General features: G+C 36.4%; 4 protein-coding genes and 1 non-coding gene across 6 annotated transcripts; 3 read left to right on the top strand and 2 right to left on the bottom strand.

Annotated features, from left to right (window-relative positions):
* Positions 1–41916: 41916 nt before the first annotated feature.
* Positions 41917–42964, bottom strand: LOC141685196 (uncharacterized). Its single transcript, XM_074490313.1, has 2 exons — positions 42341–42964; positions 41917–41952 (listed from the first exon to the last, which is right to left on the bottom strand). Exons 1-2 carry the CDS (start codon positions 42962–42964, stop codon positions 41917–41919), a joined length of 660 nt encoding a protein of 219 aa, XP_074346414.1.
* A 967-nt stretch (positions 42965–43931) lies between these two features.
* Positions 43932–48322, top strand: LOC141684831 (putative beta-1,4-xylosyltransferase IRX14H). The gene is made up of 3 exons (XM_074489963.1): positions 43932–44870; positions 44965–45525; positions 47780–48322. Exons 1-3 carry the CDS (start codon positions 44149–44151, stop codon positions 48024–48026), a joined length of 1530 nt encoding a protein of 509 aa, XP_074346064.1. The 5' UTR covers positions 43932–44148; the 3' UTR covers positions 48027–48322.
* Positions 48323–49771: 1449 nt separating this feature from the next.
* LOC141682824 (cysteine proteinase COT44-like) lies at positions 49772–51803 on the top strand. Its single transcript, XM_074487516.1, has 4 exons — positions 49772–50506; positions 50714–50949; positions 51065–51205; positions 51290–51803. The coding sequence occupies exons 1-4, from the start codon at positions 49993–49995 to the stop codon at positions 51566–51568; spliced, it is 1170 nt and encodes a 389-aa protein (XP_074343617.1). The 5' UTR covers positions 49772–49992; the 3' UTR covers positions 51569–51803.
* An 830-nt stretch (positions 51804–52633) lies between these two features.
* On the bottom strand, positions 52634–57339 carry LOC141682660 (protein RER1A-like). 2 transcript variants are annotated; one of them, XR_012559885.1, is made up of 4 exons: positions 56747–57339; positions 54030–54210; positions 53786–53906; positions 52634–53233 (listed from the first exon to the last, which is right to left on the bottom strand). XR_012559885.1 is itself a non-coding variant. In XM_074487366.1 (3 exons), the coding sequence occupies exons 1-3, from the start codon at positions 57193–57195 to the stop codon at positions 53847–53849; spliced, it is 690 nt and encodes a 229-aa protein (XP_074343467.1). In that variant the 5' UTR covers positions 57196–57339; the 3' UTR covers positions 53662–53846. The 2 variants fall into 2 exon arrangements, 1 of the variants encoding a protein (XP_074343467.1); XM_074487366.1 differs by lacking the exon at positions 52634–53233 and having other exon boundaries at positions 53662–53906.
* Positions 57340–68294: 10955 nt separating this feature from the next.
* LOC141688125 (small nucleolar RNA R71) lies at positions 68295–68401 on the top strand. The gene has a single exon (XR_012561588.1). It is a non-coding gene; the product is annotated as a small nucleolar RNA R71 (small nucleolar RNA).
* The last annotated feature ends 3688 nt before the right edge of the window (positions 68402–72089 follow it).

Here is a 72089-nt window from a genome sequence, read left to right as displayed (position 1 = left end):
AAATCAAAATTCTTTCTTTTATTTTCAAAAATCAATTCCTTTAATCTCAAAAACCATATATTTATTATTTTAAAATTTTAAAATTATTTACTTAATTAATTTAAATTCCTAAAATTGTTTTCTTTTATTATTTTCAAAAATCTAATTTGATTTAATTATTTATAATTTATTTTAGTTAATTATTTATGAATTTAATTAATTGATTAAAAATCAATTAATCAATTAATTTTATTTATAAATAGTTAAATAAATGTAAATTATTTATAATTAATTCAAATAATTCTTAAAAATTATTTTTAGGCTTTTAAGAATTATATTTTGATATTTAAAAATCAATTAATATTATTATTAATTGATTTAAATCTATTTATTTCTTATTTTATTCATAATAATTAAACTGTTCGTCCGTTTAATACGAAACGAACGCGTACAGACTCAGAAAAATATTGCGCTTCCAATAAAAATACTTTTGAGACCTAATTTCTTTTGTGTTGCAATGTCATTTGATTTGTGTATCAGTTTGAGTCGGTATTTGGTCGGTAAATGCTAATATTGACCTAATTTTCATTCTGAACGCACTGAGACGTACCTTTTAATGATCTGACTTATGTGTTACATGAAATATGTGAGTACGTGTTATACGAATACCATGATTACGTGTTACGTGATATACATGCTATCTGTTTCAGTTTTAAAATGCCATGCTAGTTATAAACGATCGGGTAGATGTCAAGACGTATAGTTACGTCGATTGAGTTTAGTTCTGTCAATTAAGATAGTCCTTTTATTTATAGAATCGAGTAGCAAGGAGTGCAGTCAAGTGCTAGACGAAGATAGTAGCCATCAGTTAGAAGCAGAGTTAAAGTAAGAGGTTATTGAGCATACCAGGCAAGTACCCCTAACTTCACTTATTGTTCAAGTGACGTTTAATTTGAATCATATTATGCAAGTACCTATATCTTCATTTATCATTCAATTGATATTGACTCTGAACTTTATTCTTTCGATTTCCATACTATTCTAAGTTCAGAATAGTTAAACATTTTATATTTTGCTATACATTACTCTATACAGTGGAATATTGAATTGAGATTAGCGAATAACTAATTGTTCTAGTTATTTCGCCATCGATTGTTGAGATAACTCTGGACCATGAGAAATGGGGAGTTATATGGTTAAGGATGTCCTTTGATTCGGCTCCTTTGATCAAAATGTTTTATGGATTGGATGAATGCGTAAGTGACCGGGACGGACGGTCCAGCAGAGGGCTATTTCTATGTGTTATATGAAATACTATGACACCATTTTGCCACAGACAGGTATATTGCCTTTTTAATTGAGTACTCGTATTTTGGGGACATGTTTCTATGAATCATGACCTTGTGCTATCACACGGGCTGATCAGCATGTGATAGTACGTCCGTCGGAGTTAGATTCCAATCTAAAAGTTATCGTTTATTGTTGATAGTTTATGAAGTTTTTATTAATGATCAAATATTACTGCTTTTATTCTTTTGTTCAGTTATTATTGGAATGTGGTTTATCATTTCAAGTACATTTTATATTGCTTGCTGAGCATTTCTTTCGCTCATTCTTGTTTATCAATCTAATCTTTCAGCTAAGCCAGAGCAAGCTTGAGATCCAGGTTTGGTCAGAAGTCGAGTGTTTGTAAATAGTGGTGTGTATTCCAGGTAGACTGTTTTGGGACGCTTGGATAGTCTAGAGGTTTGTAATAAAATTTGAATAATATGTAAGACTAATTAGACTTATGGTTTGTAATAACACTTGATTTGTAGTAGTGCCTGTTCCATACTATAACCTGTGATCGATCCAGTGCAGGTAAAGGGGTCGTATTTATTATATTATTCCGCTGTGATTATTTTATTATAATTTAGTGGCAAGTGACCCCCAAATCTAGACCCCGGGTTTGGAGGGCGTCACAGTAATGGTCAAGCTTCAGGTATAGGGTTAGAATTGGAGCAAAAGTTATTGCTCTAGTTGAAGGAACTCGATACCTAATGTTGCCAATAAGGCGAGATTGAGAACTTGATAAATTTTATTACGTGCCTGCCTTTAGCGGATACATTAAGTCTATTTCTTGTTAGGAAAAGAAAGGTTTTCATTTTAATTAAATAAATAATAGTTGTTTATTCTATTTCAATGATAAGACTTATAATGTTGCACAATTAGTTAACAATTTATATGTTCTAAGTTGACTCAAATCAAACATTACCTCTAGCATTGTCGTTAAGCCATATTAATGAGAAACGCATTTCTGAGTTACATATAGATGAATACTAGGATAAGTTTGATTTTGACTCATACGGAAGATACAAATTTTGTCTCATTGGAAAAATGACTAAAGCTTCGTTTACCTGATCAGGTGAAAGGGCCAACGAACGATTATGAATTATACATAATGATGTATGTGGTTGAATGCGTATGATGGCAATGGGGGCTTATACTACTTCATAACATTTACTGATGATTTCAGTAGATATGGATATGTGGTTCTTATGAAGAACAAATCCGATTCTTTTGAAATATTCAAAGAATATAAGGCCGAAGTAGCAAAGAAAATAAGGGAAAAGTATAAAAGTTTTACGATCAGATCGTGGAGGAGAATACTTAAACCTCAATTTCAAGAGTTTCTTGAAGGAGTGTGATAGTGTATCATAACTTACTCCTTCTGGAACACCTCAATTGAATAGAGATTTTGAGAGGAGAAATCGTACCTTGTTGGACATAGTGCGATCGATGATGACTCCATTCAGTTTCTGGGGTTATGCTCTAGAAACGGTTGCACATACACTTAACCAAATTTCGACTAAAGCGGTTCAAAAGACTCCATATGAGATATGGACTGATAAACGTCATAGCATGTCATTTATGAAAATTTGGGGATGTGAAGCGTTTGTAAAACGTTTAGCCTCTGACAAGCTTGGACCAAAATTAGATAGATGCTATTTCATGGGATACCCAAGTGAGACTGGGGTATAGTTTTTATAATCCTTCCAAAAACAATGTGTTTGTTGCTCGGGTCGCTGTATTTCTTGAGGGAGAAATACTTTCTAAGAAAATCAGTGGGAGGATAATACATCTCGATGAAGATCGAGAACCACATGATAACATTGAAACAGAGTTGGAATAAGATCAGGATGTACATCAAAATGTTGAAAGTAATCATGTCCAAGAAACACAGGTTATTCGTAGATCTAGTAGGATTCATCATGAGCCTGGGAGAAATTATGAATTTCTTTTGACTCAAGATGGTGATGTGATGCTTACGGATAATGATAAGTCTCTCACCTACCAAGATGCTATGAACAGTTTAGACTCCGAGAGATGGCTAGAGGCCATGAAATCCGAGATGAAATCCATGTTTCAAAATAAAGTACTGAATTTAGTTGATTCACTCGAAGGGGTAAAACCTATAGGGTACAAGTGGGTTTTCAAGAAGAAAACTGACATGGATGGTAAAGTACAGACCTATAAGACGCGACTAGTGGCAAAAAGTTTCAAACAAATTCATGTTATAGACTATGATGAGACTTTTTCATCGGTTACTATGGTCAAGTCCATTAGGATTTTATTAGCAATAGTTGCTTACTTTGACTATGGGATTTGGCAAATGGATGACAAAATTGCTTTCTTATATGGGAGCCTTGAACATGATGTATATATGATACAACCTGAGGGTTTTTATCGATCCAAAGTTTGCTAACATAGTTTTTAAGTTGCTTCTATCTATTTATAGATTGAAGCAAATCTTAAGGAGAATGCATATTCATTTTGATGAAACGGTCAAAGAGTTTGGCTTTATTCAAAATGAAGATGAACCATGTGTTTAAAGAAGGTTAGTGGGAGCCATGTGACATTCCTAATATTATATGTAGATGACATATAACAAATAAGGAATGCCATACCTTCTTTACAGGCTGTTAAGACTTGGTTGAGAAATAATTTCTCAGTAAAAGACTTAGGGGATGCTACCTATATATTAGGAATCAAGATCTATAGAGATAGATTGAAAAAGATTAATCGACCTAGTCGGAGTACATACATTGATAAAATATTGCATCATTTTAGGATGTAGGAGACAAAGAGAGGATATGTCCCGATGTCTCATGGGATAGTGATCTCATAGGATAACTGCCCTAAATCATTAGATGATAAGGGCCGTCTTAGAAAAGCTCCATATGCTTCAGCAATTGGATCTATAGTGTATGTACGTATCCTGATACTTCGTATGCTTTGAGCATGACGAACAAATACCAGTCCAATCCAGGTGAGGGTCACTGGATGGTTGTCAAGAATAATCTTAAAGAGGACTAAAGATTTATTTTTAGTGTATGGAGAAGATAGGGAACTGGTTGTAAAGGGTTACACTGATACCGGTCTCTTAACCTAATTTTTGGATAGACAAGGATGATTATGTGTCTATGTCTGGTTTATGTTTTGTCTAAATATAAGTTATGGTAGCTGGAATGGTTCACAGCAAGAACATTGATGATTCTATAATGGAAGTCGAATATATTGATATTTTCAAAACAGCTAAGGAGACTATTTAGGCATGTCCTTAAGCGATATCACCTTAATAATAAGATTAATGATCAAGGAGATATAAATGTAAAGTGCATAGTAATGATAGTGTTGCAGACCCACTGACTAAGGCTTTATCACAGCAGAAGCACGATGGTCATACTAGTTCCATGAGTATTAGATACATTGGTGATTGGCTCTAGTGCAAGTGGGAGATTGTTAGTGTTTGTGCCTTAGAGACAACACTATGATATTTTAGTTTAAGACATTAAGATTATTAATGTTTATGTTCTATCGATTATTCCCTTTATAATTTATTAATTCTTAATTTACTGTGATATAAATGTTAGATTAATAAATATCCTTGGAATATGATATGTAATTCTATATCTCTAAGTACGTGACTTAGAAATGAGATTATGAGAATAATATCAATATTCCTAAAGGTCCCTAGTCGAGTATTATTATGAAGGGACAATAATAATGCATTAAGACTTGGGTGTTTGTTGACTGATGATCACATCTCATTGATCATAGGTATGATGATACTAAAGTCAAAAACACAGGCAGATGTATATGTACATGGTGCTGGACAGACCCAATGTGAGATTCTACATGTTTGTTGTGTCATAATTAATTCTTATAGTGATAATGATGTAATGGTGCTTAGACCTGAAGTCATTAAATTTCTATACGGGAATTAATATACATTGATTCCATTAAAAGTTATCCTTGACCGGGTAATGATAAAAGTGGACATTGGTATATTATGAATCGTATGAGAAATATGAATGATCTTGATGGGATTTAACCCTCCTATTTTAGGAGTGATATTATTGGCATCTTGTGTGAGCTAGACTATGAAATGCGTGACCATGCTCAAATGTTGATTTAATATGATAGTCTACCCATTGATCAAGGAAACCTGGATTAAACATTAATGAGGATGACACATTACATGCCTCTAGTTTAATCTATAATATGTGGTTAAATGGATTATATTACATTGTACATTATTCACAAACGGTTTAATCGATCACCGATTCAATTATTATTACTTGGGTAACAATGATGTATTACTAGATGCCACTCATTGTTTATGATTTAAAATTCGTTTCCAATGTAATAATAACCTATAGGGTCACACACAAAGAATGCTTGAAGGATTATTCAATTTAAATTAGATTTAAATTAAATTAAAATAATTTGAATTATTTATAATATTAATTAAGTTTGACTTAATTAATTAGATAAATAATGATATTCAAATTTACTAATATTAATTATGAAATTTATTTGTTAAATAATTAGATAAGACCTAATTATAATACAAATAGGAATTTTGAATTAATATTAACTCCTAATTAGTTAAGAGTTATAATTCATTTTTCTACTCTCTATATAATATCTCTTGTGTGGCTGATTTTTTGGGTGAAAAAAGACTTTTACTAAAACCCTAGCCACCAAGAGAGAAGATGGAGAGAGCAAGAAGAAACGAGTTTGTGATTGTACACATCCAATCCTTGATATCAAGCATTCATGTAGATATCGATAGAGCGTAGATCGCGAAAACGGGATGCGTAGTGATTGAACAAGCTTTGGATCTCCATTAGTCAACCAATTGGTAAAGCTTCTTAAGGTAAACAATCTGATCTACGAATTAAATATATGTTTTTCGCATGGATCCTGTGGTGGGTTTCGAAAATTCTGATTTTTTACGTTTTTAATTACTGTTTCTGTTGCGTTTATGTGCTCGAAACCCAACACCCTGTGCATCCTCAAGGGTTTTTGATCTTTTCTTTCTAGCATAAGTTTGTGATGAACTAGTGTCCTTACCCCTCTTGGCCTGTGCTCCTGGTTGGGAGCTTGTTTCAATAGTAACATCCTTTTGGGAGAATGAAACTAGAAATGAGCTTATTTCCTTATTAACAACCACAGTTTGTTGGGAAACTGTGGTGTGGCTAGGGTTGGGTACACTCATCTCACCAGCCTTATCCTTAGGGTTTCTTTGATTTTCACCCTGTCCCTCACCTTGCTCACTCACCTTCACACTCCCCTCTTTGTGTTTAGTAGATTTTGCAACTGATTTCTTTTGAAAGAAACCAGAGGGGACTTTCTTAGACTTGGATTTTGAAATTGTTGGTTTGGTAGCTTGGGTAGGCATCTGTTAGGTCATTGACACAGATGCCATAGCTACACTAGAAGGCAAAGAAATGTGTGAGATTGGAAGAGTGGAGACAATAGTACTTACCTCACTTACCCGAGGTCCCTCAATTACTGGAAAATAGAATAAGGGCACCTCTTTGTGGTGATTTGCTCTATTAAGATCTGCAATAATTCTTCTTTCTTGAACCCAACAATTCATCTTGTTGGTTGGGTTCTCAATTACAATATCCTCAATAAGATAGTTAGCAAGCATCATAAAGAATCTAGCATAATAGACACTTTTACCTCTCTTATTGAGTTCTCCTAACTTAAAACCTAACTCAAATATGATTACGTCACTGAAGTTAAAGTACTTATCAGTAACTAGCATATAGAGCATGTAAAGCTTGGAAATGTTAACAGAATCAAAGTTACTAATTTTACCAGAAAATACCTTAGTTACCACATCACATAAAAAGCTCCATTCCTTTCTTAGACCTAACCTTCTAATTTCACTTAATTTAGAAGTAGAAAGTGCATAGCCCATGGAATTTAGCATGTTAACTATATCAGTGTCTGTGTATGGAACAGTAGCAGTATTATCAGGAATTCTAAAGCATGCTTTGACAATGTCACTATTAATGCAAAACTGCTTACCTTTGAGAGTGAATGTTATGGTTTTGACAGTTGAGTTATACACGGCAGATGTCCATATCTCTTCTACAACCTCACAGTAGATTATGGGAGATTCTAGCATCGCATAGTTGAGTTTACAGCCTTTCACATAATCCATCATTTTATGATAATCTCCAGACTGTTGAATCTCCTTGTTCACTAGAGCTGTAAAGTTGTTCTTTTCATAGATATATCCAGTTTGAGACATGATTTTTACTACAGGTGTCATTGCTTAAAGATTTGCAGAGATAGAATTTGCTTTTGAGGAAGAAAGAAGTTTGAGTAATTGTTTCCTTGGAATGATAAAAGAGTAAAATAAAAATGAATTTTGCTTTTATACCATCTCAGAAATAAACTGTCAAAAATAATAAAGTGGAATAAAGTGACCAATCAAAATAGCCCAAAATAGCCGTTTAAAAATAAATAGACTGTAAAAATTATGTCACTTATCCGTTGTGTCATGCTTACAAACTGTAAGTATACTCAATGGATAACTTTCAGAGTTTTAAGGACTAAAATTGAGACAACTCGACGGATGAGGATAAATCAATTATCCGTCGAGTTATAAAATATTCCAGAAAAATAATTGATTTTTGTTAACAGATAGTATTTTGACGGATGATCAAACTCGATGGATAATTAGCATCCGTCGGGATGTAAATTTTGACTTAGCCAAAATTTCATCCAAAACAGAAAAATCAATTAAGTTTCTGGTTGCACAACAACTTACAAAAATATCTGAAATGATTCAAGAATAATTGAGCATACCTAACTCACTTACCAACCTTGAAAAGGTGGATTCATCAAGTGGCTTGGTAAAGATATCTGCAAGTTGCTTTTCACTTGGAACAAAATGAAGTTCCACAGTACCATTCATTAAATGTTCCCTAATGAAGTGGTACTTGATGTCTATGTGCTTTGTTCTTGTATACTGTACTGGATTTTCAGTGATAGCAATTGCACTTGTGTTATCACAGAAAATGGGAATTCTATCCACTTGTAGACCATAGTCCAACAATTGGTTTTTCATCCACAAAATATGTGCACAACAACTATTAGCAGCAATATATTCAGCTTCAGCTGTAGAAGTAGAAACTGAATTTTGCTTTTTACTGAACCAGGACACAAGCTTGTTCCCTAGAAATTGACAGGTTTCTGTTGTACTTTTTCTGTCTATTTTACAACCTGCATAGTCTACATCTGAATAACCAGTTAGATCAAAACCAGAATCTCTAAGGTACTAAATGCCAAGTTTTGGTGTTCTCTTGAGATATCTGAAAATTCTCTTGATAGCTACTAAGTGAGATTCTCTAGGATCAGCCTGAAATCTAGCACAAAGACAAGTAGCAAACTTTATATCTGGCCTACTAGCTGTCAAGTACAGAATTGGGCCAACCATGTCCCTGTAGCTTGAAATATCCACAGACTTTTCGGTAGTGTTTAATTCAAGCTTAGTTGCAGTGGCCATGTGAGTTTTTGCAGATGTGCAATCCATTAGATCAAACTTCTTTAAAAGATCATGAATATATTTAGTTTGACTAATGAATATTCCATCACTAACTTGCTTAACTTGTAACCCAAGAAAGTAAGTTAGTTCTCCCATCATGCTCATTTCATACTTACTTTGCATCAATTTGGCAAACTTTTTGCAAACTTTTTTATATGTAGATCCAAATATAATATCATCTACTTAGATTTGAACAAGTATACTAAAGCCATTAACATTTCTAAAGAATAAAGTTTTATCAACAGTACCTCTTTGAAGTGATTTTCCAAAAGAAACTTTGATAAAGTATCATACTAGGCTCTAGGTGCTTGCTTCAGTCCATATAGTGCTTTCATAAGATTGTAGACATATTCTAGAAAATTTGGATCTTCAAAACTAGGAGGTTGACTAACATAGACTTCCTCCTCCAAGTTTCCATTCAGAAAAAGCACTTTTGACATCCATTTGATAGACCTTGAAATTGGCATGAGTTGTATAGGCTAAGAAGATTCTGATGGCTTCAAGTCTTGCAACAGGAGCAAAGGTTTCATCAAAATCTATTCCTTCTTGTTGACAGTAGCCCTTAGCAACCAATCTAGCTTTGTTCCTGATTACTATGCCATTTTCATCCATCTTGTTTCTGAATACCCACTTGGTGTCAATTGGATTCTTTCCTTTAGGTTTGGGTACCAGCTTCCATACCTTGTTCCTTTTAAATTAGTTTAGCTCCTCCTGCATAGCTAAAATCCAATCAGGATCCAACAAATCTTTTTCTACCTTCTTTGGTTCTTCCTTAGATAGGAAGCTGTTGTATAGACATTCTTCTTGAGTTGCTCTCCTTGTTTGAACTCAAAAAGATGCATCACCAATGATGAGCTCAAAAGGGTGATCTTTAGTCCATTTCCTTTGTTGAGGTAGATTACCTCTGGATGAAGAGGCCTCATTGTTGTCTTGATATTTGACTGAGTTTTGACTGAGTTTTGATCTATTCTGACTTTCAGCTTCTCTTAATGTTCTGACGGATGATGCACTTTGTGTCCCGACGGATGAAGCTGATTGTCTTCCGACGGATAAGGCAGATTGTCTCCCGACGGATGAAGCATTTTGCAACTCGACAGATGTTGAATTAAGTGCTTCATTAGTTGTAGATTTTTTTGCATTATCCTTATTCACTGTTTCTTGGTCACTTTCATCATGACTGTCATCACTAACCATCTCCATATTATCAAACTTGAGGCTTTAATGGAAATCTCTATCTTGCTGTCCTTCAATCTTTTTGTCATGAAACACAACATGTATTGATTCCATAACAATGTTGGTTCTTCGATTGTAGACCCTATATGCCTTTCCCACAGTATATCCAACAAAAATTCCTTCATCTGCTTTAGCATCAATCTTCCCATGTTGATCAGTTTGATTCTTCAAGATAAAACATTTACAGCCAAAGAAATGAAGAAAATTTAGAGTTGGCTTCCTATTCTTGAACAATTGGTAGGGTGTCATGCACTTTTCTTGATTAACCAAAGAGATATTTTGAGTGTAGCAGGCAGTATTCACAGCTTCAGCCCAAAAATATGTTGGTAACTTTGATTCTTCAAGCATTGTCCTTGCAGCTTCAATAAGAGATCTGTTCTTTCTTTCCACTATCCCATTTTGTTGTGGAGTTCTTGCTGCCTAAAACTCATGCATAATCCCATTCTCTTCACAAAATAATCTCATCACGGAATTCTTGAACTCAGTTCCATTGTCACTCCTGATTCTTCTTACTTTCAAATCAGGATGATTGTTGACTTGCCTTATATGATTTATGATGATTTCACTAGCCTAATATTTAGACTTTAGGAAATATGTCCAAGAGAACTTTGAGAAATCATCAAAAATAACTAGGCAAAATCTTTTCCTTGAGATAGACAACACATTGACTGGTCCAAACAAATCCATGTGTAACAATTGCAAAGGTTCTTCAATTGTTGAATCAAGCTTCTTTCTGAATGATGCTTTAATCTGCTTTTCTTTCTGGCAGGCATCACACAGTCCATCCTTAGTAAACTTTACTTGAGGAATACCTCTAACTAGTTCTTTCTTGACAAGCTCATTCATGGTCTTGAAGTTTAGATGGGAAAGCTTCTTGTGCCATAGCCAACTTTCATCTTGACTTGTTTGACGGAGAAGACAAGTGACAGATTCTGCATTAGATGAGTTGAAGTCAGCTAAATACACATTTCCTTTTCTCACTCCAGTGAGAACCACTTTATTGCTCTTTTTATTTGTCACAACACATGCTTCTTAATTGAAGGTTACTGAATTGCCCTTATCACAAAGCTGGCTGATACTCAACAAATTGTGCTTGAGACCATCCACTAGGGCAACCTCTTCAATGATGACATTATCTTTTGAAATCAAGCCATATCCCACATTATAACCATTGTCGTCATCTCCAAAATTAATACTTGGGCCAACTCTTTTCTTGAACTCAGTGAGCAGGGTAGAATCTCCAGTCATGTGCCTTGAACAACCACTATCCAGATACCAAAGATTCTTTCTGTTTCCCTGCACACATCAAAATCAAATCAAGTTGATTTTGGTACCCAAGTTTCCTTGGGTCCTGCCTTGTTAACTTTCTTCTTTGATTTCTTAGGTTTGATCTCATTTGATTTAAGAATTTCTGATTCATCCTTAGTCATTTGAGTTTAACCTTTGAAACCAGTCATTAAAACAGAATTATCATGCACATTTTGATTAACAGGAAAATGTAAGCTATTTGCAAACATGTTATTCCAGTAAGGCATGCTAAATGGCATTTGTGGCATACTAAATGCAGCATAATAAGGATTAGGTGCAAATGGCATATTAGCAAATTGTGCATTCATATTCTGAGTAGACATAGCATTCATAGGCATGGTAGGCATGACAGTCATGTTGGGAAAAGAGGGAGGTGTAGACATAGGAGTAGGCATGACAAGTTTGCAGTTAACAGACAAGTGATTAACACTATCACATTTAACACAGATTTTTCTTGGTGCATATTTATCAGGTGTATAGTTGTTATGTTTGTTAATTCCTACTTTCCCATTTCTATTATTTTTCTTTTTAGTTTCTATTTTAACCTCAATCTTTTCTAATCTGTCATTCAATTGCTTGATGGACAGATGACCAACATTAACTTTCCTGTCTTTCTTAACTTGACTAGATTCTCCTGGAATAAAATTCTTAGAAACTGATCCATATTTCTCATTTAACTGTTAGCTTTACTAATAGGTTTACTCACAGCAGAGGGATGTGGCTCTTTGTCACTCGACGGATAATCCTTCTGATTATCTGATGGATGATCTTCATCATCCATCGAGTCCATATCTGTCAATAATCCTTCAACCAAATTGGATTCAAGCTTCTCTTTACTCTTCTTCCAGGCTGCATCACAAAAGGACTCAATGCCTTGAACTTTAGTGATTTGAGCATGGACATCTCTGGATGATTTCCATGCTTTAATCACTTCCTGTTCTCGCTCGAGCTGCTTCTTTAAAATCTCTTCTTTCTTTAAGGACTCAGTTAATTCATCCTTAGCAATCTTACACTCAATTCTCAATTTTTCAAATTCAATAAACTGAGACTCTAGCGCATTATTCCTCTCACTCAAAAATATATTATTTTTTTTAATTTTAGCATTTTCCTTAGTGAGGGACTTAAGTGTAACATGCAAGTGATATAATTATGTGGACATGTCATTTATGGCATCATTACACTCAGATTTAGATAAATGTGCTAGGTTAGTGGTGATTACCTGATTACTTGAAGAATTTGTTTATGTTTCATTAGATTTGACCATCAGGGCTAGATTGACATAGTTTGTTTCCTCATCTTCATCTAAACCATCTCCAGCCCAGTCATTCTCCTGTGTGATGAAAGCCCTTTCCTTTTGTTTGAGCAACTCAAAGTATTTCTGTTTATAATCAACAGGCTCAAACTTCTTCCTGCTGGAATTAGACTTTCTATATTTACTTGCAAAATGCCCTGCCAAGCCACATTTGAAACATTTGGATTTGGATTTATCCACCATATTTCTACTTGGATTGGCTGCTCCAAAGTTCTTTTTGAATTTGATCTTGGAAAATCTTCTGGATAGGAATTCTAGATGTACATCAATATCATCCATGTCATCTTGGCTCAAATGATCTTCATTTTCAACTACAAGCCCTTTACCCTTGCTTTCACAGACCTTTGATGTAGACTCAACAACTTCTACCTTCATATCTTTCTCCTTCTCTAACTCAACAACAGTGCTATGGACCCTCCTTTCTTCCTTCCTTTCTCCATCCTCTCATCTTGCTCTATTACAAGCTCATAAGTTTTCAGGATGTCATACAGTCTCTCCAAGGTGAACTCCTTGTAATCCTGAAAATTTCTCAATGAGACTGTCATTGGTTTCCACTCCTTTGGACGAAATCTAAGGAACTTGAGGTTAGAGTCTTTTTTTGATATACTCTTCCATGCAACTTCATAGCATTTAGTAGTTTTTAAAATCTACTAAAAATATCAATGAGAGACTCACTGTCTTCACAATGGAAGTGCTCATATTGCTGAATTAGCAGTTGAATCTTATTCTCCCTTACTTGCTCAGTACCATCACAAATAATCTGGATAGTGTCCCAAACCTCCTTGGTTGTTTTGCAGTTAATGATGTTATCAAACATATCACCATCAACTCTATTGAACAATATATTCACGGCCTTCTTGTCTTTCCTGACTTGCTCAATATCAGGGTCTGACCATTCATGCCTTGGTTTTGGAACAGATGGCTCATTGTCAGTTGCAGCTCTCATTGGTACATGAGGACCTCTCTCAATGCAATCCACATAGGCCTCATCTTGGGAAAGAAGATGTAGGTGCATCTTCTGATGTGGATCGCTCCACAGAGAAAGAAAAGAAAAAGAAGAAGAAGGGATAAGAGAAGAAGAAGATATTTCAAAAGAACACGATCAATCCAGAAACGTGAACTTTGAATCTCAAATTGCTTAGATCAATCCAGAAACTAAGTAATTCGAATCTAACCTTCAAAACAATCCAGTAATTGAAGTTTAGAGGGAAGAAAAACTACTCATAGTTTATCTCAAAACAAAAGTTTTATATCATCCATTGTCTCTTTTAAAAGATTACATTAAAAGGGTATTTATAGGCTTAGACAATAACCCAAACCCAACAGGATTCCGAGAGAAATTCAATATCAGCTTAAATTAGCCAATATCTGAATCCTTCCAGGAAACAAATTTAAAAACCAAATCCGAATAGAAAAAAGACAAAAACCAAATCCAAATAGGAAAATAAAATCCTAAGTGCTTAAAACAAGAAAAACCCTTTCAAGTGAAAGGTAAAAACTTGCAAGCAAAATTCGAATTAATAATTATATAATAATCAGCTACTTGTCCAACTTCATGCATCGCTCCTTTATTCCTTGTTGTCCAAGTAAGCTGCATAACCCATGTTTGCATCCTCTCCAATTGAACATCACCATGAGCACACATAACCAAATCCAAATTAACATATTCATTCCTTGATCCTCATCATCTTCACCTTCCAGTGGTGATAATTATCTTTGTCCAGAAAAGGAATTATAACTCCAACATCCTTCTTGTCCATCTTGCTGTTTGTTGTGATCTTTACACTCTTTGTACTTCAAGAGCTTGCTCTGATACCAATTGTTATTCCCTAAAAATACAACAATAATTACAGAAGGGGGGTTGAATGTAATTCTGGATTCTTTTTCAAGATTTTAAAATAGTTTTTACTTGATAATATATAAGTGTTTGATTTGCAGAGTGCGGAATAAATGATTTATATGAATCAAAACACAAAGTAATAAAAATACAAGCTTTTAAAACTTTCTGGTGGATTTAAAAGTATCCACCATATATATATATATATATATATATATATATATATATATATATCGAGGGAGAACCATGTGAAGCTTGAATAGCTCACAGCTGCTTACAAGTAGAACAACTAAACTTTACAGAGAAATGCTACAGAATACAGCTTGAAAATGTTTCTCTGAAAATGTGTGTGCTTATTTAATTGTTCTACTAGCTACACTTGGTTTATATATCACCAAGTTTACATAACAATAAGACAAGATAATAAAACAAAACATATCTAGTCTAACTTCATGCTGCTTCACTACTCTATTCCAGCATCTTTGAATATCTTCAAAATAGCATGAAAATGGTAATGCTTCTTTGTTCTCGAATCCCTGCTTAACAGGCTGCCATATTCCTTTTGCAAACACCCAATGCATGTGACTGTGTTGTCACTGTCAACAGATATTTGAATTTGATCATCCGCCGGGTACATGATAGTCATCCGTCGGGTAGCTTTGTTGATCATCCGTCGGGAGCTTTGTTGATCATCCGTCGGGTAGCTATTTTGTCACTTGACTCCATTTCATTTATACAGAATTGCAAGACATCTTATATTTACAATTAATCAACCTATTCTGAATATCCACTAGTAGTCAACATGACTCATATGCTCCTACAGACTCACACAACTTCGTTTGTAGAAATGTGCTACAATACTTATTATTACATAAGCTACTCACTCGATGGATGTCAATTTTTCATCTGCCGGGACTATATTAAATCATCCGTCGAGTGCTACAAAATTCACCAATTTAAATTTACTAAGGTGTTTTGTTTAATTTATCATCAATTTCATAACATGTTCCTAACACCATCTACAACTTCCTTTTCTCTTAAGTTTTTTTCTCAATTATCTTCCCCTATTTATCTTTAATTGTATCTATAGATATGATATGAGTTTAGTTTTTTAATATGGAATCAGTTGTAATATTGTCTACTAATTATATGATTTTGCATCATTGATTGATATATCTAGTTGATAGAGTATTGAATTTCTAAATTAGATACAAAATTTATGAAGAAAGGATGGATACTCAGGAAAAGGAACATGGATTTTATAAGTCTTTTAAGTGAAGATCATCAACTCGATTCCACTTTTGTTTAGCAAAACGAAATCTCCCCTATAACCCCTGACGACTCTCCACCATTTCCTCCTAATGAAGAAATCAGTAGTAGTAGGAAATCGGCAAGGGGAGTGAATTTTACCCCTGGAGAAGATAAGTTACTTGTTTCTACTTGATTAAATTGTAGAACTGATGCCGTTCAAGGAACTGACCAAGAGCACTCCCAACTATGGGAACAAATCTATAATTACTTTCAACAGTATAAGGAAGCCACAAATGACCGAACAATAAAAGCTTTAATACATCGATGGTCAGTTATTCAAAAGGCAACAAATAAGTTTTGTGGAAAATTAGCTCAAGTTTGTCAATTAAATCCAAGCGGCATGACTGAATAGAACAAGGTAACTCATGTATGCAAGTTTTGTTTACACTAACTTTGATTATCTATGTCATTTTGATATCAATATTTTTTTTGTTTATGTGCAAGTTTGACGAGGCTAAAGCAATGTACCTATCACTAGAAAAATGTAGCTTCCAATTTGAGCATTGTTGGCACCTGCTAAAGAACCAACCTAAGTGGATTTTGCATAACAGCAAAGAGGATCCGAAAAAAAGAAAAATGATGTCCTCAGCTCCATCCAAGAATGTGACCAGCACTCGAAATTCTGCAATTACGGAGGATAATATGATAAAAGATGACATAATTAAGTTGGATCGTCCCATTGGCAGGAAAGCTGAAAAGGGAAAAAGAAAGGCTTTAAATAAACAAATGGAGGAAAGTATTCAACTCAGAAAGTTAAAGTATACTCTTTTGGAGGAGTCACGTGGCCAGGAGAAAGAATTTTATCGATTGAAGGCTGAGAAAATGGCGTATGATAAGGAGAAGGAGGGAATAAAATTACGATAAGAGGATGAAAGACTAAGGTTAGAATGTGAAAAATTAGACCTTGCAAAGAAAGAAGCTGATCGTATTATTATGATGATGGTCATGAGTTGTATGCCAAAGACACAACAACTAAAATAACCACTGGTGTTCAATTAGATCTTCTTGAAGCTGCTGGTGTGCAGAACTGTCCCTAATAAAATGATGACACTGAATGAAGTTTGGAAGCTCAACATGATAATTTATTTCCATTTCCAGGGGGTCTTCATTAAGTTGTTCATACTCAACGTGGAGATTTTCACTTTCATCACGCTCGTCTTCAATAATCATATTATGTAAAATTACACATGCTTTCATTATATTTGTTAGCTCTTTCACTTTGAACATCCGAGAAGGCCCACATATTATAGCAAATCATTGTTGTAGTACCCCAAATACGCGTTCAACTTCTTTTCTTGCGGCTTCTTGTGACTGCACAAAAATTTTCCTTTTGTTCCCTTGTGGTGATAGAATTGTTTTCACAAAAGTTTGCCATTTCGGAAAAATACCATCCGCAAGGTAATACCCCATCGTATAATCATTTCCATTAACTGTGTAATTTACCGGAGGAGCACGTCCTTGAGCAAGTTCAGTGACAACGAAAGATCTCTCAAGCACGTTAATGTCATTATATAAACCGGGCATACCAAAAAATGCGTGTCAAATCCAGAGATTATATGAAGTAACAGCTTCTAAAATAATAGTTGGCTCCCGGATATGGCTAGAGTACATACCTTTTGAAAGGCATATGTTAAGCCTTTTTATTTATTCGATGATTTAACTCAACTCAAATAAGAATGTAATAAGTAAATAGTGGATCTATCGTCGGAGAGATCTCACAAAGTAACATCTGTCAAAGGGTTAAGAAACATTGTTCATCTACAGACTTGAAGATTCACTGGAAGAAGCTCAAGTAATTGATCAAGCCTCAGTGATATAAATCAAGATTGTAGATTTAACCAAGTGACAGAGATCTCGTCAGGGTATCAATTAATTACAGGAATTTAATCTGAAGAAAATCAAGACTTGGAGAAACATCACAGAAGTTAGTCATTCATGAACCAGACAGTACATCGAGTGTCAACATTCAAGTGGTGAAATGGATTCAGTGATTTTCAGAAGATTGTCAGAAGAGTGGTTGCTGTTCAAGAGTAGTATTAATTTTCTATTAAGTAATTAAGTCATTTAAATTAATTAAGAAAATAAATTAAATCTCCAAAGATTAATTTATTGATTAATTGAATTAATTGGTTAATTAATTCTGAATTAATATTATGCATTTTTCAGAAATGATTTTGAATTTATATTCAAAAAGAAAATCAGCAAAACAGATTTGAATTGGTATGACAATTGGATTGTCATACCGAAAGTCCTACCAAGTCTTTCTGGATAGTTCTACCAAGTCATTCTATTGTCCTACCGATAGTCTTTCCAAGTCAAGTAATTGTCCTATCGAAAGTTCTACCAGTTCAAAGGATTGTCTTGCTAGTTCATTTTGGATTGTCTTGCCGAATGTCATGCTGATTCAATTCGAGTGATCTGTTTACTTAAACAAACAGAAGCAGATCATTTTGTCAACACAACTGAATACACAGCCAACCACTGAAGAACACAAAACAAACAGAAGCAGAGAAATTATTGTAAAATTCTCAGAGCATTTATTTCTAGCAGTTATTGTTAAATCCAATCCATTAGAAATTCTTTTGTTGTTCTTGTGTAACTATCTAGCGGATCAAAATCCCTAGAACTTAATCTCAAATCGCTTTTAGCATTTAATTCTAATTATTGCAAAAATAGAAAAAGTTCATGTCGAATTTATTCTAAATTTGTGATAATTAATTTGAGATTAATTCCTTGTAACAGATACCGTTGTTGTAAAACATTTCAAGTTTAATAAAAGTTTTATTTAACTTGAATTTTGTTTCAATTTTTATTCCGCATTTTATTCGATTAAACGGTATTGTTTGTATTCAACCCCCCTTCTACAAACATATTGGGACCTAACAATTGGTATCAGAGCCTTCTGATTAACGTACAAATCAAGATCCTAGACTTTTGTGTTTCTTTCACTCCTTGAATTTTTTTATTCACTCACAAAATTTATAATGACTACACAAAAAGTTGGAACCGTTAAAATTCCACTATTCGATAAAGAAAATTATATCATGTGGAAGAAGAAGATGCTATTGTTTTTACAAGTTGCTAATCCCAAATATCTGGAAGTGTTAAAGAAGGGTCCAAAAATTCTTATGGTTATTGAACCAGAGGTAATAGAAAATGATGTGGTGATCACCAAAGCTAGAACTTATGTAAAGAATCCTGAGGATTTTTCTCCTGCTGAAAAAGAAGAAGCCTCCCTGGATGCTAGCCTTCAATTAATTTTAGTAGATTCCCTTGATCCCTTGATGAATAGACATGTGATGAATTGTAAAGATTCCAAACATATCTGGGAAACTATTGACATTATTAATGAAGACACGAAGGAAGTTAGGGAGAACAAGTTAGAAATCCTAACCTCTGAGTATGAATACTTTAAATCCAATCCAGGAGAAGGAATCACTGAAGTGTTTGAGAGGTACAATGCATTGATCAACAACCTGAACATTAATGGTAAATACTATTCCATCAGGGAGGTCAACAAAAAGTTCCTTTTAACGCTGCCAACTCATCTCGAACATAGAATCACTGCCATAAGAGAAGCAAGAGATCTGAGTGAGATTTCTTTGGAAAGGCTCTATGGTGTGTTAAAGACTAATGAGTTGGAGCAGATTCAGCAGAAGGAAGTTTACGGGAAAGGAAGAGTGGTCAGCACGTCTACTGCTCTAGTAACTGATGAACAACAACAACAACCACAATATCAACAACAATCTCAACAGTCAGAAAGAATGGTATAGTCTTCCAAGGTTGAAGAAAATGTGATAGTAGCAGAATTTGATCCTCCTACTACAAATGAATCAGGAGATGATTTTTATTCCTTGAAAGAACTGGAGCAATTGGAGGATGAGTCAATGGCCCTGATTGTCAAAAGATTCTCAAATGTCAGATTCAAAAGGAATCCCAAGTTCAAGTACAAGTCCAACTACAACAGATTCCAGAAAGGTGGATCTTAATCCTCTAACACCAGCAGTGGTGGGTACAAAACAGGGATGGTTGATCGAAGCACCATTCGATGCTTCAACTGTAATGAGTTGGGACACTTTGCCACAGAATGCAGGAAGCCAAAACAATTTAGGAAGAACTCTTATGATTCTAATCAGAAGAGTAAATCTGAAAGGGCTTACCTGGCAAAGGGAAGAAGCTGGGATGATACTGACAGTGAAGATGAAGAAGTTGGGAATCTTGCTCTCATGGCTAGTGATGCAAATACCTCATCGTCAAGAAAAGAGGTAAAATTTACTGATGCTGAATTAGTTTATCATCTAGGAGGTTCCTTAGATTGTTCTCGTCGTGATAATGAATTGTTAAATCAACAAATCAAAGACCTTGAGAAAGAGGTCAATGAATTAAGACTTGTGCACATTAATCAAGATAAATTAAAAGAACAAGTATCTTTTCTAGAGAATAGAGTTGACTGTTACAGACAACTTGAAACTATTCTCAAAGACAAGATCACCGGTCTTGAGGCTAAGGTTAAAGCTTACTTTAATTCTTGTTCGAAGTCCAAAGAGTTTTACAATAAGCAAGCTGTTAATCAAACATCTGGAATAGCTTATGATTATAATGCTGCTATTGGAAAATTAGGCATAAACTCCCCTCCTCATGTCTGTGCTAAAGGCAGGGAAGTCCCACATGTGCTTAAGGGTGTTGATGAACCCCTCTATAAAGAATCAATTGCTGAACCATTTGATGAGACCTCATTTATTATTCAAGAAGAAATCCGTGCTGAAGATAATGCTAATGAGAAAGCTGTCTCCAAGTCAAGTGTGTCAAAAGTTCCAATCAAGGTTGTGAAAGCAACTGAGACTAACTCAGACACACATGAGTTGGATAACACAAATGCCATGTCTACCATGCATAAGTTGCCTATCGTTAATCCCTCTCATAAAGCATGTGGTGTTCCTGATTGTATGTCTTGTGCTTTTAATTTGATATATGCTTATTTTAATGGTAAACATGTTTCTAATGATAAGACTACTCCTCGTCAGCATGTGAATAATAGAAAGCATGATAGGTCTAAGACTGCTAGTCCTCCTAAAGCTAAAAAGGAGACATTTGTGCCTAAGCCTAAACAGAAATTTGTCAAGGCTGTTCACAAGGTCAAATGTTCAGTCATTGAGAACATTGAGAATATTAAAATTAAGAATGTTGTTTTGCCTGATAAAGGCCAATTTTACAAGTATGTCGGACCCAGCCAAGCTTGGGTTCCGAAGAAGGTCTAATCCATTTGTATTGCAGGGCATTAAACAGGTACAACCGGTAGTGTGGATTCTTGACAGCGGATCGTCAAGACATATGACCGGAGATAGAGCCCTGCTATCAAAAGTGGTTGAGAAAGCTGGCCAAGTGGTTACCTTTGGAGATAACAGCAAAGGTTTAACGGAGGGATATGGCTGTTTGCTAGCTGGAAATGTTATCATTGAAAATATGTATGTTGTGCAAGGACTTGAACACAATCTGCTTAGCATTAGTCAGTTATGTGACAACGGCTATAATGTTTTATTCGACAAGCTGAAGTGTCAGATTCTGCACAAGAAAAGTGAAAAACCCTCCTTGATGGGAATCCATAAAGGAAATCTGTTCGTAGCTGACATGAACTCTGGAAGAAATCCAGAAGTCAATTGTTTCTATGCAAAGGCATCGTCAGATGAGAGTTGGCTATGGCACAAGAGACTTTCTCATCTCAATTTCAAAATAATGAATTCTCTTATCAAAAGAGAATTGGTCAGAGGTCTGCCTCAGCTGGAATTCTCCCCAGAAGGACTATGTGAGGCTTGCCAGAAAGGAAAGTCAAAGAAAGCAAGTCACAGAGGCATTGACACATCTTCCATAACTGGTGTTCTGCAATTATTGCACATGGATTTATGTGGACCAGTTAATGTCCTTTCGATGTCAAAGAAGTGTTACTGTCTTGTGATAGTTGATGACTATTCCAAGTATACGTGGGTTTTATTTCTTCACTCTAAGGATGAAACACCACAAGTTGTGATTGATCATATCAAGATGATTGAGTTAGATTCTAATGTCCCTGTTAGAGCAATAAGGTCAGATAATGGAACAGAATTCAAGAATTCATTTCTCAATGGATTCTATATAGACAAAGGGATTACCAGACAATTTTCAGCTCCTAGAACCCCTCAGCAAAATGGAGTGGTAGAAAGGAAGAATCGTACATTGATTGAAGCTGCAAGAACGATGTTAAGTGAATCAGGTCTTCCAATGTACTTTTGGGCTGAAGCTGTCAATACTGCATGTTATCCTCAGAATCAAACTCTAATCAACAAAGACTTCATGAAAAATCCTTATGAGATCTTGAATGAACAGAAACCTTCTATCAAATACTTTCATGTATTTGGTGCCAGATGCTTCGTGCTCAAGGATGGAGATGATCGTCGTGGTAAATTCGAGGCAAAGGCATATGAGGGTATTTTTGTTGGATATGGAAGAAGATCATACAGAGTGTATATCATTGATCAACACAAAGTAACTGAAAGTGTCAGTGTTACATTTGATGACACTAAACTCCCTAGTATCCAAACTGAAGATCCTTCTGAGAAACTGAAGTTTGATGATATGTCAGATTCAGAATCAGAACATGGTCAAGAACCTGAGGTTGTTGCTGGTGAAGAACCTGTTAATCATGATGATACTCAAGGTAATAGTGATGGAAACTTTGGCAACAATGGAGATACCACTGCTACTGACGGAGAATCTTCAAGTCAACATGGCAACAACTCAGGGGGAGATGCTGAAGGATCATCTAGTAGGACACAACATCCCAATGAATTTCAAGGCGAATCATCAAGATCAAATCTTCCAAGACAGACTGTCTGGAATAAAGCTCATCCTTTTGAGTTGATTACTGGTGATCCAGATGTTGGAGTCAGAACTAGACGTGCTACTCAAAATGAGTTTCTGTTCTCAGGATTTCTTTCTGAGATGGAACCTAAAAAGATTGAGGAAGCACTGACTGATCCAGATTGGGTGATTGCTATGCAAGATGAACTGTAATAACCCCAATTTTTGGAAATTTTTGAAACCCTTATGAATAGTGTTTTTGCTGAATGAGAAAACTTTTCATGCCACGCTATGTAGGGGTTCTGTTATTGATCTTATGGGATATTATTAGTACTCTATGTGGTATATAAGTGTATGTAAAGATCGTCAGAATCCAATTCCGAACACTTTGATTTTTCCCGGAAATCCACAATGTACGGAGAGAATTGAGTATAAGGTAACAGGATAAAAAGGATTTAAATTAAAGGATTATAGGAGAGGATCATAAAAGGAATATAATATATTGAGAAAGGTTAAGGGAACCTAAGTAATAAGATCCCGGGTATGATCCCTCAAACGATAAACGAAAACGAAAGTTAAGCGAACCGTATAACAGATCAGCGGTCATTAGGCAAACGATTAGGAAGTTAATCAAAGGGATTAATGGGAATGATGTCATCCAACCAATAGAAAGAAGGCAAGGAAGGAAGGATGACATCATGAGGATGAGGTAAGCATGACATGGGAAGGAAGGAGGTGTGGTTGAATAAGAACCACACAAATTCAAGGGCAAGGTAGTAATTTCCTAAATCAAATACAAATCAAGTCAACCAAGCCAAGTAAAAATCATTTCCATCAAAAATCAAAAAAACCAAGGCATTTGTTCTTAGGAGCTCTCGGCTTTTTAACATTTTAAAGGCATAGATTTTTCAAAAATCAAGATCCAAGCATCCTAAATTGGTAAGAAAATTCCCTAATCATCTTTATGCTTAGTTATGGCTATATCATGAGTTTAAGCCATTAATTCTTTCTCTAACTTCTTCATTTAATCAAGGAAGAAGACAATGAATAGTGTTTTCAAGTTTTTAACTTGAACTTTTTCTTGTTTTTCTTGAAGATCCAAGCTTTCCTAAGGCTTCTCAAAGCTTCTTAAGGCTTCCTAGCTCCACCCACCACTTCAAGGAAGGTATACCATTTCCAAACCCTAGGTTCATATATATTATAAGGTGATTTTGAGTAGTGGGTTGATATTGTATCTTGTTGTTATGATTTAGAGTTTGAGATTTGGTATGGTAGTGAATGGAATGGTAATTATTGTGGTTTTGATTTAAAAGAACTTAAGAATGATTAAAGTTAAGTTTAAGCATAAGTATAAATGATTAAATTGGATTGGTTGGGGTTGTTATGATGTGATAAGGATGGATGTTGGTTGAATGTTGGATTTGAGGTTGATTTGGGTTGATTGTGGATGGTTAAAAAATTGGAAATCGCGTAAACATAGCCGTCGTAACGTCCGATTTTCTTTGGACTGTTTTTGTGCATAGCATTAGGACCCGAGAACCCCCTGCTAGATTATTACCACTGCCATGTTTAGATAGCTCATGTTACGAGCTTCATTTTGATATGTAGTTCGTTCGATTCCGATGCACGGTTTAGGAGAAACGACCGTTTCAAGTAACGGCATTTCGCGAACGAAACTTTTCCCCTCGCCTTACTTTGAAATGTAGGTTAAAGACCAAAAAGGGTTAATTAATGCATGAAACATTTATGGTAAGTGTTTTAGGCAGTTGGTAAGTCACTCGAGAAGGAATCGCTTTAAAACTCGTAAAGGTTAAATTATTAAAAATGGTGGAGCCGAGGGTACCCGAGTGACTTAAGCGAATCAGTGAGCGCAAAACAAGCGTTAGAGTCTAAGTTAGTTAAAGTATAGATTTACAAGTGACTTTGGTTTAATTCCAACGTACTTGTTGTTTATAGGTTACCAGACTCGTCCCGAGCCATTCGTAACCCCCAGTCGCTCAGGCAAGTTTTCTACCCGATATACTGTTGTTGTGATGTAAATATATGTATATGCATTATCTTATGATATTGCATGATTGTTATTAGCAAATTTTGCGATATATTGGAGCATGCTAATATGGTATATATGCATGTCTGTTTCGTAATCTGGTTATCTATCTGTTGATTTCAATGCTTATAGTTGCATAATACCTATGCTAGAAATAAGCAAGTAGTTGCGTATACCCTTAGTATAGGGGATAAAAGGTGAACATATTTCTAAACCGGGAGTCGATGTTCCCGAGTATATTATATATATATATTTATTTATATATATATATATATGGATATAGTTTTTAAAACTATGGATCGAATAAGGTTTATTCGATACCTTTATTTTATTATTTGAATAATATTTGAATATTCATTCGAGGACTTATGACTCCTTTTATATTATTTATTGAATAATATTTGAATATTCATTCGAGGGCTTATGACTCAGTTTATATTATTTATTGAATATTATTTGAATATTCATTTGAGGATCTATGACTCCGATTATGTGCTGTAATATATTCTTTATTTTATTAAAGAGTAAGGTGTTAATAATCAAACTTATTTTCGATTATTCAAATAAAGATAATACTTTCATATAAGTATATCTTTGGTTATTTAATGTTTATTTCAAGTATAAGTTTTAATACTTCTACTTCAATTATTTTTATAAAGACTATTCTTTATGGGAATATTATTTAAATAATAATATTCGGTCATTTTCTAAATATTCTGGGGACTGATTTACTTCATTAAATCAGCTTTACTCCAAACACTCTTTAAAGTGTTTTCGAGTCTTCAAAATGATTTTTAAAAGTCAGAGTGGATCCCAAAACTCTTTTTTTTTATATTTAAGATCTTCCTTTTTAAAGGGGATTTAAATACTCGCTCAAAACCTGGGGAATCCGGCTCTGTGGTGTATTTTATATTCGCAACGAGGTTGCAGATTTGGTAAATGAATTGATTACTTGCCCAACGTTCGGGAAGTAAGCCCATCTCATTGAGTCGGCATAAGCGACAGGCCGGGGTACGGTCTATTATTGTGTAAGTGGCTGGGTGGCAGTCCATCAACGCGTGAGGGGCCGGGGTACGGTCTAGCGCGAGGTCCTAATGCGGCCAGGGTGATGACCGGTGAGGAATTCATCCATCTACAGTAGAAAAGGTTACTTATTGGTATCTTTGCCTGATCAGCAAGATATCGGGTTTATGCCAAAATTCTTTTCCTTTCCAAAATTCATTGGATGTTTCAAACTCTGTTCATACTTTACATAACAGAGGTTCCAGGAAATGTTTAAAGAGGTATATATGTGGATATACATATATCGGGATTAAATAAAGTATCTCATAACCTTTTCATTCAATAATATTTCAAAGATTGAATCTATTCAAGTCTTAACTTGTGGTCTCATCTATGGGATGTTTTCTTAAAACTGATTATAACTTGAACGGTGGTAGTTCAAGTAGTATTTGGGAAAGATATAAGTATATTGGGGTATTTGGTAACCTCATCTTTTAAACTTATATCTAATTAATAATTGTCTTATGCATGACAAAGATTCTCAGAAAAACGTTGAGACAAGGTTAGATATATGAGATCACCTTGCAACGATATTTTTTTATATACAGTTATACACTGGGACTTTGTGTATATTATGCATGGAAGAGGACTTCCAATATTTTGAAAAGTATATATGTATATATATATACTGAATATTTTGCGACTTCATCGCATTAAGTTATCAACTTGGTTCATTTCTTTTGACCAAGACTTTTATGAGTATTATGAGTAGACTCATATATTGTTAATCATTATACATATTATTTTGGTGGGCTTGCTGCTCACCCTTGCTTTCTTCTTTCATCACACAACATCAGATAGATAAGATGAACAGGACCAAGCTCCCAATTCGCGAGCGGATAGGAAGCGTTCCGCAGCTTCCTATAGGCATTGAAGTCACTGTAGCTGAGGTAGGGAACTACCAATAGACTAGGCTTCAACTTTTGATGTACCAGATTTATGTATACTTATGAATTGTAATAATGGCAAAGAAATGTAAATTTATTCAGAACCCTTTTAAGGTGTATTGACTTATAATTGTGGAATAAAACGACTTGTGATTATTTGTGGATGTTCATCTCTGAGACTATAACGTGTGGTGTGTGTTTATTGTGGGGTCACAGCACAGAGTAGTTGATTGTGTATTAAGATTGGGTGTTATTAAGGGAAACGGATCTCGTGACAACCCGGATCCCCGACCCCGGATCTGGGGGTGTTACATGAACTCAATCAGTTTGAAAGTCAACAAGTCTGGAAACTGGTACCTAGACCTACATACAAGAAAGCTGTTGGTACTAGGTGGGTATTCAGGAATAAACTAGATGAAGATGGTGTGGTTACAAGAAACTGTTAGGTCCCAATGTGTTTGTAGAAGGGGGGGTTGAATATAAACAGTACCGAATAATCGAATTAAATGCGGAATAAAAAATGTGAAACAAAATTCAAGTTAAATAAAAATATTATTAAACTTGAAAGGTGTTACAACAACTGTATCGATTACAAGGAATTAATCTCAAATCAATTATCACAAATCTAGAATAAATTCGACATGAACTTTTTCTATTTTTGCAATAATTAGAATCAAATGCTAAACGCGATTTGAGATTAAGTTCTAGGGATTTTGATCCGCTAGATTGTTACACAAGAACAAGATAAAGATTTCTAGTTGATTGGATTTAACTTTGCAATCTAGAAATTGATCTTTGAAATAAGCAGATGAAAAATGAAATATTTGCTGCGGCTGCTGTGTTCTTGTTTTTTGTTTGTTGGATGATTGAGTTGTAGTTAACTGCTGCTTGTCTGCTTCTTTTTAATCAACAGAATAGAATTGACCTGGCAAGACAATCCTTTGGCCAGCAAGACTTTCGGTATGACAATATTTACAACTAGCAAGACAATCAAAATGAACTAGCAAGACTTTCGGTATGACTATTGATTGTCATACCGATTGTCATATTAGTTCAAATAAATTGTCTTGCTGAATTAATAACCGATTTTAATCTAAACAGAAATTCTAATAAGACAATTAAATGTATTGGCATGACTTTCGGTATGACTATCAATTGTCATACCGATTGTCATACTAGTTCAAATGAATTGTCTTGTTTTGAATTTAAGCAGATTTTAAACCAATTAAAATCTTGTAAATCCTCAATATTAATTCTAAATTAATTAATCAATTTAATTCAATTAATCAATAAATTAATCTTTGCAGATATAATTTATTTTCTTAATTAAATTATATGACTTAATTAGTTAATAGAGAATTAATACTAACCCTGAGCAGCATCCATTCTTCTGACAATCTTCTGAAAATCACTGAGACTTATGAATCAATTCCGCCACTTCAATGTTGACACTCGATGTACTGTCTGGTTCATGAGTGACTAACTTCCGTGACGTTTCTTCATGTCTTGACTTTGACTCTTTGATTTTCTTCAGATTAAATCCTTGTAATTAATGATACTCTCACGAGATCTCTGTCACTTGATTAAATCCACGATCTTGATTTATATCACTGAGGCATGATCAACTTCTTGAACTTCTTCCAGTGAATTAACTCCTCAAGTCTGTAGATGAACCTTGTTTCTGAATCCTTTGACAGATATTACTTTGCGAGATCTCTCTGACGGTAGATCCACTATTTACTTATTACATTCTTATTTGAGTTGAGTTGAATCCTCGAATATACAAATAGGCTATGACATATGACTTATAATCTCCCCCTATTTGTTTGTTAGACAATAACACACAAATACCTAGAGGATAACTCAACTAACAAATAAGAAAAAGATATAAACATACATGCAAAGTAAATAGTAGAAAAGTTCTGGATGAGATTTAACATTTTCCAGATTCCAAGTAGATGTTCCTCTAGACTGAACATATCTTCAAGTAGTTCCATCTTCATTTGTACAACCACATTTCCTGTTGAGAAGCCCATATCTCTTGCTTCTCCCCCTATGAGAATCAACTGATTAAAGAAGATCACCTTCGTTTTACCACCTCTCCCGTACAATAGGATCCGCAGATAAAAACCAATGGTACTCCCCTAACAGCTTCTTCCCTTACTAGGAAATCACCTTGTGTTTACCACCTCTCCCGTACAATAGGATCCGTAGTTACAAACAACAATGGTGTGGTGTAGTGTACATTTTTAGGATCTTTTTCTTCCTCCCTGCTATTTCTCCCCCTTAGTTGAGGAATCCTCCAAACTATTACTTAAGCTTTTATCTCCCCCTTAAAGAAGGAATGTATGCCGTCGTCTGAAGGAGTTCTCATATTTCACTTGGTTGGAAAAGAAATAACAAGTAGTTTCTCTTTCTTCCTCACTGTGAGTGTGTGATTCTGTTTAGTGTACCTCACATGTATTTCACTCTTCTCTCCACTCGTGTTTACACTCATTCTCACAAGTGTATCACTCTTCTCTCATAGCTCCATAATCCAGCTGTACCTGCAAGGAAAATCACCTTAGCCATCCTTAAAGGAGGTCACATGTGGTGCAATGGGAGTTCACAAATCCCCATCCTTGTTAAACTCGTCAGATAAATCTGAGTCATAATCTACAAGTTGCTAGTTTCCCTTTTAGGGTTCCAGATTTGAATTCGGGGAAGGTAAACAATGATCCAAAGAATTTAGCATAAAGATCAAAGTTCCCTTCTAATGCCTGTGAAGACATTTCCTTGTGACTCATCAGGTTATATCTGAATCATTGTCAACAAGTTGCCGATCTGCACCTATATCAGATCCACTATCCGCAGATGCATCCAGGGGATTTAAGCCTGGGGAGGTAGACACTGACCACTGACATATGGCTTTTGGATCAGTATCCTCTCCTAACACCTGTAAAGGCAATTGGTCCACTAACGAACCTTGAACAATCGAATCTGACCTTAAAATGGTCGAAACTCTTGTTTCCGTCAACTCATCCTTTGTGTGTGTAACCTCTCCTTGTGCATCAAGAATTGTTTATGTTTGAAGTGGTGACACTACATCGGATACCTTGGCCGACAGGCAAAATTCAATAGACGCACCCTGTTGAGAGAATGAATCTAGTAACTGTTTTTGTGCCTTTTCAGCCATTACATCTTTTTGAGAAAATGTATGGGGGCTAGCAGTTGTCTTGGGTTAAATACTACTCATCTATGTAGGAGACAGAGCTACTGGGTTGACTACAGAACCTTTCTTATGTGGTGCACTAAGGCACTATCTCCCTCACGCTCATTCATACTACATTTAGTGGTAAGAGAGTGTTGGTTGGTTCTGTTTCTGTGTTTGTCTTTACAGTCTGGGATAGATGTTGTGGGTTTTCAACCTCATGACTGTCAATGAAAGAAAGTCATTGGAGACTGAACCTGTAACACATAATATATGGTACTAGAGAGAAAATGATTTACAATAGTGATTTCAAAAGATTTTACATGAAATAAGAAATCACTAATGTAGAAAGAAGTTTAATTTTTGTTTTTCAAAATGAATGAGTTTTTGATAAAACATTGATCACTTAGGGTAAAGTCTAAGTAATTCTCATTCATGTCAAAAGCTTACAAATATCTGCAACATAATGTTAACAACATATCATTGACCGATACTTGTCAAGTACTTTAGATACTAATTGTTATGTTGCATAAACAATATACCACTACACATATAAAACAATATGATTGTGCCTAGTGATAAGATAGTTATAAATATGACGACTCTACTTATTCATATAAAACTGTAATTGCAGTTAGAGTGCCATACCATGTCCTTGACGATTGCTTGAGCTGTATACTAGTTCATACCAACCTGAAGTGAGATTGTGAAGAAGAGATTGCATAGTCCAATAGATCTGTAGCTGCAAAGTCCATGAACTGTGGTGCACTGACTTCCTCTTTTAACTCACCAATCAGGAGTACACTTGTACACATCTTACTAGAGTACAATTCCAAGTGTAATGTGCAGCAGGTGCCTGATATGTCATAATATTCTAAAGTCTCGTCACTGGTGCTATATGTTGGATACTGCTTCCTGATAATAACCTAGCACAATATACAAAATTACAATGATAACATTCCCAGCTTGCAAACAGCCATATCCCTCGGATAAACCTTTGCTGTTATCTCCAAAGGTAACCATGGGGCCAGCTTTCTCAACCACATTTGATAGCAGGGCTCTATCTCCGGTCATATGTCTTGATGATCCACTGTCAAGAATCCACACTACCGGTTATACTTGTTTAATGCCCTGCACTACAAATGGATTAGACCTTCTTCGGAACCCAAACTTGGTTGGGCCCGGCATACTTGTAGAACTGTCCTTTGTCAGGCAAAACAACATTTTTAATTTTAATTATCTCAACTTTCTCAATGACTGAACATTTGACCTTATAAACAGCCTTAACAAATTTCTGTTTAAGCTTAGGCATAAATGTCTCCTTTCTAGCCTTAGAAGGACTGGCAGTCTTAGACCTATCATGCTTCTTGTTATTCACATGCTGACGAGGAGTAGTCTTATCATTAGACACATGCTTACCATTAAAATAAGCATACATCATATTAAAAGCACAAGACATACAATTAGCAACACTACATGCTTTATGAGAGTGATTAACAGCAGGTAATTTATGCATGGTAGACATGGCATTATTGTTATCCAACTCATGTGTGTCTGAGTTAGTCTCAGTTGCTTTCACAACTTTGACTGGAACTTTCAACACACTTGACTTGGAAACAACCTTCTCATTAGCAAGATCTTTAGCACGTATTTCTTCTTGAATAACAGAAGAGGTCGCATCAAATGGTTCAGTAATTGATGCTTTATAGAGGGGTTCATCAACACCCTTAAGCACATGTGGTACTTCCCTCCCTTTAGCACAGACATGAGGAGGAGAGTTTATGCCTAATTCTCCAATAGCAACATTGTAATCATAACCTATTCCAGATGTTTGATTAACAACTTGCTTACTGTAGAACTCTTTAGCCTTCGAACAAGAATTGAAGTAGGCTCTAACCTTAGTCTCAAGACCGGTGATCTTGTCTTTGAGAATAGTTTCGAGTTTTCTATAACAGTCAACTCTATTCTCTAGAAAAGATACCTGTTCTTTTAATTTGTCTTGATTAATGTGCACAAGTCTTAATTCATTGACCTCTTTCTCAAGGTCTGTGATCTGTAAACTTAACAGTTCATTATCACGACGTGCACAATCTAAGTTACCTCTTAGATGATAAACCATTTCAGCATCAGAAAGTTTTACCTCTATTCTTGATGATGAAGCTTTTCCATCAATAGCCATAAGAGCAAGATTTCCTTCATCTTCATCTTCACTGTCAGTATCATCCCAGCTTCTTCCCTTTGCCAGATAAGCCCTTTCAGAGTTCTTTCTTACTTGCTTTGGCTTCCTACATTCTGTGGCAAAGTGTCCCAACTCATTGCAGTTATAGCATCTAATGGTGCTCCGATCAACCATTCCTGTTTTGTACCCACCACTGCTGGTGTTAGAGGATGAAGATCCACCTTTCTGGAATTTGTTGTAGTTGGACTTGTACTTAAGCTTGGGATTCCTCCTGAATCTGACATGGGAGAATCTCTTGACAATTTGGGCCATTGATTCATCTTCCAATTGCTCCAGCTCTTCCAAGGAATAAAAATCATCACTTGATTGATTTGTAGTAGGAGGATCATATTCTGCTACTAACTCATTTTCCTCACCCTTGGAAAACTGTACCATTCTTTCTAACTGTTGAGATTGTTGTTGTTGTTGACCTTCAGCTACAAGTGCAGTAGATGTGCTGACCATTCTATCCTTCCCGTAGACTTCCTTCTGTTGAATCTACTCCAACTCATAGGTTTTTAACACTCCATAGAGCCTGTCCAAAGAAATCTCACTCAGATCTCTAGCTTCTCTAATGGCAGTGATTCTATGTTCAAGATGAGCTGGCAGTGTTAAAAGGAACTTTTTGTTGACCTCCCTGATTGAATAATACTTTCCATTGATGTTCAGGTTGTTGATCAACGCATTGTACCTCTCAAACACTTCAGTAATTCCTTCTCCTGGATTTGATTTGAAATGTTCATATTCAGAGGTTAGGATTTCCAACTTGTTCTCCCTAACTTCCTCTGTGCCTTCATTAATCACCTCAATAGTTTCCCACATGTGTTTGGAATTTTTACAGTTCATCACATGTCTGTTCATCAAGGGATCAAGGGAATCAATTAATATTAATTGAAGGCTGGCATCCAAGGAGGCTTCTTCCTTCTCAGCAGGAGTAAAATCTTCAGGCTCTTTTGGATAGGTTCTAGCTTCAGTAGTCACCACACCATCTATTATTACCTCCGGTTCAATAACCATCGGAGTTTTTATACCCTTCTTTAACAAGTTTGAATATTTGGGATTTGCAACTTGTAAAAATAATAGCATCTTCTTCTTCCACATGATATAATTCTCTTTATCAAATTGTGGAATTTTAACGGTTCCAACTTTATGTGAAGTCATTATGAATTTTTGAATAAATAAAAATTCAAGGAGTTGAAAAATCACAAAAGTCTAGGATCTTGATTTGTTCGTTAATCAGAAGGCTCTGATACCAATTGTTAGGTCCCAATGTGTTTGTAGAAGGGGGGGTTGAATACAAACAGTACCGAATAATCAAATTAAATGCGGAATAAAAAATGTGAAACAAAATTCAAGTTAAATAAAAATATTATTAAACTTGAAAGGTGTTACAACAACTGTATAGATTACAAGGAATTAATCTCAAATCAATTATCACAAATCTAGAATAAATTCGACATGAACTTTTTCTATTTTTGCAATAATTAGAATCAAATGCTAAACGCGATTTGAGATTAAGTTCTAGGGATTTTGATCCGCTAGATTGTTACACAAGAACAAGATAAAGATTTCTAGTTAATTGGATTTAACTTTGCAATCTAGAAATTGATCTTTGAAATAAGCAGATGAAAAATGAAATATTTGCTGCGGCTGCTGTGTTCTTGTTTTTTGTTTGTTGGATGATTGAGTTGTAGTTAACTGCTGCTTGTCTACTTCTTTTTAATCAACAGAATAGAATTGACCTGGCAAGACAATCCTTTGGCCAGCAAGACTTTCGGTATGACAATATTTACAACTAGCAAGACAATCAAAATGAACTAGCAAGACTTTCGGTATGACTATTGATTGTCATACCGATTGTCATATTAGTTCAAATAAATTGTCTTGCTGAATTAATAACCGATTTTAATCTAAACAGAAATTCTAATAAGACAATTAAATGTATTGGCAGGACTTTCGGTATGACTATCAATTGTCATACCGATTGTCATACTAGTTCAAATGAATTGTCTTGTTTTGAATTTAAGCAGATTTTAAACCAATTAAAATCTTGTAAATCCTCAATATTAATTCTAAATTAATTAATCAATTTAATTCAATTAATCAATAAATTAATCTTTGCAGATATAATTTATTTTCTTAATTAAATTATATGACTTAATTAGTTAATAGAGAATTAATACTAACCCTGAGCAGCATCCATTCTTCTGACAATCTTCTGAAAATCACTGAGACTTATGAATCAATTCCGCCACTTCAATGTTGACACTCGATGTACTGTCTGGTTCATGAGTGACTAACTTCCGTGACGTTTCTTCATGTCTTGACTTTGACACTTTGATTTTCTTCAGATTAAATCCTTGTAATTAATGATACTCTGACGAGATCTCTGTCACTTGATTAAATCCACGATCTTGATTTATATCACTGAGGCATGATCAACTTCTTGAACTTCTTCCAGTGAATTAACTCCTCAAGTCTGTAGATGAACCTTGTTTCTGAATCCTTTGACAGATATTACTTTGCGAGATCTCTCTGACGGTAGATCCACTATTTACTTATTACATTCTTATTTGAGTTGAGTTGAATCCTCGAATATACAAATAGGCTATGACATATGACTTACAGAAACAAAGCAAGACTGGTAGCTAAAGGGTATTCTCAAGCTGAAGGCATTGATTATGATGAAACCTATGCTCCAGTGGCTAGACTAGAGGCCATCAGGATATTTTTGGCATTTGCAGCATTCTCTAACTTTAAAATTTATCAAATGGATGTCAAGAGCGCCTTTCTGAATGGAAAGCTGGATGAAGAGGTATATGTAGAGCAACCTCCTGGTTTTGAAGATCCAGATCATTTGGATTTTGTCTTCTTTCTTTTCTAGGCTATCTATGGACTCAAACAGTCTCCGAGAAAATGGTATGACACTCTCTCTGAATTTCTTCTTGAAAATAGCTTTATTAGAGGTGTCATAGACAAAACTCTCTTTTCTAAAAAGCATAAGAATGATACTATATTAGTCCAAGTCTATGTGGATGATATAATATTTGGGTCTACTAATGATAATCTCTGTAAGAGATTTGCTAAGTTAATGCACAGCAAATTTGAAATGAGCATGATGGGAGAGTTGAAGTTCTTTCTTGGATTACAAGTAAATCAAAGGTTAGATGGAACTTTTATTTGTCAATCCAAGTATCTCAAAGAACTCCTTAAAAAGTACAATCTAGAGGATTCTGCATCAGCAAGGACTCCGTCAACTACAGCTGTCAAGCTTGGACCATGTGAAAACTCCATTAAGGTAGATGTCACAAGCTACAGAGGTATGATTGGCTCATTACTCTATCTTACTGCAAGTAGACCAGATATTATGTATGCTACATGCTTATGTGCAAGGTTCCAAGGGATCCTAGAGATATTCATCTCGTTGCTGTTAAACGAATCTTAAGATATCTTAAGGGAACACCAAATCTAGGTATTTGGTACCCTAAAGAATCTGGTTTTAACCTTGTTGGATATACAGATTCAGATTACGCAGGAAGTGTTGTTGATAGGAAAAACACCTCAGGGAGTTGTCAATTCCTAGGTAGCAGGCTAGTCTCATGGTACAACAAGAAACAGCAAACAGTTTCCAACTCAACGGCCGAGGCTGAATATATTGCTGCTGGAAGCTGCTGTGCTCAGATCTTGTGGATTAGGAACCAGCTACGAGACTATGGCTCTGTATTGAACAAAATTCCTATTTTATGTGACAATACAAGTGCAATATCCATCACCAACAACCCTGTGCAGCACTCAAGGACAAAGCACATCGACATCAGGTATCATTTTATTAGAGAGCACGTCATGAATGGTACTGTTGAACTATTTTTTGTTCCAACAGAAGAACAAATAGCAGATATTTTCACTAAACCTCTTGATGAATCCATATTTACCAAATTAGTTGGTAAATTGGGTATGTTGAATAGCTTTAGTGATTAAACTTGTGAATATCTGAAATCTGTTCTTGAGTGAATTTACAAATGAATTTTTCATAAATGAAAAATTCATTTGCAAATTTATTTTATCGTTTTCCAAAATTTCCTGCTTATTTCTATATAATTTTTATTATCTCATTTGTTTTATTTACTCTACTTGTTAATTTTAAATATCTCAGAATATTTTATTTTCACTAAAAATATTTTTCTATTACTATGAATTTTACTTTCTAAAATTCAACAAAAATCTATTTTTGGAATGAAAATAATTAATTCTGAAATATTGTCTTTATTTTTGTAAATACTTTCTGAATTTTTACTATTAATATAAGACTTTATTTCAGTTTTTCATATTTGTTAATATTTTATGTAAATATTTAATTGTCTCTCTACTAAAATGACAATCGGCAAGACAATTTAAATTGTCTTGCTGAAAATCATTTTAGTACATATATATATATATATTTATTTATGTGTATTTATTTTAATTTTAATGCTACTATGACAATCGGCAAGACAATTGAAATTGTCTTGCTGAAAGTCATTTCAGTCTAATTGTGTTTTATTTTGTTAATCAGTATAGTTTTAAACTGGCAAGACAATCGGTATGACTATCAATTGTCTTGCCAGTTATAAACCTTATATATAAATATTTTCCTTTTATTTTATACTGGTATGACAATCGGTATGACTATAAGATTGTCATACCAGTCATATATATTTAGTGTTTATTATTTTTATTACTCTTATTTCTTCTATTTTCTAATTTGATTTTGCCTTGTAAGACTATCGGTATGACAATCGGTAAGACTATCCCAAATTGTCATACCGGTTGTCTACTTATAAGTTTTTTTTGTTGTTTTGTTAAGTCATTCAATCAGTTTTTGTTTTTGTTAAAAATTTCAACAGTCTTCAATTATTTTTCTCTCTTCTCTCTCTATCTCTCATATTCGAACCAGATCAAATCTTCCTCCATTATCTTTCTTGCTCGAGTTTTTACTCAGCAAACTAAAACTTCACTCCTGTGATATATACATACAAGTATATACTTACAGAAGTGCTGCCCATTTTTTCTTTTCTTTTACTTCAATTCAATTTTTCCCCAAAATCAGTTTTTTTTATTTTTTTTTATTTTTATTTTAATTTCTGTTTTGTGTCTTTTGGCTATTCAAATCTGCGTTTATGAGTTAAGAATTTTAACGTGATACATTTCTGTCTAAATTTTTCGATTATAATTAATTTAATTTGAATTATTAAATTAATTTAATTAATTCGAATTTTCTTAATATTATTCTTAAAATTCTGAAAGTGTGTGTCTTATTATTATTTTTAAATGGCTCTCAATTTCCAAATTGTTTCGCATAATCTTGTTGGTTATTTTAATCCAGATAAATGTGATGTAGAAAAATTTAAGCCATGGATTAGATTTTTAAATGACCATTCGATTGTTAGCTCTGCTATTAAATCAAATGTGATTTTAAATGTTGATCTGCTAAGACTGATTTGCACAACCTCTACTGTGGCCGATGATTTTAAATCGTTTTCATTCACCGTGGCAAACACACAGTATGTGGTTGATAAAACAGTCGTCAATCAAGCTTTAAATTTTTCTATGGACAATTTCTGTAATTTGCCCTCTGAAAATGATATTTCAAACTTTTTCCATGCTATGCACTATCAGGGGGTGATCAATTTAACTAAACTTTCAAAATCCAATTTGGTGTCTGAATGGGACATTTTCTTCAATACTCTTTCTAAAGTGTTTGCCAACTGCACTAAATCCAACTTTCACAACATCACTTCCACTCTGCAGTATATTGGTCTTGCGGTTGTTTTCAATCAAAGGATCAATTTTGGCAAACTACTTTTACCCATTCTCTTGAGACGTCTCACTACTGCTTTACGTGATCATTCTACAAATCGTAGGGTCTCGTGTTACTATGCTCGTTTTCTTATTCTTATAGCAGATCATCTTCTCACACCTGAGCACAAAGCCCTTTTTGCTAACTCCGCATTAACCGAACCCCCTCCTGTAAGCAAAAAGATTTACACCCGCCAAGACACAACTTTCAAATTCATGCAAGTTCCAGTACTTGTATCTGCTTTCATGGCCACTTATATTCCCTTACCTATTTTCAATCTTCCCGGTCATGAACAGCAAGCTCAACCTCCAGTGGTTCAAGCCACCCAGGCTCCTCCAACATCAGATGCTCTTCCATTACAGGTAGTAATTCCTCACTCTCACTCCATTCCTACTTCTGTTGAAAGACCCCCAATGGTTGATAGGACTGATCATGAAGTTGTAGAACCACAGCTTCAATCCCAGGTCATAGAGCCAAACACAGAGTCACAACCTATCTCAACCTCTCCCCCACTGTCTAAAATGTTACCCAAAAGGTTAATAGGAAGTAGTGTATTGGTGGATGTGAATGAACCCTCAGCTCTGCCTCCTCCGAAGAAAAGAAGAACATTTACTGAGGCATCTGAAAGCCCATCCTTGTCCTCCCAACAGGACATGGACTTTGAAATGGCCACTGAACAGTTACTAGAAACATCCTCTCAACAGGATGAATCTATTGAAATTCGCTATAGGGCCATGGCATCTTGTACTGAGTCAAGCACAATTCCATTACTCACAATGGAACCATACATACCCGTAGATGATACTCAGGATACGGAGCGAGGAGTGCACATAGAGTCTGTTACAGTGCCTGCCATAGTTACGGCAGAAGAGCAATCACATGCTTCTGAGGGAAAATCTGACTCTCAGCCACCTTTAATAGAGTCATTTTCACCCCTCCCAGATCCAACACCTCTGGCTCCCTCACGGGATTCTCCACTCGCAGATTTATCTGGAGAAAGTGGAGGGCAACTCGGTCAATCTATCCCTGAAACAATTCAGACATCTATTTCACATGAAATGATAGGTTTGACTGAGGATCGGGACTCGCGAATTCCCATTGCACCACCACTGACCTCTCTTGAAGAGGCTAGGGTGATTTTAATTGCAGGTACAGAAGAACAGCAACAGGAAGACTCCTCACGAGCAATTATATTGAGAGAAACACAAGCACGTGAGGTGAGTGAACCAAACACGAGTGAAATTCAGGTGAGAGCACACACAGACACAGACACTGAAAACATGTTAGCTCAAATTGCTGCTTTAAAAGAAGAACTTGCTAAAAGCCAAGCTGAAGCTAAATCATTCAAAGCACAAGTGGTTGAACGGTCTTCTTCTTCCACCTCTGTCAACAATCAGTTGGCACTCATCAGGAATGATATCTCAGATCTCAAGACCACTGTCATACCAAAGCTCAATTCCATTCAGGAAACTCCAACTTTATCAGCTGATGACATTTTTAACTTCTGCTCTCTACATACAAGAATGACTTCTCTTGAAGACCTGGTTGAAATGAATCATTCACTGGACTCCTCCAGATTTCTAAAGATAGAAACGGGCATGGAACATCTTAATGAAGGGATGAAACACTTGTATTTCATGATCAAGAATTCTCACTGCCCTAATGAAGAACAAAGAACTTACTTTGAAGGGCCGTCTGGTGGAGGCTCAGGCTCTGGAAGTGATGGAGGTCATGGAGGTTCTAAAGGAAAGTCAGTAGAGGATCCCTCAACTAAGGGGGAGAAGAAAGGGAGTAGTGGAAAGGGAAAAGAAAAAGATACCTCTGCTGGAGACAAAGGAAAGGCTGATGATGTCTACTACAGTGGAGAACATGATGACTTTGATATTTTTGACATTCCCACTGAACCAGTCTTGGAAGATAAAGATGGTTTATTTGAAGCTGAAGAGGAAAGTGATTTTGGAGAATGGGAAGAGGAAGCTATAGTGGATCCTATCTTTGAGAAAGAGTTTCAGCAGCAGCAGTCAGAGATGAAAAGAAAAGAAGCTGAACTCAAAAAGGTCTCCCAGATCATTGACATGAGGAAAGACATACAAAGAACAGAAACTCTTCAAAAGCAACGTCTTCATGACATTAAGGCTCAAGAAAGGAGAAGAGATGTCAGACTGAAGATTGGTGAAAAATGGGATGAAGCTAGGAGAGTACTTGATATGCCTCAGCTGAGCACTAACAATGATAGGCAGTTCCTACATCTTCTTGACAAGCTGGAAATCTCAAATCCTAACAATGACATGTACATGAATGCTATCAAGACTGAAGTCTCAAGGATCACAGCTGCTTTTGACAGATCCCTAAATGAGATGAGCATTTTTGTATATTGTCAGAGTGAAGGATCTTTCAAGGTGTCACTTCATCTGTTTGAGAATCGTTCTTTTTCAGAGATTTGGGTTCTTCTCAACAAAGTAAAAAGAAGCTCAGAATTGAATGAAGTTCTTCGAGAAAGGCTTAAAGAGTTTGCCAGCAGGGCTAGTCCTCAAGTGGTCAACAATCCTCATCAGGTGAGATTCTTTAAGTCGGATTGTCTTCAAATCTGTCAGCTAGATGCACAATCTCTTAAAGACTACTCAGCTAAGCATCTGGTCTGGATGGAACATCATTTAAGAACTGCTGGATACTCATCCATGTTAAAGACTCAAGCTGCTGATTTGATTCAAGCTTATTGTGAAAAGAATATTAAAAGGTACAATCAGTTCAAGAATAAGCTGAAGTCAGTTGGAGTTCAACCAGTCAGACCAGCAAGCTTCACTTCAGAAAAGGATCGTGTCTTTGACAAGGAGTTGCTTCAAGATTTAGAAGAAGGTGAAGTCAGAAGAGAAGACAACTGAAGTCAATTAGCTCAAAACTCAATGTAATATGATTAGAGCTTTATGAATCAAGATAGACTAATGTAGTTATATGTTCAGGCTAGAGGAACATCTATCTTGTATTCACTTGTAAATTTCTTTTGGAATCTGGAAAATGTTAAATATAATCCAGAACTTTTCTGCTATTTACTTTGCATTACTGTTTATATCTTTTTCTTATTTGTTAGTTGAGTTATCCTCTAGGTATTTGTTGTTATTGTCTAACAAACAAATAGGGGGAGATTGAAAGGCATATGTTAAGCCTATTTATTTATTCGAGGATTTAACTCAACTCAAATAAGAATGTAATAAGTAAATAGTGGATCTATCGTCGGAGAGATCTCACAAAGTAACATCTGTCAAAGGGTTAAGAAACATTGTTCATCTACAGACTTGAAGATTCACTGGAAGAAGCTCAAGTAATTGATCAAGCCTCAGTGATATAAATCAAGATTGTAGATTTAACCAAGTGACAGAGATCTCGTCAGGGTATCAATTAATTACAGGAATTTAATCTGAAGAAAATCAAGACTTGGAGAAACATCACAGAAGTTAGTCATTCATGAACCAGACAGTACATCGAGTGTCAACATTCAAGTGGTGAAATGGATTCAGTGATTTTCAGAAGATTGTCAGAAGAGTGGTTGATGTTCAAGAGTAGTATTAATTCTGTATTAATTAATAAAGTCATTTAAATTAATTAAGAAAATAAATTAAATCTGCAAAGATTAATTTATTGATTAATTGAATTAATTGGTTAATTAATTCTGAATTAATATTATGCATTTTTCAGAAATGATTTTGAATTTATATTCAAAAAGAAAATCAGCAAAACAGATTTGAATTGGTATGACAATTGGATTGTCATACCGAAAGTCCTACCAAGTCTTTCTGGATAGTTCTACCAAGTCATTCTATTGTCCTACCGATAGTCTTTCCAAGTCAAGTAATTGTCCTACCGAAAGTTCTACCAGTTCAAAGGATTGTCTTGCTAGTTCATTTTGGATTGTCTTGCCGAATGTCATGCTGATTCAATTCGAGTGATCTGTTTACTTAAACAAACAGAAGCAGATCATTTTGTCAACACAATTGAATACACAGCTAACCACTGAAGAACACAAAACAAACAGAAGCAGAGAAATTATTGTAAAATTCTCAGAGCATTTATTTCTAGCAGTTATTGTTAAATCCAATCCACTAGAAATTCTTTTGTTGTTCTTGTGTAACTATCTAGCGGATCAAAATCCCTAGAACTTAATCTCAAATCGCTTTTAGCATTTGATTCTAATTATTGCAAAAATAGAAAAAGTTCATGTCAAATTTATTCTAAATTTGTGATAATTAATTTGAGATTAATTCCTTGTAACAGATACCGTTGTTGTAACACATTTCAAGTTTAATAAAAGTTTTATTTAACTTGAATTTTGTTTCAATTTTTATTCCGCATTTTATTCGATTAAACGGTATTGTTTGTATTCAACCCCCCTTCTACAAACATATTGGGACCTAACACCTTTCCAAGCGGTGGGGCAGTTTTTCCACTTCCAGTGCGTGCAGTCAATGCTTCCAAGCATACCCGGAAATCCTCGTTGTTCAGCAACATCAAGTAATCGGATAATATCATTAGCATTAGGAGACCTCAAATACTCATTGGAGAATACACTAACTACAGTCTCGGTGAATTTTTTGAGACTCTCCATTGCAGTGGTTTCACCTATACGAATGTACTCATCCATAAAATCTCCTGTAACCCTATAGGCAAGCATTCTAAGTGTCGCGGTTACTTTTTGCATAGAAGATAAACCAAGTCGTCGAGCATTATCTATTCTCTGCACAAAATACGGCTCAAATGACTCTACCTCTCTTAAAACACGAAGAAATAACGGACGACTCATACGAAATCTTCTTCGAAATAGATTTGATGGATACACCAGATTCTCTGCAAAATAATCACGAAATAGGCGTTCGTTCCCCATGTTATGATCACGCCGAATAATCTTACGATGTTGCCTAGTTTTATGATGATTTGATATATGCCCATAAGCCTCCTCAATTTCGACATCGCTATCATCTTCTGATGAAAAATATGCCAATATTTTACGAAACAATGATCGAACCATTTGAGATTTGTGAGAAGTAGTAAGAATTTCCTTCTTGCAAATAAGATTTGGAAGTATGATAAAGATGAGTTTTCGTTAAATAGTGTTGAAGGTGAAAAAGTAGGAGATTTTAAAGTGATGTTATATTTGATCTCAAATTTGAAACTAAAAAGGAGAGAGAAAGAGTATGGGGATAAGGACGGGGTAGGGGTGTACGCAGTTCAGATCGGATCGGTTTTGGGGTAAAAGTTGAACCAAACCGCGAAGAGCGGTTTTAGAAAATTGTCATCCGCAACCGGATTTGCGGTTGCGGTTAACCGCGTCAACTGCGGTTGCGAATTTGCGGTTATTGCGGATCGGTTTGCGGTTCAACCACTTATTTTAAAATAATTAATAATTTGCAAAAAAAAAATTGGAATATTAATAAATTCAAGTTTAAGTTATGTGATAAATTTACATTCAAAAATAAAATACAAACTAATGTTCCGTGTGAAACAAGTATATTAAAAACATACAAAAATATGGAGGCGAGAGAAAAGAAAAAAGAAAATGATAAAAAAAATTACATGTTGATTACATTTTCCATTTGTTTGGTTATATATTTTATAATGATTGTGAATTTTATGAACGAAGTATTAATATTAATCTAAGATTAGTTAATAAATGTGTATACTTATTAATTTATATGATATCAACTACATTTTTGGAAATATATTTTATTATAAATATTTGTTGCGAGTTGCGGTTGCGATTTTGTGATTTTCAAGAATTTAAAACCGCATCCAAATCGCGAATGAGCGGTTTTTAAAATTTAAATCCACAATCAACCCAAGTTTCGCGATTATCCGCATAATGCGGTTCGGTTGCGAGCAGTTGAGCGGTTGGATGCGATTGGGCGGTTGTCAGTACAAGTTAGACACCCTAGACTGGTCCCTCTCCCTCGCTGTCCGTAAAAACATACTATAAATTACACATACAGACATAACATAAGTACTTACATATTAGAAATCTACACACCAACTGCTTCCTTTTAGTTAGTTGGTCGGTCTGTCTGTCTTTCTGATGCAGATGTTGAATCAAATCCAATCATCATTTTTCTTCAATTTCAAGCAATTTTCTTGAAATTTAACCTACATAAAGTTTTTTCCTTTCTTTTTAAATAACCCACCAAATCAAAACCCCAAACCCCAACTTTACTTCAAAAAATGAAGCTTTCTGCTGTGCAACAGAGCTATTTGGGTCGCCGGAGCAATAGCTTTAGAGGGTCATCGCCGTTGGAAAGTTCAGACAACCCCATCAAATCTCCGGCCACGGTTTTATGGTTAGTTTTTCATTGTTTGTGCTGTTTGGTTAGCTTGGTTCTTGGCTTTAGATTCTCTAGACTTGTGTTTTTTCTTTTGTTTACCACATCGAATACGATATATACTACAACCCCTTTTCGATCAGCTACTGATGTTGTAGATGATAAGCCTACATTGCCTGTGCTGAATTCGAACCCGGGTTTTGAAACTCCGTTGAATAGGAGTACTAGTAGTGTAGTGGTGGGGCGGCATGGGATTTTGATTAGGCCTTGGCCTCATCCGAATCCTGAAGAGGTTATGAAGGCTCATAGAATTATTGAGAGGGTTCAGAGAGAACAGAAGTTTCAGTATGGGATTAAAAACCCTAGAAATTTGATTGTTATTACACCTACTTATGTACGGACATTTCAAACTTTGCATTTTATTGGATTGATGCATTCGTTGATGAATGTTCCGTATGAGGTCACTTGGATTGTTGTTGAAGCTGGTGGACCAACCAATGAGACGTCGTCGCTGCTATTTAAGTCGGGACTTTCAAATATGCACATTGGGTTTAATGAAAAGATGCCAAATTCGTGGGAGGATCGTCACAAGATGGAGGCGAGGATGAGAATTCATGGATTGAGGTGAACTTCTTGTTAAGTTATATTGCACTTATAAGTGTATATGTTTTGTTTCGAAGTTCTTTGATTAATGGTAGATTTTTTTCTAATTGCACAGAGTTATCAGAGAAAAGAAACTTGACGGGATTGTGATGTTTGCGGACGATAGTAATATGCACAGTATGGAATTTTTTGATGAGATTCAAAAAGTGAAGGAAGTTGGTGCTGTCTCTGTTGGTATTCTTGCTCATTCCGGTAATTCTGATGAGGAACAAGTATCAATAGTTCAGAAGATAGGAGAGGAGAGTAAGTCAAGTTTACCAATTCAAGGTCCAGCTTGCAATTCGTCAGACCAATTGGTAGGTTGGCACACTTTTGATCCATTGCCATATGTGGCAAATAGTGCAAGGTATATTGGTGACAAGGGAATTGTGCTGCCTCTAAAGATGGAATGGGCAGGATTTGTGTTGACTTCCAGGCTGCTTTGGGAAGAAACTGAAACTAATCCAGACTGGGTTAAACATCTGCAGAAGGTAGTTGACAGTGGACAGGAGACATATAATCCCCTGTCTCTATTGAAAGATCCTGCAGTAGTGGAACCACTAGGAAGTTGTGGGCGTAAAGTCATGTTATGGTGGCTTCGTGTTGAAGCTCGTTCTGATAGTAAATTTCCTGCAAGGTTAGTCATTTGCTCTGTGCCGTTTTGTGTATTGATAATACTGCTATGTCTATTGGCTAATCATTGAATGTCTTACATATAGAACAAAGTTTAATGTTATATTTTATGTTACCTGTTAGTAATTGTATAATTTGGTCGAAGCCTTCTATTTTATTGCATTTGGTTGGGCCAGCGTAAACTTCACTATGAATTAAGATTTGACTAATTAGTTGCCTTCTTAAGTGTGAAACCATTTAATTGAAATAAAATGTTGCCTAATTATGAACTGCGTGGAGGGAAAACATGTGTATGTTTTCTCGTTATTGGTCTGTTATTAAGTTGAAGTGTCCTCAGTAATCTGAATATTTGATGTTCCACATAAAATTGAAATTACTGACTGTACATTTGATGGTTGTTCTAGTTTTCTCACTCTTATGATTATAGGTTGAGCTTTCTAATATTTTCCGAGCATGATGGACTACTGACAAATCTTTTTACATGAAGAACTATAACATGCATCTGTTTGTTTTCATCTTCCCTTGAATATTTCATCAGAAAGATAAAAACCTATAAAGCATGAACCATTTTAACACTTAAGGTATAATCCTTATCGGCCATCCCGTAAAAGGAAAAGAGAACTTGCAGCTTGATCAAAGCTCTTTTACGCAGTTTTGAACAGGCAAGCTTGAAATATTTTGTGGAGATGGAGTAAATTATAAATCATAGTAGACTGTCATGGCAGCTAGTATAATAACTTCTTTAAGAAGGTATGTCGTGAACATTAGATCCTATGGTGAGACGTAAAAAATCGTAACACCCATGACCCATGATGGCCTTGATGTTGTTAGACCTCATTTCCTGGTCTACTGCAGATAATATAGAGTTAGCCAGGTTCAAAGATTTGCAGTCTGATAGACACACGGGGCAGACTTTCTGAAGCCCCTGAACTAGACTTGGTTGTTTTCTCCCAACATTACAGTTAAATTAGATATATGAAGATCTTATAATTGTATAAATTTATCCGTTAGAATTTGCCCGTCTGTCTTTTACCCATGGTTGGTAGTTCTATGGGTACCCCTCAGCTACTAGATTGCTAAAGGTTAGCCTTAGTTCATGCGCTATGTGCCTATGTATTTTATTCTTGTTATCGACTATTTCAAACTACAAATTCAAATGCATTATGTGCCTGAGTATTAGAATATTGTAATTGACCATTTCAAACAGAACAATATTAAAAAAATTTAGTGTTCTAAACTTGGTTACATGTTCAAATCGCTTTGTATTCTTCCTGCACATGTGATCCTGCTAACTTTTAAAGTACATCTACCATAACCTCAAATTATTATTAAAACTTGGAAGTTGTATTAACTCTCAAGGTATTTATAATGGATGAAGTTGGAACTTAAAGGGTGTTTGGATTAGTTTATGTACCTCTTACTTATAAGAGGTAAAAAAGAATAACATTCAGGGGGTACTTCTACCTCTTATAAGAGGTGGATAAACTAAGTCAAACCGGCTCATATTGTTTTTTGATGAGCTGACTTGATTGATACTGCTCTGGGTACCTGCACGTCCCTGTACTTCCCTGTACTTTATATATCCAGAACCTCGCGAACTAATTTAACTGCTTTAAGTAACAAATCAAAGATGATTTATTTGCAACTAAAGATAACGTATAATGATTATCCATTAAATTGCAAGGACAATATATGGAAGTGAAGTATATAATACCTGTGAACCAGTGTTACCGAGAGACGAGAAGTGCATGAAAGTTTATTATATTTATTTGTTTGAAATCTTATTTAGTGAAATTAATATGTAATAAACTTACTGCCTTCTTTGATACAAGTTGCAATAAGAGTCTCAAAAATAATGCTGAAAGTTTTTGGAGGTCAAGGAATTTGACAATTGAATATTATGGTGCATGGACTTTTTGGTATCTTCTGCTGCCGTACCTGGTTGTCGAGGACTGCAGACATGTGGAAGGCATCTTGCCAAAACCAATAGACTAGCAGTTTATAATATAACTTTCGATCATGCTTGGGAAGTGTGGTCATAATGCAAAGAAGCTCTTATATTTTATGAGCATTTGCTATATGAGTTTATAGATGATTAGCAGTATCAGATAAAAAGCAGGACCACCTGATGCTGTTAGTAATCTCAGTATAACTAGCATGCTAACGTGAATGAATTTGTTATAAATGCATTTCATAGGAACTTCTAAACCTGTCAAATATGCATGTCAGCAAAATAAATGACCTTTTGTCCTGTGCAGGTGGATTATTGATCCTCCACTAGAGGTTACTGTTCCAGCAAAACGCACACCATGGCCAGATGCTCCCCCCGAGTCGCTTTCTTATGAAAAAGTTGCTGCTATTCAAAAGAACACCGACAACACTGAGAAGCGTGCAACAAAAACACGAACACCCAGATCAAAGCGCAATTCCAGAAGCAAAAGAAAACGTGAAGCTCGAGGTAATGTAGATTCGCACAACTCTGCAAGCCGTATCAGTGAGAACTAAGATTTTACCCCCAAATGGCACATGAATTACTTGCCTGTTTGAATTTTGAAATTGATGGGATTGGAAACACAAAATATTGAAGCTGAAGCAGGACTGCCGGCCAAAAATAGAAGAAGGATCAGACGATGAGTAAGTAGATATATGGATATGGATTTCTGTTTCCACTGCCTAATACCCCGACAACGGTGAAATGGTAAATTAGAAAATTGAATCATCGGATCTCCATTTAGCTTACACGTCCTTAAAACCTAAATGTTACTACATCTTTGTGATGAATTAGATCAGTTTATATTACACATTTCCTATAGAAGCTAGACAAAGTTATTTCATGGTGTTCTACAAGTATGAGATTCGGTGTGAAAATAAAAACGTTTGTGACGAGCCACAGCCAACAGGTATACCCTATATAAAATACACGATTTTTTTTAAGTTCATCTTACTCTATGGATACAGACGTAGAGTCGTAGAGTTTTCGTTTTGATGTCGAATTCACTGTGTGTGCTAATCGTTGCTTCATATTCATCTAACAGACATATAATTTTGTTTCTTGTCGAATAAAATTTGGATTGCGCCTCAGGTCAGGTTTTCTAAGGCCAAACCAAACACCAATATATCCTACATTCAAGATTAAACATTCATTGCAGTGGTTCCAGAGTAAATAATTTTTTTTTATTGATATGATTATAAAATAAAATGACTATGAATGCAAGTTAGAGGAAATTTATGAAAATCTATACAGGAATAATAGAACTTTTTGTGCAAAATCTTTTTAAGTCATGTTATATTTCTTTTACTGCAAACATAATTGAAGCAAGTATATAAAATAATTAGTGTATTATATGCTTTCCTCCAGAAACTGTAATCAAGTGTTTGTTGAATTTCTGCAAGTTGTACATAGAGGTGGAGTTGTAAATTAGTCTGTTAAGTTACCCTGAGATTCAGCTACCAGATTCCAGTTTGATACTCTATTATATTGATAATATTGTTAGTTAGTTTGTTACACATTCATGAGCAACCCATGTAAATGCTTAGCCTATTAAACGGAAGAATGCAAATATGTATCTATCTATCAGCTTGATAAGCGAAGGAGCTTCAGGGACAATATAAAGAATTGAGTGTATGTGGACAGGTTGAGGGTATTTATCAAATGTGTGGCTGCTGAAACTGCATGATGGTAGTTAGATTTCATCAGGCTTGGTCTACTGGGGGTATGCTTACCCTTTCCATGCCACTGACATCATAATATTACTCTGGTAAACCATATCGGCGGCCTCGAAACTGGTAATTGAAATGGGCGTGTTCAAATGTGTGCTTCCGTTACATAATATGACTTGTACAACTCTCCTCCTCCTGTGAGGACAGTTGTATTTAGTAATACAAAATATATTTATAATATTCAAATATATTTTATTGTTTGCCGGCTTCAAGATCGAATTAAATGATACCCAAATACTCCCTCCGTTTTAATTTGGTATTGCAAATTCGAGATTTATTTAAAGTCAAATGTATTAATGTTTGGTCGAACAATTTCGGTTACAATAATTGGACTCAAACTCGACTCGATCACATCCCTGATCTGTTACAAATTAGCCGAAATGGTGGAATAGTATGAGGGGACACATGGTGTGTGAGTCTCTCCTGATATGCAGGGACTATCTGTGGTTGCTAAATAAACTTTATGCATGTATTTGCAGTTTCCCCTACCTCTGACGACAAACGAGGACTTCTACGTGCGACCTCCTCCAAGTCTGCTCCTATTCTCATGCTCTTTCCCAGAACACCTAGATTGCCTGCTATTCATCAATTTCTTTTCTACTTTTTATCCAATTTATATATCTCTTAATTATTATGCACTTAATAAATAAATAAATAAATAAATTCATCCTCCCCTCTCTATATAAGCACAACAGATCCTGCTTACCATTCTTCAAGTATTCTTCATTGTTTCACTTTATTCACATCAACTATGTCTGCAGCCACAATAAGCACCATTCTTTTGCTCTTGGTGTTTGCTTCTTTGACATATGCAGCTGATGTTTCAATCATCAAGTACAAAACTAATAAAAACGACACCGGAATTATTCAAAACCCGAAATGGAGGACTGATGAGGAGGTGATGGAAATATTCAACTGGTGGTCGAAAAAGCATTGTAAGACTTATAATAGTAATGGTCTAGAAATCGAAAAGGCCAAGAGGTTTGAGATTTTTAAAGAAAATTTAAAGTTTATTGATGAACATAATTTGGGAAATCGTAGTTATAGGGTTGGTTTGAATCAGTTTGCTGATTTGAGCAATGAGGAGTATAGGTCTATGTATTTAGGTACGAGGACGGATGCTAAGCGCAGGTTTGTAAAGTCCCAGAATGGTGTGTTCAGTAACAGGTATGATGTTAGGAATGGCGATGATGGCATGTTGCCTGAGTCTGTTGATTGGAGGCAGAGAGGTGCTGTTACTCCTGTCAAAAATCAAGGAAGCTGCGGTAATTCATTAAATTTGTTTGCTCATTTGTAGGATCATGTTTGGTTGCCTGTTCCACTCTGGTTTATAAATTAATACATGATTACGATACAGATACTCTATCTTACTACTGGTAGGAGCTGTGCTATATCGTGTGCATGTGTAACTCCTAAATAATACAGGTGTAATGCTATAAAAATGATTTTTAACAAGCCGAAATTTACAACAGGGAGTTGCTGGGCGTTTTCGACAGTAGCAGCAGTAGAAGGTATTAACAAAATTGTGACAGGAGAGCTTATTCCATTATCCGAGCAAGAACTGGTAGATTGTGATAAGACCTATAACCTTGGCTGCAATGGAGGCCTCATGGATTATGCTTTTGAGTTCATCATTTCTAACGGCGGTATGGACTCAGAAGCTAACTACCCTTACCGTGGAGTGGACTCCAAGTGTGATCCAGCTCGGGTTAGTAGCCTCGACTCGTTCACAAAGTTTTATATTCTACCTTCTTTTTCTGCACATTTATTTATACTGGAATTGTACAAATTGCTTATTATTATCCTGTTTTAAAATGTTGCAGATGAAATCAAAGGTTGTTACTATAGATGGTTACGAAGATCTTCCACCAAATAACGAGAAAGCCTTGAAAAAAGCCGTGGCACATCAACCTGTTAGCGTTGCTATTGAAGCCTCCAGCAGGGTGCTACAGCTCTATTCATCAGTAATTACCATTCAACCCCTGCGTCTCTTAGATTCCCCAGTTCTGCATCTTTAGTTCAATAACTTTGTTAAATTTTTCATTCAGGGCATATTTACTGGAACATGCGGAACTGCACTAGACCACGGTGTTGTGGTGGTTGGTTATGGTAAAGAAGATGGAATGGACTACTGGATCGTGAGAAACTCATGGGGCAAGAACTGGGGTGAAAACGGATACTTTAAAGTAGAACGTAATGTGGCTAATACAATGGAAGGCAAGTGCGGAATTGCAATGCAGCCTTCTTATCCGATCAAGACCTCCAAAAACCAAACTACAACTAAAACAGCTCAATCAAGACCAGGACAATTGATAAGCAGCACTTAGAAGGATAAAATCCATTGCAAATAATGTTATTCCTATAAGTTTTATGTTGTGTGTGTAGATTCGCGTTGATTGTTTGATGAACAAGTTAGCAGCTGACTAGGCAAACAAAACATTTTCGCTCTCCACTGTGGTTGGAATGATCAGTTGCTGTACATATTCCACATTTGGCTCTTGATGATATTATTCCAATGAAAAGTTTCTTAATATTCTCAAATAATCGAGGCCATTTGAAATACCCAACTCCTCTAGATTTGATTTGGTCAATTCATAGCCAGAAGTTGATATTATTTCTAATCCATAAAAGATACTATGCACCAAGTTCCCTTTTTCTATGCTTGATTTTGCTTCCATGGACATTGCTACTATACCAACCTGAGCAACACTACTTTAAACTTGAGAACAAAAATGGTACCAGTTTTTTAAAATGAAAACTCTTTAACCAGGTTTAGAGTACACCCCCCCACCCCACCCCCACAATCTACAGCTTTGAGTCCAACAATGGAATCACCACAGCAGAGATAACTTCTGCAACAGTATCAACACCTACCATCTAAACTTGAAACAATAGTATTAAAGTAGGTCCGGCATTCAGATGGGTGATCCATGTCAGATGAAAAGCTTGAGACAATTTTAAAGTGGTCGGTTCCTGCAATTCGGGGGTAGCTGTACGGATGTAACCCGTGGAGGAACCATAAAATGAGGGAGGGAAACACAATTCCTGGCTAGTAGATTCAAATTTTGAAAGTAATGGAGCTTTATTAAATACATTTTTTTAATCAGGAATTAATGATGAATGTACTTGATACGAGTGCTACTAGGGTTGTAAACGAGCCGAGTGGAGTATTCGAGCTCAACTAAATAGTTCGGACCCGAGTTGGAGCTCGAGCTCCACCGAGCCATAAATTTCAAGCTCGAAGTTCGGCTCGATTAAAGTTCGATACATTCGAGTTCGGCTCTAAAGCTCGACTAAGTACCGAGAAAAAGTCGAATGTAATAAGTTCGACTTGAATCGGCTCGATTAAATATGAAAAATATATATAAATACTGAAAATTTATATAATAATATATAAAATGACATATATATATAATAAATAAAAATTAATAATAATACAAGCTCGATTAGACTTAACGAGTAATATGAAGCTCAAACTCGGCTCTGTAAATTATTTGAATAGCTCGAGCTCCAAAATTTTGTAGCACTGTGCTACAAACAAGCAGGGAAGGTCTTCTTCTCCAGGCATAAGGTAAGAAGCATAGAGAAGGGTGGAGCATACCTGTGGTTGATCAGGCTGACTGTCCATATACAAAGTCCCTCCGGTATTTGGTGGAAGTGTGATGACAAAGTTAACATCCCCCAAGTTGTGTCATGGGGGACCTTGTCACAATGGCAAGAAACGCCCATCAAAACATGGAGTGGCAGTTCTTTTACCCTTAGTTTCAAGTGCATGAATCAGTTAGCTCGAATGCATAAAAGAACATAGAAAAAGATCTCGGGCTTGTGGAAGTGATGGATCTTTCATTATTGGTCCTATTTCATGGCGCTGCTAAGGGATTCCAGCAGGAATACCAAATTGTATCATCATTCATCATATATACGGTAGTAGTGCCAGTAAAATAAAAACAGGAAGCCGAGGAGGAGCTACATCCACTTTCTGAAGCAAATACCTATTGCAAATTAAAGTCACTATGTTAGAATGTAACCCATCCCAGAACTGCCCCTAGTTTCTAGTAAAATCACTGTGAAAATTTAGGAAAACAAAAATAAATCTGTGTGGAACTGCCAACTAATTAAAATCACGAGGCTGTTACTAAGTGCACGGCTGGACTGGAAGATTACTTAGTCTCACAAGGAGACTACAGTTGATTATATCAGTTACATATGGCCTTTTTGCTTTACTAGAACTAGGCAGTGCGATTTTCTCAAATCATTGGGAAGGGCCTCATGCACTTGTCATTATAAAGCAGCGTGGGAAGAGTGTACAAATGTTAAACTCTTAACCTTTTGAACAGAGACAAATGGATTAAGATTTCTAGTCTAGTAGGATTGCAAAAAAACATAAAAAAAAAAATCAGAGGATTACATAGGAACAAAGAGTCAAACTTAATCTTTCAATACATACAAAAGAATCCACAATTCTTTCAAAGTACTAACTAAATAAGCTGGACTCAGATGAGATGTGATTCATCTACTTTTGCGAGAAATTTAAAGGATCTTACAATCTGCAATTAGTATGTAACATGGGCTGCATTTCAAAAAGCCTGATTACATGTGTAATGTTTAAACTGCGGGAAGAAGGCTTGCCATCTCGGTTGATGATTCCCTCTTTGTGTCATAACGCTGAAAAGCGAAGAAATAATTATAAAGGGCATAATATAGCAACTAGATGCTAATTGATTGGAACTGGAAAATAAATACATGCCTATAATTTCAGAGAAAAAAATCACTGTTATTTTTGTTTACCTGTTTACCGAAGTTAAACGGAACATATTTGTACTTGATCATGTGCATTATCTGTCTCCTCATGGTAAGAGTGAATAGTACAATCCAGTAGAAGAGTAATATTGGCCAAAACACAGGCACATCAAATATACTGAAGAACGTAAGCAAAAATGCAATGCAGAAAGCTTTTGTGATTGAGTACCTGTAACCATCAAATGAATGATTCTCAGTATTACCAACCACGGAGCAACATTCCAACTATTTTGACTAGGAAATCATATTGACCCGCACAAGCAACTGCATCCAGAATATGTCTGCAGCTAGTGGGCAGTGGCATTACGATTCAAGTTCTGGTCTGGCCTATGTGGTTATCACTGCAGTAGTGCAGTTATAGTTATCTGTACTGTGTTACCCCCTACTTTGACCATGGTAACCATTGACATGAAAATTCATAGCATTAATAACAAAACATTCAGAAATTTTTATCTAATTGATTATTCTCCTTTGCATTTACAGTTATACATGAGCAGCTTTTGAAGAATCGATATTAAGAACGGGATGGTTATTTGCACAACAGCCGAGAAAAGCATATGACAATGGTAACCACAAAATCTTAAATGTGAGTGATCACCCATGATACCTTTGCCAGAACTTGCGATAACCTTTAAACACTTTGCAGGGGACTAACAATTGACTGACAATACAGTTTGTAACCAATGACAAAATTTAACAACTAATACCAGCCCAATAATTGTCAATAATTTATATGACCATTCGCATGGCATACGCCTTGGGCAATTTGCAGGGGCAAGGAAAAACTTTTAACGAAGACGCCAAATAAAAATATTACTACTTTTCAAAGTAAAAGTACATACATAATGTCACTTAAATGGAGAAGGTTAAGAAATTCTCAGGGCTCATGGCACATGGAACACAATTACAAGAATATTACGTAATCTTGTAAGCAAACACTATATCAAACAACTCAATCGTTCCATTATGTCTTACCTAACCCGTTGTTACATACTCATTTAAATCATTCAACTCACTTATAAAGTTTTAGAAAATCTAAGAAGAAACGTAACAGAATATGATAGTCAACACTCAACAGCTGATGTGTCTGCCACATGGCTTAAGAAATATTAAACTATTAAAATACAAATTATACCACACATATAAAATATATATACAAATATACATAATCAAAGCATTAACTGGAAGATGAATATCAACTTTTACCCCAATGGTTGAAAGAATTTAAGATTTGAAAATCAAAAACCAAATCTCATAATCAAGCATCACTCCTATTAATAAGTGATAGATCCTGTAAGAATTGATGAGTACGGTGAGACATTTTTGTGGAACAAGAGGCTTGTTTGATATGGAACCCTGAACAATTTTTTTTAAGAAAAAATTTAAACAAAAATAATTTTTTCAAGAATATTCATACAATAATTATGTTTAATATATCCCCCTCCCTCTTCCCTCCTCCAGTGAAACAAAAAGATAAGAGAAAGGCAAATCAAGTTCCTTTCTAAAAACAATTGATCCTAAAAGTGAAATGCCTTGGCTAATGTTACTTTTATGATAGCTTATAACTTAACTACTTCTAATTCAAAGAGAACACTAAAGCTCAGCGATATAAACGTAGAAGATATAAAGAGAGGTAATAGCACGAGTACATGGTAATCCGGTAAACTTAGGTTTGCACATTTTAGCAAAAATGTACTTGCCTTATGAGACTATGTAAGACAAATAAAGAATGTTAGGTTCGAAGACTCAGTCCGGGGACCCTTTGACTCACACAATAACCTTTACTTGCACACGCTCATCATATTCACTATAAGCTCAGCTTCTCTTTCCACTCTCCCTAAACAAATGCCATCACTAAAACACATCAATAGTTAAGGTTTATTCCAATCCCCTTACATTTGCCTATTAAATTTGGACGACTGATATCCTGTACAACTCCAGCATTCATCGTCCCGCCAGAAAAAAACGTGTCACGGGAAATTTAGTCCCTCTGTACCTAAATATGACTCCCTTAACCTTTACTTTCTAAAGTATTTTATGACAAGCACAATTCTTTTTCGGATTCTTTCCCATCAATCCTCAAACCATGATTCCTTCACAATTCACACTTCACACAATCTACCTTACAGAAAATGCACTCTTTCCATCTACCATTAGTTTCTTTATGTACTAGACTACCAGACATGAAAACCCATCCCATCAAGTTGTAGAGCCTCATGAATACATAGAGTAATTAGACCAAGCATACCACTTAATTCTAGTTACTAACTCATCAATCCTTAATACAAAAATAGGATTGTCATGTCTAATATGACCCCATACCATACACGGGTACACCACACAAATCTCAATCAACCAAAAATGAGTAGTGAGTAGTTACTTTTAAATAATCAATTTTACGCTTAAATACCACACAAAAATAACACATCTACGAACATGAACACAACAAGTACCCACAATCACATCTAATTACCGAATCGACATCAATTAACAAAAATTGACTAGTTGATAAAAAAATCAATTTTAAGGTTAAACAAAATTCGCACATTTCCGACACGAACAAAACTAAGTACCCACAATCACATCCAATTACCGAATCAACATAACACTCCCAACAAATAATGCTCAAATTATCATTATCTTCGAAAAACCAACAAACCCAAATTCATTAAAAGGGGGGGGGAGGACAATTAGAGAAAGCACACCAGAACTTAAACTCGGGGAGACGACGAACAAAAGGGCGAAACTCATCAGAAGCTCGAATAGGAAGAGTAGGAGCATGATCAAGAGCTTGCAATTCAGGGTCAACTTGAGGAGACAAAAAGCCAATAAGCAAATTAAGAATATAAATAGCAACAGCATAAGAAACAACATAGAAGCCTTGTACAAAGTAAATGCGTAGGATATAGATTACGACAACACAAACAAGAGCGATCCAACGGTAAAGAACAAAAGGGGTTGATTTATCGAGGTAGTATTGGTAGTGATGAGAGGGAGGGAAGGTGGGGGGTTCTGTTAATGTTGTTGGAGTGAGTTGAGGTTGTATGAGATCGTCGTTTAAGGTTGTAATAGTTGGGGGAGTGGTGGTGTCTGGTGAGGGTTCCATGTTTGTTGTTGTTGTAGTAGTTGTATCGGGGTGTGTTGTTATTTCCATCGTGTGTTCTGTCTTGTAGATGTCAATGTTTGTAGACAGTACTTGGGTTGTGTGTTTCGAAGGGCAGCAGTTTAATGTTTGCCCGGAGCCCCGGACTTAAATGAGTCATCTCAGCTAAACGCCCCCCTCGAGACCCCCAGTACAAGGAAAATCAAATTTGTGATTTTTTATTTGAAAAATAGGTTTTTTTGAATAAGAGCGTTTTAAGTTTTTATTTGTAAAAACATACGACTTTTTATTTTATTTTTTTATAAAAAAATGATTTGAAAACCAGATTCAATCTCATATACAACCAAAAATATTTAAGTCATTTTTCAAATATAAGATGCAAACAAAATTTCATTTTCTAGAAAAAGTGAAAAAAGTTGTATATGTGAATGGAATCACCGTGCCTTCACCTTCAATGGTGGAAGTCACTGAATTCTCCATTAAAACTTCTCACCGGCATTAGAAGTTTTGAGACTAGAAAAAATCGTTTTGTTTGAGCAAACATGCCTAATAGCACCAGTATCAATCCATCACTCACGCGGATTAAAGCCGACCAAGTTCACTTCCGAGACCTTAGTACAGTTGTCTATATCACCCATCTCCTTGAACACATGATCAACCATGTTTGCTTTTTTCTTCTTGTTGGCCTTTTTCGGCTTCTTACAATCAGAAGACGTATGACCCACTTTATCACAGTTGTAGCACTTCCCTTAAAATTTTGACTTCGAAATCCCTCCCTTGAGTGTCAGTTTTTCCCCTTTACCAGAAGTGCTCTTCTTGGGCTTGAAGCTTTCAACATGCTCCACCATGTTTGCCTTCTCAGTAGCAACATTCATTTTCTTCTCAGATCCTCTATTGTCTTCTTCAATACGAAGTCTGAGAATCAGATCCTCCATGGTCATCTCCTTCCGCTTGTACTTACAGTAGTTCTTGAACATTTTCCATGCAGGTGGCAGATTTTCAATCACAGTAGCAACTTGAAAAGATTCATTAATGATTATTCTATTATATATTGAATGCAAAGAAAAGCTACACAGAGGGGGGTGAATGTGTTTCTTGGATTTTAAAATTATTTGGATTGATTTAAATAAAGCAATTAAGAAATGTAGATATTATGTTTCACAGAATTCACATAAAATACAATATATTAAAAACTCAATTGTATTAATCAAGTTTGTCTTGCTACAAATATGTGTTCTTAAGAAAATAAGAACTTAACTTCCATCTTGAGATAATACAAGATTTTTTTAGATATGTTTGTTACTTCTAAACTAAGGACCCGTGCATACTTTAAACATTAGCAACAGGGTTTACAAAACTTGCACTAAATGTACTAAACCAATTTCTAAAGCAACCTTGTCTATTTCCTTTTCTGGTGTTATCATATTTGTGCAGAATCTTACAGGTCCGTGACCACCTTTTTTCAGTAAATCTTGGCCCTTGATCTTGTATCCTTCAAGCTCCTTTTGTAAACTTTCCAATTCAGTGAATGAATTGTTTGTTGACTGATAATCTTGAATCTTGAACTTGTCTATATTCTGAATTTTGAGATAGTATGTCGAGATCTCCTTTTGTTCTGTAGAGAAGTGATATATCGATAAGTATAATGACTTATCGATATCTCGAGTTCTCGATATATGTATTTGGCTTGCCGAGGTCTCTAGTTCCCGACATTTAGAATAACTTGTCGACATCTCTAGTTCTTGACATAGGCTTTTGACTTGTCGACATCTTGAGTTCTCTATATGAAGATTTGACTTGATCTTTACATGTAGAAATGACTTGTCGATATCTCTGAGATCTCTATATACACTTTTTGACTTATTGTTAAGTGGCATTTATGTCCACTTAGAATGCTTCGTAAAGTCTTGAATTGGTGTTTTGTACTCGAGTTGTTTGTGTTTTTGATGTGTTTTTGTAGTGTTTTGCATTTCAGGCATAGATAACGGCATGATGAGATTTAGCATTATTTTGGTGCTAAATTGGTGTTGGGTAGGTGCCTCGGATGTTCGCTCGTTGATCGCCATTAGAAATCAGCAAATAAAATAAAAGTCAAAAGTTTTTCCAGAAGGTCAGCTTGCCCGCGCTGTGATAGCGCGCGACCGCGCCGGAATAACAAGAGGACAGCGCGCATGTTAGGGCGAAAACACGCGCTAATATTCACGCAAGTATACGCGTTCGCAAGTAATATAGAGTACTTTCTAGTTCGTTCCCACAGAGACTCAGACTAATTATTGTTTAATTAAACTCACGCACCAATGTATGATTGCTTCCCAATGTTAAGACACTAACACTTAGAATTGTTGACTAAATATTAACTACAATTAATTACTTAATTAATCACTTAATTAACAATTCAAATTAACAATATTAAAACACTCATGAGATCACAACTTCATTACTACTTCCTTCAATAGCTATTGTTATTACCTTTAGCATGTGACAGTGATGATATTAATCGAATAACACGAAATTGATAAAAGCCAACTTTCATTGTACTAATACCATTCTACCAAGCATCCACAATTAAGATAGAAGTTGAATAGACATCAATTATGCTGAGTTCCTATATGTCTACAGAAATTGACAACACAACGATTTAAGCACCAATTATTCCTTTTGATTACACAGGGCGAATAAAACTGTTAGAGTTACACACTAATCATGCACATCATATATGAAACTATGCTAGCATGACAAGTTCTAAATCTCAAGATCCACCGTCGCTTCACAAGAGATTAATACCCTATCTTATATGTTCGCGACGCACATAAGACGAATACGCACAACCAATACTAGATATCATACAATCATCACACACTAAAGTATTAAACAATTAACTAAAGAATTCCATAGTAAATCCGTTGCGACCCCATGATCACGATTAGCCCATAATAGCACTCATCGTCATCATGGGTTCATATGAAATCATGATAAACAAACACAAGAAAATAATAACTAAACTAATTATATTAAACCAGAGTACGTCACAAGAGTAAATAGGTTCAAAGTAAGAAAACTAGCATCCAACGTTACAACGAAATAAGAATTACAAGAAAATATGCTTCCTCTTCGTTGCTGTGTGCTAAAACGGTCTTCTTCCTTATCTCCTTCGCTCCTTGCTTAATACCACGATCCTCTCTCGTGAAAACGTCTCTAAATCTACTTATATAATAGTCCCATAAAACTCAGATTATATAGAAGTGGAAGCCAAACAGAACTAGAAGTCTAAAAATAACTATTTCATTTCCCGACCCTGCGCGGCCGCTCAGCATAGCTGAGCGGGAGCTCAGCTTTCTGCGCGGCCGCTCAGCATTGCTGAGCGGGCGCTCAGGACCCTACTGAAAAAATCCTGAGTTTGCTCCGTTTCTTCGCCGTAATCTGCCCCTTCCTTTCCTCTCTCAATGGTGAACACATGCCAAGGCTTATTCTTGATGATTACTCCTCTGGAATGCAACTAATACCCTGAAATGCATAAATACTAGAAAAACGCATCAAATACACAAAATACTTGATTTCAAGGCACCAATTTTAAGCCATTTTAAGATGTTCTAAGTGGTATAAAATGCCACTTATCACACCCCCAAACTTAAATCGATGTTTGTTCTCAAGCGTCACAGACTCAAAAATAAATAAAACATGTATGCATGCAATCTATATGAAAATGCAGCGATCCCCCTTACTACGAACAAACCAACCAAATTGCAACATCTCAACAAATGCAGTTAGGCGACTAAAGATCAATAAACTCATGCAAACGAACATACAGCCAGAAACGTGGTGTGTGCAGATGCTTAACATATATGCTTCGGAACTAGACAAATTATTATGACTCAATTACGATCAAGGCAATCACATGATTATATAAAGAATAAAAATTCTAGGCACAAAGCGACATATAACACTACAAGAATTTTTGGAGCTTATTACGGAATCATGCTTTTTATTTACGATAACAATGCTTAATTGACCGTGTAATGAGTGAGGTCCCAAAAGACTTATACAATGGTATCCATGTAACGAGCGTTAGGTTAGCGGATCCCAGACTCTAAAAGCCTTAGGTCACTAGGCACAAAGTCCCCTAAGAACTTAATAACTCGAATACCAAAGAGCCCACTCGTGATCAATTATGCATAACACCACAATTTTATTTTTTTTTCAAAATTTTTGAGCAAGTGCGTTTCGCTCCATCTTGCTCAACCCTAGACTACTCGCATAACATGCGAGCCGGCTACTAGCCATTTGACGCCTAGCCACAACTAGCAACAAATTCCATTTTTACTCCATTTTTTTTCTTTTTCATGCCTTTATCACTAAGAACCTATTATCGAATTCTAAGCATAATAAATAGATTAACCTCGAAAACAATCAGATCATAACAACAATCTAGCCCTTAAGCATTCTCTAAGACTTAGTGAAATTACAAGTGCTTCTAGCATGCATATCAACCTACACGACTCAATATCACTTTAATGCTATCACTACACTCACATCAATATCACAATTCAGTCGATAAATCATCGCAAAAGGGATCATGGTATATGCATGAGCTACATGACATGATAAAAAAATAAAGCTATAAAATAAAAAAAACTATATGGAAAAAATTATGCAACTATATGAACTAAACTATCATGAATATGCAGCTATATGACACACACAAAATATTCCTTAACTACCACCCCCAAACTTAAAATCTTCACTGTCCCCAGTGAAGGTAGTAGAAAGGAACACAGGGTATACCTACTCGGAGTCATCATCATCATCACCCTCAGTGGGTAGAGTATCAGGCGGCGGGTATGCAGAGTCCTCACCAAAAACTGGCCACTGAATATCAGCTCAAAGGCCCCGAAAAGCAGTCCCTAACACAAGGGTGAACTCCTGAGCAAACCTGCTCTGCGGCTCGTACATGGCATCCATCCGCCGTGAAAGCCTCCTATACTGGGTATCAGCCATCCTAGCACCCTCCTGAGCTCTCGAAGAACCAGCCTCATCACGCCTAGGCCTAGCCATAGTAGCACCTCTCGCTGGACGCCCTCCTGGAAGATGATAACCCAGCCCATGCTCCTCGGGCTCACCACCGGTCCACTCCTGCTTCCCATTCAGAGTCCCAGAATCAATCGGAGCGGCCGACAACTGCAACTGCTCATGAGCCGGCCAGTTCACGCCTACTGCTCGAAAAAGCTTCGTAACCGTGGATGCATAAGGGATGTTTATATGCTTAGCTCCCCTCAAAAACTTCAGAATTCCTTGGTAGATTAATTCACCAAGGTCCACATAGTACTCCTCACTAAGAATTCCCCACAATAACTGTGCTCTCTCAACTGTGACCTCGTGTGCATGCGAAGAAGGCAAAATATTAGCACAAATAAATGCATTCCATGCACGGGCATACCTGTTCATAGCGATCGCCGGGAAGTGACGATACTCATTAGTGCCGGTCTTGAAGGTCCAAACTGTGCCCGGCCTACAGAGAGTAGCACAAATCAAATCCAAGTCAAAATCCTCAGCAGTCTTCTCATTCCAGTTCTCCTCCTCGGGCTTCCTCTCTCGCTGTCCAATCACACGGCGAATCACCGCCGGGTGATAATCAACCGTCAGCCCTCGGACCACAGAAAACCCATTCTTTTCGGCCTTCACGTTCGCATAGAACTCGTGAACCACGCTCATCGACACTTCTTCGGGCGACTCACAAAAAGTTATCCACCCCTTCTCTGCAATCATGGGTAGCAACTCACCATCCCTCCCCGATGGTAAAAACCCTCTCTCCTTCAGAATCGGCTTCCCCAAAAGCCTAGTGTACTCCTCCTCCGCAGCTCTATCATTCAACCGAGGCCTTGCAGCAGTACCCCTCGATGAATCAGCAGTAGGGACTGTGCTGCTGCTATCAATAGTTCGTGCTCTCTTGGGTGCCATTGAATCTTGAATAAAAGTGTTTAAGAACTGAGTTTTTGTGTTTGGGAGAGAGTTTGAGTGTAGAAAGTTTGTGGGAGATATGTAGGATAGGTGTATGTATATATAGGGTGTGGATTATGTTAAATTAGATTAGGAGTGGGGTTGAGGGATAAAATCATGGGGTAATAGGAAAATAATTCATGGGTTTATGGGTTGTGATGGGTTTTTTTTATTTTCTGATTTTTTTTTATGAACTGTAAAAAAAAAAAATTCTGGCAGCCGACCCCTGAGCGGTCGCTCAGCAGAGCTGAGCGGGCGCTCAGGGGGTCACTGGAATTTTTTTTTTCAGTCCTATTTTTCTGATTTTTTTTTGTGTTTTTGGATAGGTTATTAACTTCTAAGGGTTCCTGTAACAACAAATCATGGGTTGCCTCCCACGCAGCGCTTCTTTTTCGTCATTAGCTTGACGTTGCGTACCTTTCTCAAGTAGTCAATAAAATGGCACTAACCACTTCTCGGTTTGCCATGTCCCCATAGTAGTGCTTCAAACGCTGACCATTAACCTTGAATGCTTGGTCCGGATCATTCTCAAAAATTTCCACCGCTCCATGTGGAAACACAGTTTTGACAATAAAAGGTCCAGACCACCTTGATTTCAACTTCCCAGGAAAAAGTCGGAGACGACAGTTAAATAAGAGAACTTGTTGCCCCGACACGAATAACTTAGGATGTAGCTTCCTATCGTGCCACCTCTTCACCTTTTCCTTGTACATTTTGTTATTCTCGTACGCTTGAAGTCGAAATTCATCAAGTTCGTTAAGCTGAAGCATTCTTTTCTTACCAGCTGCATCTAAATCCAGGTTCAACTTTTTCAACGTCCAGTAGGCCTTATGCTCAAGCTCCGCAGGTAAATGATATCCCTTACCGTACACCAACTGAAACGGGGACATACCAAGTGGAGTTTTGTATGCTGTTCTGTAAGCCCAAACAGCTTCATCGAGCTTTAAAGACCAATCCTTCCTTGACGGACAAACAACCTTCTCTAGAATGCGCTTGATCTCTCTGTTAGACACTTTCGCTTGACCATTTGTTTGCGGATGATAGGAAGTAGCAACTCGATGATTCACATTATAATGCTGCATCATAGAAGTGAACTTACGGTTGCAGAAGTGCGACCCTTCATCACTTATGATTACCCGAGGTGTTCCAAACCTTGTGAAAATCTGCTTATGAAGAAAATTCAGCACTACCTTTGCATCATTTGTCGGTAAAGCTTTGACTTTTACCCATTTTGAGACATAATCGACTGCCAGCAAGATGTACTGATTGTTGCAGGATGAGACAAAAGGCCCCATGAAATCGATTCCCCAAACATCAAAGACCTCGACTTCAAGCATCACATTTAACGACATCTCATCCTTTCTCGTCAAATTTCCCACTCTTTGGCAACGATCACACCTTAAAATAAACTGATGAGCATCCTTAAACAAAGTAGGCCAGAAAAAACCTGCTTGCAGAATACGAGCTATCGTCTTCTCACCACCATAATGTCCACCATAAACTGTGGAGTGGCAGTCTCATAATATCCCCTCCGTCTCACAGAATGGGATACATCTCCTGATGATCTGGTCAGCTTCCTGTCTAAACAAATATGGTTCATCCCACATATACCACTTCACCTCATGTAGAAACTTCTTCTTTTGAGCTGAGGTCAAATTAGGAGGCATTATATTACTGACAAGATAGTTTACAATATCTGCAAACCATGGCTCTTCCTCCTGAACTGCGAACAACTGCTCATCCGGAAAAGATTCATTGATTAATGTCCTATCTTGTGAAGCAGACTCGGGATTCTCCAACCTAGAGAGATGGTCAGCTACTTGATTCTCAGTACCTTTTCGATCCTTGATCTCTAACTCAAATTCCTGAAGTAAGAGCACCCAACGAATAAGTCTCGGCTTCGAATCCTTCTTGGAAACCAAATAGCGAATGGCCGCATGATCAGTGAATACTGTTACTTTAGTCCCAAGCAGATAAGATCGAAATTTCTCGAAATCAAAGACTATAGCCAAGAGCTCCTTCTCCGTAGTGGTGTAGTTCATTTGGGCCCCATTTAAGGTCTTACTCGCATAGTAGACCACATAAAAGAGATTATTCTTGCGCTGTCCCAGAACTGCACCTACCGCATAATCACTCGCATCACACATCATCTCAAACGGCTCTGTCCAATCTGGTGCTGTAATAACTGGTGCAGTGATCAAACTCTTCTTGAGAGTCTCGAATGCCGCCAAACATTCATCATCAAATTTGAAAGGCACATCTTTCTCAAGCAAATTGCACAACGGCTTAGATATCTTCGAAAAGTCCTTGATGAATCGCCTATAAAAACCCGCATGACCAAGAAAACTACGGATTCCTTTCACAGAAATAGGTGGTGGAAGATTTTCAATGACTCCCACCTTGGCCTTGTCCACCTCCAGACCCTTGCTAGAGACCTTATGCCCAAGAATAATGCCTTCACGCACCATAAAATGACATTTCTCCCAATTGAGCACCAAATTAGTTTTCACGCACCTTTTGAGTACGTCGTGAAGATTATTCAAACATTCATCATACGAATGTCCAAAGACGGAGAAGTCGTCCATGAACACCTCGACATTATTTCCAATCATGTCAGAGAATATAGCCATCATACATCTCTGAAAAGTGGCCGGGGCGCCACATAACCCAAACGAAACTCTACGAAAAGCAAACGTGCCAAATGGACAAGTGAAGGTAGTCTTTTCCTGATCCTCTGGTGCAATACACATCTGATTATACCCTGAATAGCCATCCAGAAGACAATAATACTCATGACCAGCCAACCTGTCAAGCATCTGATCAATGAATGGAAGAGGGAAGTGATCCTTCCTCGTGGCTTTGTTCAACTTTCGATAATCCATGCATACTCTCCATCCTGTAACTGTTCGAGTGGGGATGAGCTCATTCTTCTCATTTGCTACCACATTGATACCTCCTTTCTTAGGTACATATTGTACGGGGCTCACCCAAGAACTGTCAGAAATAGGATAAATTATGCCTGCATCTAGCCATTTCAGAATTTCTTTCTTCACCACCTCCTTCATGATAGGATTAAGTCTGCGCTGCTGTTTAACAGTCGGCTTACTACCTTCCTCTAGCAGAATTTTATGCATACAATATGAAGGGCTGATCCCCTTGATGTCTGCTATGGTCCATCCAATAGCCGATTTGAATTCTCTCAAAATCCTTAAGAGCTTGTCTTCCTCACTACCTGAAAGGTCAGATGCAATAATAACAGGTAAAGTAGATGCATCACCTAAAAAAGCATACCTCAAGTGTTCAGGTAATGGCTTGAGCTCCAAGGTAGGTGCTTCCTCTATTGATGGTTTGAGCTTTCCTTCAGCATTCTTGAGGTCAGAAGTACCAAGAGATTCAAATGGTATGTCCAGCTTTCGCTTCCAGGGGAAGCATTCAGATATTGTAATTGCTCATTTCCATCTTCATCATCACTGTCAAAATCCCCCACTAAGGCCTTTTCCAATGCATCAGACATTAGCATGCGATCGAGTTCTGAAGTAACCGCAGAATCAATCACATCCACCTTTAAGCACTCCTCATCTTCTGTAGGGAATTTCATTGCCTTGAATACGTTGAAGGTCACATCCTGATCTTGTACCCGCATAGTAAGTTCACCCTTCTACACATCTATCAAGGTACGGCCAGTAGCCAAGAAAGGTCTTCCCAAGATTATGGGAATCTTCTTATCTTCCTCAAAATCCAGAATAACAAAATCTGCAGGAAAGAAGAGCTTATCCACCTTGACTAGCACATCCTCCACTATGCCCCTTGGGTAAGTAATAGAACGATCAGCCAATTGTAGAGACATGTATGTGGGTTTTGGATCAGGCAAATCCAACTTTTTAAAGATCGACAACGGCATCAGATTGATGCTTGCTCCCAAATCACAAAGGCACTTGTCAAAAGTCAACTTGCCAATGGTGCAAGGAATGGTGAAGCTACCTGGATCTTTCAGCTTTGGAGGTAACTTTTGCTGCAGAACAGCACTGCATTCTTCTGTGAGAGCAACGGTCTCAAGGTCATCCAGTTTCACCTTCCTTGAAAGAATACTCTTCATAAACGTAGCATAACTAGGCATTTGCTCCAGAGATTCGGCGAAAGGTATATTGATGTGAAGTTTCTTGAACACCTCCAGAAACTTACCGAACTGTCTATCCAGCTTTTGTTGCTGCAATCTCTTAGGAAAAGGTGGTGGAAGATAGATCTGTTTCTCCCCTGTATTACCCTCAGGCAGAGTGTGTTCAACAGTAGTCTTCCTTGGTTCCGCCGCTTTCTCCTTTTGCTTAGCTTCTTCATCTTTAATTTCAGCTTCTCCTTCTTTTGCCTTTTCAGCATCAGCCACTTTCCCAGACCTTAAGGTAATAGTTTTGACTTGCTCTTTAGCTTCCTTCCTGCCTGGTACTTCAGTGTCACTGGGAAGAGTGCCAGGTTGGCGATTGAGCACTGTATTGGCTATTTGACCTATTTGGTTTTCCAAGGTCTTGATAGAAACCGCCTGACTCTTGCATAACAGCTTAAGTTCCTCAAAATCAGCACTAGTAGGTGCAGCTGCACTTCCCTGTTGAGGATATGATTGCCTTTGAGCATACTGCTGTGTTTGCTGGAATCCAGGTGGATTAAACTGTTTACTCACACCATGCTGATATGGTGGCTGAATAGCATTCTGATTATTATCCCAGCTGAAATTTGGATGATTTCTGTTATTAGGATGATAAGTAGCTGGCACAGGCTGCTGTTGTCGCTGATAATTATTCACATACTGAACAGATTCGTTGACAAGAGAACACTGATCCGTAGCATGAGAACCTGCACAAAGCTCACAAACCATAGCTATTTGATTAACTCCATATGTAGCCAGAGAATCAACCTTCATTGACTGCGCTTGAAGCTGCGCTATAATAGCGGTGGCTGCATCGACTTCCAGAATACCTGCTACCTTCCCAGGCATCATCCTCTGAGTTGGGTTTTGATGCTCATTTGCAGCCATAGTCTCGATAAGATTATAAGCCTCAGTATAGCTTTTAGCCCATAAGGCGCCTCCAGCTGCTGCATCGAGCATGTGCCGAGATTGGGCCCCCAAACCATTATAAAAACCAGTGATCACCATCCAATCGGGCATTCCATGATGTGGACACTTCCTCAACATTTCCTTGTAGCGTTCCCAAGCTTCGCACATAGATTCTGTAGGTTGCTGCACTAACTGAGTAAGAGCACTCCTCATAGCAGCAGTCTTTGCCATCGGTTAAACTTCACCAGAAACTTTTGTGCAAGATCTTGCCAAGTAGTGATGGACCCAGCTGGTTCAGAATGTAACCAGTCCTTAGCTTTGTCTCTCAGTGAGAATGGGAAAAACCTCAGCTTGATAGCTTCATCAGTCACGCCATTATACTTGAAAGTGTTGCAAATCTCGACAAAATTCCTTATGTGCATGTTGGGGTCTTCAGTCGCAGCTCCTCCAAAAGAAACAGAATTCTGCACCATCTGAATAGTGCCCGGCTTGATTTCAAAGGTGTTAGCTTGAATAGCCGGATGAAGAATGCTTGACTGAATGTCATCAATTTTTGGCCGAGAAAAGTCCATAAGAGCTGGATCAGCCTGAACAATATGATCACCCATGTTTACTAGTTCTTTCTGCTCAGTTCCTGAATCAGAATCTTCAAAATCTATCTTCTCCGGAATATCAAGAACTTCGTCTGTCTCCTCAGCTGTATCTAAAGTCCTCTTGCGAGTACGAGAACAAGTTTTCATAAACGCTCACTAAAGTACCTGAAACACAACCGGAAACAATAAGTAACTACTACGTCCTAATCACTGAGTCCTAATGACCAATGATGGTAAGTACATAAACTAAACAAATACGCCGAGTTCCCCGATAGCGGTGCCAAAAACTTGTTAGGGCGAAAACACGCGCTAATATTCACGCAAGTATACACGTTCGCAAGTAATATAGAATACTTTCTAGTTCGTTCCCACAGAGACTCAGACTAATTATTGTTTAATTAAACTCACGCACCAATGTATGATTACTTCCCAATGTTAAGACACTAACACTTAGAATTGTTGACTAAATATTAACTACAATTAACTACTTAATTAATCACTTAATTAACAATTCAAATTAACAATATTAAAACACTCATGAGATCACAACTTCATTACTACTTCCTTCAATAGCTATTGTTATTACCTTTAGCATGTGACAGTGATGATATTAATCGAATAACACGAAACTGATAAAAGCCAACTTTCATTGTACTAATACCATTCTACCAAGCATCCACAATTAAGATAGAAGTTGAATAGGCATCAATTATGCTGAGTTCCTATATGTCTATAGAAATTGACAACACAACGATTTAAGCACCAATTATTCCTTTTGATTACACAGGGCGAATAAAACTGTTAGAGTTACCCACTAATCATGCACATCATACATGAACCTATGCTAGCATGGCAAGTTCTAAATCTCAAGATCCACCGTCGCTTCACAAGAGATTAACACCCTATCTTATATGTTCGCGACGCACATAAGACGAATACGTACAACCAATACTAGATATCATACAATCATCACAAACTAAAGTATTAAACAATTAACTAAAGAATTCCATAGTAAATCCGTTGCGACCCCGTGATCACGATTAGCCCATAATAGCACTCATCGTCATCATGGGTTCATATGAAATCATGATAAACAAACACAAGAAAATAATAACTAAACTAATTATATTAAACCAGAGTACGTCACAAGAGTAAATAGGTTCAAAGTAAGAAAACTAGCATCCAACGTTACAACGAAATAAGAATCACAAGAAAATATGCTTCCTCTTCGTTGCTGTGTGCTAAAACGGTCTTCTTCCTTATCTTCTTCGCTCCTTGCTTAATACCAATCCTCTCTCGTGAAAACGTCTCTAAATCTACTTATATAATAGTCCCATAAAACTCAGATTACATAGAAGTGGAAGCCAAACAGAACTAGAAGTCTAAAAATAACTATTTAATTTCCCGACCCTGCGCGGCCGCTCAACATAGCTGAGCGGGCACTCAGCTTTCTGCGCGGCCGCTCAGCATTGCTGAGCGGGCGCTCAGGACCCTACTGGAAAAATCCTGAGTTTGCTCCGTTTCTTCGCCGTAATCTGCCCCTTCCTTTCCTCTCTCAATGGTGAACACATGCCAAGGCTTATTCTTGATGATTACTCCTCCGAAATGCAACTAATACCCTGAAATGCATAAACACTAGAAAAACGCATCAAATACACAAAATACTTGATTTCAAGGCACCAATTTTAAGCCATTTTAAGATGTTCTAAGTGGTATTAAATGCCACTTATCAGCGCCCGCGCTGGGAGAGCGCGCGGCCGTGCCAGGCCGAATTCTGAGAATCCTGATTCTTGTATGATTCTGATTGTGGAAGGCCCATGATGATTGTACAACCTATATAAAGCCTAAATATCACATTTTTCATAACGGAGACTAAGGAGAAGACGACGAGAAGACCTAGGAGCACAAATACAACAAAGGAGAAGAGGATCTAGTTTATTCTTTAATTGAGTTGTAATCTTGGATGCTAGTTTTCTTATTTTTTGAACCTATTATTCTTGTTAACGTACTTTGATTATTATTCAGTTTATAAAGACTTAGTTTATTATACTATGCTTTCATCGAAACCCACAGCGATGATGGGTTTGATTATGGGGTAATCGTTATCGTGGGGTTCCAACGGATTTACTTATGGATTTCAATAGTTAATTTATTTCAATATTTTGGTGTCTGGTGATTGATTGATATCCTAGTATTGGTTGTGCTTGTTCGTCTTATGTGTGTAGCTAACATATAAGATAGCATGTTAATCTCTATTGAAGCAAAAGTGAATATAGAGATTTAGAACTTGCCATGCTAGCATAGGTTCATGTATTTGTTATGCATGATTCATAGGTAATTTTAACCATCTTACTTGCCCTATGTAATCACGATAGATAACTTGCCCTTAAACCTTCATGTTGTCAAATTTTATAGACATATAGGGTCTCAACATAATTGGTGTCTATTCAGCTTCTATCTCTTTTGTGGATGTCTGGTAGTAGGGTATTCGTACAACGAAAGTTGGCGTTTACTAGTTTCGTCTTATCTGATTAGTTATCATCACCATTGCATGCTAAGGTTAAGAACAATGACTTTGAATGAAGCATTTAATGAAGACATATTTGTCTTATATAGTTAATTCAATCACTTTTTTTCTTAGTTAATTGCATGTTAGTTTAATCTTAGTTATAAACATCTCAACTTGTTATTGTCTTAGCATTGAGCGATAGCCATACCATTGTTGCATAGGTGCATAATCTTAAGTTAACTAAAAAGAGTCTACGTGGGAATGAATCTGATTTGTATCTCATACTACTTGCGAACGCGTATACTTGCGTGTAATTTTGCGCGTGTTTTCACCCTAACACTTATCGATATCTCTGAGATCTCTACACGAGATATTGACTTGTCAATATCTCAAGTTCTCTATATCTTCATTTCACTTGTCGAAATCTGAGATCTCTACATGCAGATGTGACTTCTTGATATCTCATGTGACTTCTCGACATGCTATTTTGGAATTCTCGAATGACTTCTCGATATACCTTGATCCGTGACTTGTCGATATCTTGACTTAGAATATTTTTCCTTGAACAACATTATTTAACTCTAAGTTGCTACACTTTTTTCTGAGGCATGATCATGACATGATCTTAACTGTTCACAGAAAAATCTCCCAGTCTAGTTTACTAAACACTTTTACAGACTCAAGGAATACAATTACTGAATACGAATATTGATTATCAAACAACTTTATCTTAGGATTGTCAATATGACTTAGTCTTTTTATAGTACATGCATGTCTTGCATAACAATCTCTCCCAATTTAT

The sequence above is a fragment of the Apium graveolens genome, chromosome 9, assembly GCF_009905375.1.
Source record: "Apium graveolens cultivar Ventura chromosome 9, ASM990537v1, whole genome shotgun sequence".
Taxonomy (NCBI): domain Eukaryota; kingdom Viridiplantae; phylum Streptophyta; class Magnoliopsida; order Apiales; family Apiaceae; genus Apium; species Apium graveolens.
The sequence above is the reverse complement of the archived record's forward strand: the minus strand, read 5'-3'. Positions and strand labels throughout refer to the sequence as shown.

What these genes read in the sequence shown, in the direction of transcription:
- LOC141685196 (XM_074490313.1), bottom strand. Translation starts at nt 42,964, where the DNA reads ATGGTTCGATCATTGTTTCGTAAAATATTGGCATATTTTTCATCAGAA. An exon ending in AAGGTGTTAGGTCCCAATAT is followed by an intron (nt 41,953 to 42,340) that starts GTTTGTAGAAGG and finishes TGTGTTCTTCAG; the next exon opens with TGGTTAGCTGTGTATTCAAT.
- LOC141684831 (XM_074489963.1), top strand. Translation starts at nt 44,149, where the DNA reads ATGAAGCTTTCTGCTGTGCAACAGAGCTATTTGGGTCGCCGGAGCAAT. An exon ending in ATGAGAATTCATGGATTGAG is followed by an intron (nt 44,871 to 44,964) that starts GTGAACTTCTTG and finishes CTAATTGCACAG; the next exon opens with AGTTATCAGAGAAAAGAAAC. An exon ending in GATAGTAAATTTCCTGCAAG is followed by an intron (nt 45,526 to 47,779) that starts GTTAGTCATTTG and finishes TGTCCTGTGCAG; the next exon opens with GTGGATTATTGATCCTCCAC.
- LOC141682824 (XM_074487516.1), top strand. Translation starts at nt 49,993, where the DNA reads ATGTCTGCAGCCACAATAAGCACCATTCTTTTGCTCTTGGTGTTTGCT. An exon ending in CAAAAATCAAGGAAGCTGCG is followed by an intron (nt 50,507 to 50,713) that starts GTAATTCATTAA and finishes AATTTACAACAG; the next exon opens with GGAGTTGCTGGGCGTTTTCG. An exon ending in CCAAGTGTGATCCAGCTCGG is followed by an intron (nt 50,950 to 51,064) that starts GTTAGTAGCCTC and finishes AAAATGTTGCAG; the next exon opens with ATGAAATCAAAGGTTGTTAC.
- LOC141682660 (XM_074487366.1), bottom strand. Translation starts at nt 57,195, where the DNA reads ATGGAAATAACAACACACCCCGATACAACTACTACAACAACAACAAAC. An exon ending in CTCCCCGAGTTTAAGTTCTG is followed by an intron (nt 54,211 to 56,746) that starts GTGTGCTTTCTC and finishes TGATGGTTACAG; the next exon opens with GTACTCAATCACAAAAGCTT. An exon ending in CGTTTAACTTCGGTAAACAG is followed by an intron (nt 53,907 to 54,029) that starts GTAAACAAAAAT and finishes TTCGCTTTTCAG; the next exon opens with CGTTATGACACAAAGAGGGA.